The following is a 72,089-nucleotide window of genomic DNA, read 5'->3' as shown; positions in this document are numbered from 1 at the left end:
ATGTAATTCAGCAAGATTATTACGCCAGTCACTGGATAATTACATTATTATACGAGAGCGGACAGGTAATGCGGCCAAAATGACCAGGCAGCACTTTTATTAGAGGAGCGGGTGTGGTTGCGGCGGCGGCGGCAGTGGAGGGGGGGGGGTCTTTGAAAATCTCTGTAATTTCATCTAATGGCGTGCTCTTATTAGGAAATTACACTGCTACTTTGCTGTGGTCGTGGACTGCAATGGATGGAACCTTTTTGTAAAAAAAAAAAAAAAAAAAATCAATAGCTTTTATTTAGACCTCTTATATTCACCCGATTTTCATCAGTGGTAATTTTGTGGATATTCGGGTTGATTATTCAGATGTGGCCGTTTGCCGAGCCCTAATTTCAGCAAACTAGGAAGACGCGCGCGCACACACACACGCAACCTCACCGGAGTTCTTCACATTGTTGGATGCCCTCTGTTTTGATGGAAGCTAGTTGGTTCAGAAATAATTTGCTCTGGAAGGACGCACGTCCCCGGGTTATTATGAGACACACCGAGTTTCCCCGTGTCCCTCTCTTGTATCCACCAGCACACACACTCTCTCTCTCTCTCTCTCTCTCTCTCACACACAGTAGGTGCTTTCAGCGATAATAACTGAGCAGAGGTCCTGGCCCTCTTTATGAAAAGAATCTGGCCGCGGGATTGGATATGTCTGCTCCAATCAGATGGCGGCTTTTTTTTTGAGAATGATTACAAGAGCCACAATAGTCTTAATTGTGGCCCGGAGCAGCCGCCATCTTAATGACTTTGGAATGTACCAATAGCTCTGTGTGTGTTATTTGTGTACGTCTCTGTCACACTGTGGAATGAGAGGACAATGCTATTCAAATGGCTTGTGTGATATTTGTAAAGCGGCACAGCGTTTCTGTGTGTATGTGGGCTTAAGATTATGCCTCAGCATCCTTTCAGAGTGCATTCATGCCCCTGCATTGTATTCAGTCCGCCTCTGCATGATATATTAATTGTTTTGGTGCATTTGTGTTATTGTGGGGAAGATCGTGGGGGATGTCATCATGGTGGGGCTGGATTCTGTACACACACACACACACACACACACACACACACACACACACACACACGGGATGTACCTAATTCTTTTCGTTTTTCATTGTAACTTTGTTGTCCTACAGATTTGTAATATATATTTTATTTTTGCCTTAAAGCTGCAGCTACGAGAATTAGATTTTTATGCATTTATTTATCTGACATGGATTATCAAGTGAAAGCCTGTTCAGTGTGTCCAGAGAAAAAGAAAACACATCTCAGTGACACAACCCCTAAAATGTCAAAATGCATCACCACAATTAACTGAAAGAAGAGTAACTCTCATGTTAAAAAAAAGCTAGAAGGCATCCATTAGCTCAGCGGGTAGAGCAGGCGTCCCATGTACAGAGGCTGCAGTGGTCCCGGGTTAGAGGTCCTGGCCTGGGGCCCTTTGCTATGCGTCGTCAGCCCTCTCCCATTCTGTTTCTTGTCAACACGAATGCTGTCCTGTCAATGAATAAATAAAGAAAAAGAAAATAAATAAATAATGACAGCTGCAGTAGCAAAATAATTGCATATTTCATTTTAAGACTGTCATCCTGTTCCAAACAAAAGTCCTAACCTGATTCACAAACAGCTCTGACATTTAACAACTTCATGTGTAAAAGGAGGCTGTTTTCATGAACATGGCATCAGTGCAAAAGAAAAGCCATTTCTTATTTACACATCCAGCAAACAGAATTCACTGGCGTCGCTTTTTTTAGTCGTCATGATGAACTTTAGACAAATATTCATTCTTCAACTCTGTTGTTGTCTTTCAACTGCTAATAGCAGCTCACTTTGTCTAAATGCAGTTTGGTGCTGCACAGTCAAGTTATTTTTTTCTTATCATTATTGGCCTTTTTCATGGCTTGAATGGGTGAGACAGCTGGAAGAGTAGATGAGAGAGAAGGTGGGCCACAAAGGGCCACAGGTTGGATTTGAACCCTGGACACAGCCTCTGTACATGGGGTGCCGGCTCTGCCTACTGAGCTACTGGGGTCCCCCGTCAGAGCTCACGTTTGTCAGAACACCTGCTGACTGCTTCCATAATAAGAAGTCGATGAGAGCAGAGTCTGAGGGCCCGAAATCCAAAACAATAAATGAAAAGATGTTACAGTTGAGCTGAAGGAAACAACGGAGACAGATGATAGTCCTCTCTGCATTCACAAATATCCACTAAATTACCCATTTCACACCTCACGTCAGGTTTTCATTTCTTTCCTGTTAATGTGTATTTGATGACGGAAAGATACATAATATAGAGTGAATTTTACAGCAATTGTTCAAAGCAGTGTACCAAAACATTTGGTCATGCCTGACCCTGGAGGGACTTTTCAAATAACGGGAACAAAACTTGACACAACACAAAACTTGTCAAACAGTTTGACAACACAACGTCAAACTGTTTGATCCATTTTGTCAACCTCATAGTACCATCAGTGCAACATATGCACATTTTCTTATACACATACATATACACTCCGTAACTACATATGACTACATAATTGATTGACTTTAAAGACAAAACATCAGTTTGATTTGAAAAAAAAATAAAAATAAAATAAAAAATAAATGATAAATTCTGTAGTCAGCACGTTCGATAGGTTAGTTCCCTTAATTTAGAAGGCCATCTGTCCAAGGAGGTTTCTGGTATGCTACTTTAACGCCTGCCGGCAGTGGCATTTTAATCATCATCATCATGTTAATCATCAAAATGTTGATGTGGGCAGGTTTAAAGCTAAAGGCATTTCTTAATACCACCAATTTTGTACTTTTTTGTACTACTTCATAACTGTCCCAACTGTTAACATTTTGCACATGCATAATTGCACATCTCAGATTTGCACTGTTTTATTATTATTATTGTTTTTTTTTGGGGGGGGGGGTTTGTTATTATTTATTCATCACATGTACCTTGTAACATTGCTTTACTTTGCTTATTTTTTTTTGTATATACTTCTTTTTTTTTTTTTTTACTTTGTGTGCATTCTGTGTACAGCAAAGGAAGAATTTCATTGTACAGAGAAACACGTTTCCTTACTGTGCATATAACAGTAAACACTTTGAATCTTGAATCTTTACGCCTAAACCTAACCCAGCAGTTTGGGTGCTTAAACCTAATTATGCTGTTGCCCAGAACTAAGCTTAAAACTAAACTGCAACATTAATAACAGTCTAGATGTTTTTATATGTCAATATATGTCAGACAGCTTTATTTTAAATGGTTTAACCATTTGTTGCAAACATTACAGAGGGCTATGTAGTATGTAGGTAGTTTGAAGCTTAAGGGCACTGACCAAGCTGCAGTATGTGACAGCTGGGAGTGAAAACGTGTTTGTGTATGCACCATGTATATTGCACTATATGTATTAGATATGCATGTTCCTTCTGTGCCTTCAGTTTTTTTTTTTTTTGCTTTTCACAGTAGTACTAGTGTGAAACTGTCGGAGTCGGACAGACTGATTCCAGTAAAAAATGTAACCAGGGTTGCCAAGAACGGTAAAAGGCACAAGGAAATTCTCTTTCCACTTCCTGTCACTCTGAAGGACACTTCAGCAGGGGTACCTTGTTGTGAACTAGCAGACAAGAAACCATGCCCTGCCTCTTAACCATTACACCGGCAGGGGTTTTTGACTATCCGCCTGTGGGTCCATCCACTTTTTTGCCACTCATCTAGCTATGGGTCGCACCGGCGAAACAGACCAAATGTGATTTTCAAACAACTTCATCCGCCTGCTCAGTCGGAGTCACAGATCACGTCCAGGCCACCTGAGAGATGTAATCCTTTCGGTGTTCTTTGTGTCTCTCCTCTGGGTCCCTCTCCAGTCAGCCTTACTTGTTTTATGTCCATAGGGAGAAACCTGTGCAGCATCCTTGCCAGGTTCAACTGGCTACACTCAGTGCAGAGCAGCAGCTCAACTTACAGGCCCTCTTGGATTTCTGAGCACCTCGCCCTCTTACAGAGATTGTGCCAGCAGCCTGCAGAGAACCATCACTCTGACAGCTTGAATCTTTGTTCTTATTCTTTCAGTCACTAGTGATTGTAAGCGAGGGTTTGACAGAGAGACCTAACACCGAGTGGATATATATATATATATATATATATATATATATATATATATATATATATATATATATATATATATATATATATATATTGAGAGCTCTGCCTTGTGGATCAGCTCTTTATTTACCAGTGCTGGCCTTACTGCAGACTTTGCACTTTACCAGCAGTCAATCGGTCAATTTGCTCTCAAGTCACGGAGGAATTTGTTTGCTACCTGAATGGACAGGATAGTGGATCCCCTTGACGACAGTGAACAAGTGAAATAAAACTGAATGAATAGTCAGAAGAACAGTATCATCTGCAAACTGTAGACATGCCTAAGGTCACAGAGATTGTCCCTGTTTGACCTTTTCTTTGCAATTTACAAATGTCATGAATAAAAAACGTGCTTCTGATGCTGTCATTGAGTAAGACTTAGATTTAATACAGTTTAGCAAGATTCAATAACAACAATAGTGTTGAGACAATCAGCTAGATTGGCTTAAAAGTCATTACACTGTGATGGTTGCAAGAAAGAATGCTAAACTGTAATGATTTCCAGCTTATCTTGTGTTATTTTTAAACGAAAAGAGATTGAGAATCTTTGGTTTTGGACTGTAAAAGAAGATGCTGACTGTGGGATTTATTCAGAAAAAAGCTCGAGAATTTGGGACAGAATTAAATCATTCTTATTTCTTTTTTTACGGGGGTGGGATTACTAGGTTTATCTGCAAAATAATCACCGGGATAGTGTTGGGGTATGATTTGGATCAAATTGAAACGTAGATATCGCACCAACATAATTAAATTTTTGCATAAGTGATGAAGCTAGATGTATCTTAGCCTCTGAGTGACATCACTGGAGGCAATGGGTTAGATTACATGCAGCTCCGGTGCCAGAGAAGGCTTCATACTACTTTTTTTCACATACGCAGTAGTCCTTCCCAAGACTTGTAGGCACACTTTAATGTGTACAATTGGTGGAGTTACCCTTTAGTATTCTTGGTGCATGGCTCCCATCCAAGTTCGACTCGGTTCTGTTCCCTTCAGTTCAGCTGTTGAAAATAATCAGACTGTCGCGAACACAACGCTACTGACACTGGGAGGACGCAAAGTCACTGTCGCTTCATTTGCTTTGGTCACACGAGGGAGAGGAGACGCTGAGTGACAAATCATAAATCATGAAATAATAAAAAATAAAAAAAAACGTACGTAAGCTGGTGCTTTAGGGGTTTTCTACACAGAAGTTATTGTGAACATTGCAATACATTCTATACGAATAAGCAGCAATTAGTTTGTTAAGATGCTGATTTTGTTATTTTTTGAGAAGAACTTATCTCACTTTTGGGATTACTTGCAGTGTCTCAATCGTAGCCGTTGTAGTAGAACATTTTTTGACTTTCAAAAACTTTTTCTGTAACTTTCTTTTTCTTTTTTTTTTTTTAAGCAAACCACGCTGCACTTCTCAGCGTGCTTATGAAGAAACTTTCAAAGTTGAGAAGTTGAAGCATCGGGCGCGGTGAAAGGATGTCGGCGTCAGCCCTCCCTGTGCTGGCGGAGCGGCTTGATCCACCATTGGGTGACACACCAAATGTTCTTTTCCCTAAAACTCATGTGATGGGGGAAGGCCTGTGTTAACCACAACATGCCAACAATATCCAGAGCCTTTCGAGGATGGATCTCCACCACCCTTGGGTGCTCTTAAGCGCGGATAAGGAGGGAAATTGCAGGGTTAAGACAGGCCCTATTAATGATTGCCGACTGAGAAACAGGCAGAAGGGGCGAGTCGGACATTTGCAAGTCTAATAGCGACTTGGCTGTGATGAACAGTGTTTCTGGTCATCCTGGGAGCAGGGAGGAAAAAATAGCCTACAACAGGTCAGAAATAGGCAATGGACTGAGAGTGAGTTGGTCAGGTCTGTAAAGGGTGCCAATAATGAATACCAAATAGGGCGGGATCAATAAACAGCTGTGTATTTGTTTCACAGGGAGCGTGTGTTTGTGTCTATGTGCAGATGTGTTCCATGCCTCTGTGTGTTTCTGCATGTACGGACGGAACACAGATGATTCTGCTTGGCTCACTTTGTGTCACTCGCTTCATTTTTCCCAAACAAAATTAAAAATTGATTTTTGCATGCTGACAGAGTGTAAGCGCGTTTGTGTGTCTGCGTCCGCGCGCGCGTGTGTGTGTCCACCCACTAACGTATAGTTTCCAGGGGACAGCTGCGCTTTCAGAGAATGTGGAGGAATCTCCATTAAATGATTTATTCAGATAATATCCTCTAAAAGCTGAAATAAAAAGACAGCAGAGCAGCCGCATTTCTGAAGGGGTAACACCTGCATTTTAATCCACACACCAGTCCTCCATAGAGAGCCTGTGGTGTGTCTGTGTCTTTGTGTGTGTGTGTGTGTGTGTGTGTGTGTGTGTGTGTGTCAGTGTCCGTGCCTTCCGATAGGTCAATTCATATTCACATTTGTATTTGATTATCTGAGAGCAGTGTGTTGCATTCATAATCACTGATTTCCCCCCGCCGCCAGGAGATGGCAGTAAAGCCTTTCCTCACGGAGACAGCTGAGCGGCTGCTCTTCCATTTCAAGGCATCAGAATAGAGAGAGCTCCGTTATATTTAGCATGGCCACAGTAACAGGAGATGCGGTCTGAAAATATATGAATTTGAAGAAAAGAAATGAAATTTGAAGAAATAACACTTTTTGACCGTAATGTTTCCCTTTCTCTTTCTCTTTCCCCGTCTTTCCTCATTTCCTCTCCACCCTATATACTTCAACACGACTTCCCCCTATCGGCGTTTACCATCTGCTGAAAGTCTAAAACAATAGATTTCTAATTAATACTGACACTATTCGTGTCATGTGTGGCGAGGGGGCTCCTAGGCGGGCGAAGAGGCCACGGTAATTGTCACAGACTGTCATCACTGGAAATGATAGTAAATGTGCGAACAGCCATACATTAATTCTCTCTGTCACCCTCTATGTGTGTGTGTGTGTGTGTGTGTGTGTGTGTGTGTGTGTATTGCAGGTTCACAAAAGAGCCGGAAAACAAGGGGTTGTGCACAATGTAATTCTGGAGGTAGACAAACAGCACGTGTTAAATACTGTCACCATAGCAACAGCTCACAGTAGGGGAAGAGCAATCACACACAGACTAAAACACGCTCACGCACGCACAAACACGCTCACACACACACAAACACGCTCACACACACACAGACACTCCTGGAAACAAACATATATTTCAGATGTGGTCTTTGTTGCCAAACATAGAGCTGACAGAGAACTACATCATGGACTCTGTGAGATAAACGTGATAGTTGGTGATTTATTCCATTTAATAAAAAAAAAAGTTCATTTGATGTGTGTTCAGTAAAAAAAAATGTGACAGTCTAAACACATGCAAACACGTGTTCACATCGAAGCCAGGCCCGTTCCGGTTCAGCTCGACACGTGCAGCCCTTGTTAGCCTTTATGAGAAACTCGTATACCGGCACCAGGGCTGTTTACGAACTAACAAGATCAGCACAGGTGGAGCTGCGAGGGTTTATTGCAGGTTGTTCTGTTGCACTGTGTGTCACACTGTCTCGGCTGCTGTGCTAGCAAAGAAAAAAAAAAAGAGAGAGAGAGAGGGATGGAGTGGAAACGGGTTCAATCCCGACATTTGCCCGATGTTAGGCATCGCCTCGAGCACATTCGCATCCGTTTTGTCAATGACACAACAGCCTTAATTTGAATTTTACTGTAATTTTGAGATCTTCCTTTTTTGGGCGGTGGACGATTCGTGTGTGCGCGCGTGTGTGTCTGTGTGTGTGTCTGTGTGTGTGAGACCCCTGAGAGAACCCGAGCGCTCGTCACTTGAAGCGCTTTTTTCCTGTCTTTTAAAATGATTAGAGACGCTGATGTGAGCCATGATCACATAGCCCTCTCCGCTAAAGCTGCTTTATAAATAGAACCTGTGTAGAGCTGTAAAAGCCAAAGAAGTGCTATTGAACAGTTAATCCCATAAAACCAACAGATTACTGAATATTCTTTGCCAGTCAAGGCAGTAGGCCATTAGCCCAAAGTGCCTTCTTAGTCTCTACTTGTTTCCATAATTCTTTCCCCCTCTAATCCACTCTCACTCTTTGTCTGCCTGCCTCTTTTTCCTCTGCTTTTTTTCCTGTTATTGAACATACATAACCCAGATTTGTCTCATACTATCACACTTACCGCTCTATTTCCCAGTCTCACCCCGCTGTTCAAAGGTTTGCCCTCTACTCCATCAACGCTCTTTCTTCTTTTCCGTGAGCGATCTCAATAAGTGAGATCTCAACCAACTGGCCGCTCCTTTTTTTTTTTTTTTTTTTTTTTTTATACCCCACCTCCTATAAACTGCGTTTCCACCATTAAGCAGTACTTTGGAAAATAGTAAATTTCAGCCGTCGCTGTTGGAAGGAACTGAGAGGAGAGACATGGCTCCCGGTAGACGACATCCTCATTAGCCGGAGGAAGAAAAATGGACGGAGGCGAAGGGAGAAGAGAGAAACATCTTAAGAGGAGTTATGGACAGATGGACTGGCTCTTGGCCGTGGCGCTGAACGGGTCAATGAAAGCAGAGAAAATGACAATTTGTCACTTAAAGCCTCGCGGAGTGCCCTTAGTACTTGAGAAGGCTATAAGTTCAGTGTGTCGGCTGTGGGCGCATTCGGATTGGGCTCCAACTGTGCACACATTCACACACACTTTCCATAAATGAGACTGTGATGATATTTGGCCAGTTTAAGTAGCTCACACAAACAATGGCGTGTAAGCTAGTGTTGAGGGAAGACATGCGCACTTAAAGGAACAGTTCACACAAAAATGAAAATCCAGTCATTATCTACTCAGCCCCGTGCCGACAGAGTGTCAGCTGAAGTTTTGCTGTCCACGAGTCATTTCTGGAACTTCACAGCGAAACAGCGTTCTCCTGAACAACTGAAGTAGATGGAGACTTGTTTTAAAATGTGAAAAAAAAAAAGCTGAATAACACAACTAAACTACATTGAATGAACATATAAAGGCTCGATACAGCTCGCCCGAGATCCCAAATTGATTGAAGAAGAAGCAAATCACACCCTTCTGAGCTGAAATCTTTACTCTATAGCTGCCAAGCTTAAAAAAATGATAGTACTAACCTGATCTGAAATGGGTGCACAAGACCAGGTGTCAGAGGTGAATCAATGGGAGATTTCGGGCCTTCCACAGACGTGAATTACATTGGATAAGCTGTATGGAGCCATTTTGTCCTCATCTACTTCAGCTGTTTATGAAAATGCCGCAATGCTGTTTTGCTGAGAAGCTTCAGAAATGTCTTGCGGACTACAAATACACCTGACTTTCCTTCGGCATGAGGGTGAGTAGATGATGAATAAATATTCGTACCTGCCAACACACCAGATTGGTAATTTTTCCCGCAAATCTCCTGGTTTCACAGTGATGAAAATTAAACAGGAGTGTCTCAGTTTCTTGAGGGATTGGAGACCGTATTGTGATTGCTTCATTTTATTAGTTTTCCTCTATTAACTTGACTGTCAGCTTTAAAAGTAAAATAGAGATATATTACTCTCACATCCTTACACTTACTCTGTTCCCTCTGTGTAAGGTCATACGGTGCTGGGGCAGGTTGGGTGGATGTTTTCCCAGCCTGATGTTGGCTGGTATGAATTTTCATGTTTTGGGTGAACTCAGACTTTACCGGTCCAGCGTGTAGGATTTAGGAGGATTTATTGGCAGCAGTGGAACATTATGTTTATAATTTTGTTTTCATTAGTGTGTAATCATCTGAAACAAAGAACATTTTTTGTTTGTTTGTTTTTTATTATCTTAGAATGAGCCTTTTATACGTGCAGAAGGAGCATTTGCGTGTGTTTCTAATGGCTACTGCTGAGGAGTGTGAAGCAAGGGGGGCGTTCAGCTGGTTGCAATATGCAGCCGCACTGCTCCATGCCACCAAATCCTACACACCGGGCCTCTGAAGACCTGGGGCGAACAGAACGCCCATAGATATCTGGTGTTTTGGTGACCGGCTTTGCCTCTTGGAAACCAGATCATCACACGCATGCTGACAGCGCTGCTGGTGTCAACACGGACATGTTGTCATCAGCTGTCCATTCGCTTGTGTGTGTTGGCATTTTGTGAGTGTGGTTGGCTTGTGTGCCCGTGTGTGTGCTTGGTCTGTCTTTTTTTTTTTTTTTTTTTTTTTCATATGAGGGCCAGAGTCCAAGATAACCAGGGGAGGGAGCATTTCAATATCGAACGTCCATCTATTCTCAGCCTGCTCATTTTGATGCTAAGATCACAGTGTATGAACTCTGCTGCTATTCCCACGTCGCGCTTATTCCTTCAACCTTTAACTTGGACCACAGGGAAAAATCCAGGGATGACAAACAGAGAGGGAGAGGAGGAGAGAAGGGTGGATGGACGAGGAAGGGATATACCTGTATTAAATCCTGTCCTTCTCCAGTGATGGCACAGGCAGATATGTCTTTGGTTATCTGCCTTTTTTTTTTTTTTTTTTGCCTCTGGCAGAGGACTGAAGTACACACATTCCCAATAACACACTCTCTCTCTCTCTCACACACACACGCGCACACACAGGCTGGGCAGGACTAGGCGGTAGCCACTGGTGCCTGGCTGTATCGATTCGACGACTAACACAGTTATTTCTGCAGGTCTGTCTCCAACAGCTGTCCCCTCATGGCCGCAGGTGAAATGACGGGGGGGGTTGGGTGGTGTGGGAGGTGACGGGGTAGGCACAAGATAGGAAGGGAGCAAAAGAAAGAGCAGAGGGACATTCCAGGAGAATGGATGGGAAATTGGAGTGAAAGGGATGTCGGGTGTAAACACACGGTACAGACAGGGGCGGGGTGGGGAGGGTAACAGAGACAGAGAGGGACAAGCTGGAGGGCTGAGAGGAAAAGGGAGGACAGGTCGAGGAATGGTAAAGAAAGGGGGGCCAGAGAGGTGAGGTGGGGGAGGAGGAGAGAGGTAGGGGAGATTGAGAGAGAGCAAGAGTGCAGATTAAAGAACATGAGCCAACGAGGACAGATGAAGTGAAACAGAGATGCAAGAGGGAGAGAGGGCTGGATTGTGGGAGACAGAGGATGAAAACGGGGAGGCGGTGGAGGTGGGGGCGGAGGGAGGAAGGGGGAGAGAGTACCAAAGATGTTTTCCTTCAACACGTATCCACATCTGTGGATTGGATGTGACTTCATGTGAGACGCTTCTGATCGCTGCCGGTGAGGAGATTAAACACTGCTCGTGTGCTCCCTCAGTGTGTGTGTGTGTGTGTGTGTGTGTGTGTGTGTGTGTGTGTGTGTGTGTTCCCACGTTTTCCAGGTAATGGTTAACTGCCAGAGTAGAGTGCCACTGACAGAAATACATTGATGTGAGACAAAATTTACAGCTGCTCTCCCTCACCCACCCACCCCCCTTTTTTCCTCACCCTTCCTCATTCCAGCCACCCTGATGGGCCAAGGTCGGCCAATTACCCTCTGCTACTGACCAGTACACACACACACACACACACACACACACACACTCGTCAGCGTTGTGCGTCTGTCTGAGTGTAGTGTAGTGGACAGCGGCCTGGCATGCTAGATTCATGGGAAATATGTCAGCCATCAGCCTGGGCATTTCAAACAATGCCTCACAATGTGCTTGACAGCCCTGAAAAACAGCCTGGTGCTTGGAAACTGCCAGCCCATCATCTCAACTCCCTCATCTGGGCTCTCTCTGGCTCTCCATCTCTCCCTCCCCTCCCTCCCTCCCTCCCTCTCTTCCACTCTGTGTGCTCATCTCTCGGCATCACTCTCTATATCTCATTTTCTCTCCTAATTCACCCTCCAAGCTCACATTTTCTGTCACACGGGCTCTCTCTTTCTCTCCCTCTCAAATCCATCCCCCCCTCTATATTTTTTTTTCATTTCGCCCATTCCATATGCTCGGACACATGCTTGGTGCTACATTATTTTGCCCCCCCTTCCACAAAAAAGAAAAAAACAAGCCCTTGTCACGGAGCGCTGTACCTGTTTTTCACAGCTTTTTCCCCATTAGGTTCCTCCATCCTGTAAAACAGCGCCAGATGCCCCCTTATTAGGAGCTGAGCGGCAGGTCACCCGGTAGTTAAGTACATAACACACGCAGACAGGCGCGTGTGCACACACACATACACACACACACACACACACACAAACACATACACGGGGTAGTTATATACATGATGGTATTATCTGGCCGGGCGGTGATATATCTCGGTGAGACACCAGCCCATAAAGCTGCAGGGACATGCAGTCCCCTTCTCTCCTTTCTCCTGCCCGCTCCCCTCCAGTCACACGCAGTAACAGGCTGATTCACAGCATTCAATTTACGCCGGCTCGTAACAGGAGGTGATGGGGCTCTCGGAGGTTGGAGGACGGCTAACAGCAGGGGCGGGGCTGGAGATATGCTGGCGAGAGGGACGAAAGCATGGAAAAAAAAAAAAAAAAAAGCAAATTTTCACGTGAGAAAGGCTTAGCGGTAACACCCACTGCTGTGGACGAACACACCAGCGTGATTAGCGAGAGTGATGCCATTACAGATTAGGGTGATGAAAAACTTTGAGACATGTTGCATTTTTTGATTAGAAGTCCAAACAGGCAATTATGTAAGTCTGTTGATGCCGGTGTTGCAACTTCGATGACCTCTCGCCACTTTGGAGTGTGTGTGTGTGTGTGTGTGTGCTGTCCTCCTTCGCGTCATGCATATGTGCACGCTTAGCAGTCGACACACAAGTGTCAGCACGGGTGCTGAAAACAATCCAAAGAACAGGCCGACCCCAATCCCATCCCCCGTATGAATATGTATCATTCCAAAAACCCTGATCCATATCTGCTCCGCTGTAATTCTAAACAGTCCCAATCCCCCTCCCCTTTCCACTCCATGCACCGCGCTATGCATATATAAACTTATAAATCTGCAACGCTTCAGCAGCACATCTACATCGGAGAATTTATTTGGGAGCGTACTTTTTTTCTTTTATGCTTGCTTCTTCTTGCTGAAGAGCCTTTTCAGGTACCATGATTTTTTTTTTTTTTTCTCTTTTCTTTCTCTCCGCTTCAGAGAGAATTATTTATTGATGGTTCTTAAAAGAAAATAATAAAGGGGACGCAAAAAAAAGCAGTTTTACAGCCTCTTGAACTCATGAATAGACGCGGTAATGTGTGTTTGTCAGCAAATCCAAGGTCAGATGTGGCCAGCTGGTGCATTCCTTGGTAACAGGAAGGACAAATAACAAGAGTTTGTAAATTCTTAATTCATATATTTATCCATTCATTGCTGTGTTGACTTAACTGTGCTGAGCATTTGCATGCAGGCAAATTGTCACAGGTAGTAGTAACGTTATGCAGGGAGTCCCAGTGTAGTAGACCTAGCTCCATCACAGATATGATATTGCTCCCCTGCCTGTGGGCATTACAGTAATGTGCACAATGGGAGGCGGTAAACAAATAGCGCGGCATCTAAAACACAAGCCCCGCTGGAATGGCGATGCATCTACTCACACGAGTATATACCCGTAGAATTATGACTGATGCGAGAGCCGTGTTTGTTTTTCATAGCGCCCTGACATTTAAACAAAATTTATAGGCCCTGAATGTATCCAATCAAATGGGACTATATGGAAAAGGTGATGAAATTATGTGCCTCCTATCAGCATGACAGATAGACGCACAGTGCATCCTGTCCGGGGAGAGATATGCCAGTCACCTGCGGGAGTCGGGGCAGCATGCGTACATGTATTCCACTTTTTTTTTTTACGTTATTTGGATAATTGATTGCGTGCGTAAATGACAAGAGCTCTGCACACACATCACTCATGTGCACATGGCCTGCGTGGTGAGGCCTGATCTTTTGACATATCAGCGCATGAGAATGATGGATACACATGTGGGCCCGATAGTTGACATTCATGCTCAGCTGATAATTCATGAGCTTCATTGTGCATGGATCTCCCTATTCTCCCCGAGACTGACAGAGGAAGCGGAGCGCCGGGGTGCACTGGGCGGGTATTTAACATTCACACTTGGGCGCGAGCGTGTGTGTGTGTGTGTTTAAAATGGTCAGTGACACCCACCACAGATGATTCATATTCACATTGTACATTTGTGCCATGCAGGTAATGGTTTCTGATGTGTGCTGGATCATTGAGATTCATGGTGCTGTGGCCGCGGAGCTGTCAATAGGCGAACGGGGGAGGGAGTGAGGGACGTGGGACGGAAAGAGGCAGGGACAGAGCAGAGATTCGGCTGTCGTCTCTGTCATTTCTTACTTGGAGAGGCAGACCCTCGGGACGCCCCTTCAGTAGCAAACGGACAGCGGATGCGCACACTGACACACACACACACACACACACACACTTGCAGATGCACACAGCATTGTGGGGACAGCGTCTGTGGCAAACCAGTGAGACAATGTCCATATCAATGATATGTGCCCATCAGGAGGGCCCTCCTGGCTGACATATTGGCGAGCCTGCCCATCGGGCCTGAAAATTGTTTATGACAAATGTGTGTGAGTCACTTCATAATTTACACCTTCTTTACAGTCATATTAGTGGCAAGGAGAGAAGGATGATGAAACCTTGTTGGGCTGAACATGATAAAGTTGTGTAAATTACTGTATGTGGTTTACAATATAAGTAGACATGACGTGTTGAGCTGTTTGCTGAAAGACATCCAATGCAAACAGCTCTATCACTAGTGGCTGACCAGCCCCATGAAAAGGGCACCGGTTGTAGGCAGTGGGCAGAAAAGGCATTGGAAGGACACCTTAGTGGGCCCTTCACCACATTTTCTCAACTGGAAAGACACCCTAGAGGATACTTCACCACGTTTTTCCAACTGAAAAGGCACCCTAGAGGGTACTCTATTGTGTTTTCTCCACTGGAAGGACACACTAGAGGGAACACTATCACATTTTTTTTCCACTGGAAGGGCACTCTAGAGGATACTTTATCACGATTTCTCCACCGGAAAGGCATCCTTATGGGGCAATTCATCCAGTTTTCTCCACTGGAGCGGCACCCTAGCACGCACTTTATCATGTTTTCTCTACTGGAAGGGCACCCCAGAGGATACTTTATCACATTTTCTCAGCTGAAAAGGCACCCAAGAAGGTACTCTATCATGTTTTCTCAACTGACAAGACACCCTAGAAGGAACTCTACTCTACTGGAAGGGCAGCCCAGAGGGTACTTTATCATGTTTTCTCCACTGGAAAGGCATCCTATGGGGCATTGTATCCAGTTTTCTCCACTGGAGCGGCACCCTAGAGCGCACCTTATCATGTTTTCTCCAGTGGAAAGGCATCCTATGGGGCATTGTATCCAGTTTTCTCCACTGGAGGGGCACTCTGGAGCGCACTTTCTCATGTTTTATCTACCATCAGATAAACCCCCCTTGTTTTTGCCTTTACCCGAGTGGCCGCACACACCTCAATAATACTTGATTTGACACCTACAGCGCTCCTCTACACACATCCACAAACACACACACACACACACACACACACACACACACACACACACAGACGCCACACGGACATAGATGGCTGATATACAGAGCATCAACTTGTTATGAGGTTATTGTTTTAGAGCTGCTCATCCCAGAAAGCCATCCTGGCAGCATCACTGTTTATGTTCTGTTAGAAGGGATTTTACAGTGCATCATATTTCTGAACATCTCAGTGGCCTCCTTATATTAGAGACTGCTTCAGGTTACAGATGAGTGAACACAAATGGAATGGAACTCAACAAGACGAGGTCAACAGGTGTGAATCCTGCCTCTTTTATTGCTGCATTTTTACATAAAAAAAAAAAAGAGAGAGAGAGAGAGAGAGAGAAACGCAGAGAATTCTGAATAGTTTTTGAAATATGAAGAGAAAGGCTGGCAATTTATCAAAACATGTCGGAATGTATTGAGCTGAATACTGTACAAAATTACATTTGTCGCTCATCACATATTTTGGTTCAAGTCTTTTTGACAAGCGCTTTTGAAAACCTTAAATTTGCATTGATCAACATTTCTCTACATTGTCAGCGTGCCGCATGACTGTGAGTAATGTGAAAGCACCGCTTGTGGTCACAAACTCGTACAGAATCAAAATCCAACAGCAGCTCCCCCTCAGATTTGCAGAAATGTTAATTTTATTCTTCCGACTGGGTAGAGAATTTGAGCATCTTCTTGGTTTCACGGTCACTTTACTGTTTTCAGTGACCCTCCCCGCTTTCTTCAGCCTCATTTTCAGCAGCAGCAGGTGGCTGTTTTAATTTGAACAAACAAACCTGCCACTAAACCGCAAACCCGTACACTACCTGCCACCAGAAATTAGGGCTAGCTCGAGAACATAGTTGAGCTTTAGCAGCTTAAAACTTAGCAAATACAAAATAATGAGTCTTTCCCTTTGGAGCTTGTAAAGTACAAAAAGAACAGGCTTAACGTTGGACTTAAGTCTCAAATAGACACAATCACAACTCTAAATGAATGCCAGTGTTGCTCAGTGTCTTCTCAATATGTAAATAAGCAACTGTTACTGTATAACATGTTTGCCACATTTTAAGAAGATGCTATTGCTAATATCAGTGTGTAAAATAAAAAAAATAAATAAAATAAAATAATTGTATTGTTTCCAGGAAAGAAGTAGTGGCAGCATTCACATATTTTGCTACTGGTATAAAGTGGAGAGTGGTGGACTGTAAGTACCGTACTGACCCGAATATAGGACAAGGATTTTTTTTTTTTTTTCGATGAAAATAATGTGAAAAAGTTTGGTCGTCTTATAGCCAGGGTCTAACCGTTGACACGTGCTGATAGTTGTCTTGGGTCGCTACACAACCGCAACAGCAGAGGGTGCCAGCTTATATGATTGTACAGAGCAAAGTGGATCAAAAATGGGGCAAGTTAACGGACATCTGAGGAGGTACTATGATGCTAATTTTACGATAATGATGGTCAATGCAGCAGAGGCGTCAAACAACTGTCAGGCAGCCAAGAAGCATGGAGTTACAGAAGATGGCGGGTCCAAAAAGACTGTCTGAAAAACGCTAACAGTAAGAGAAAAGCTTATTGTGGTCCTCAAAGTCAATTTTGGTTATTAGAGTCTTTTTTCTGAAGATTAGTCTTGAAAAGATTGGTCGCCTAATAATCAGGGTCGTCCTATATTTAGGTCAATATGGTAATATTTACTGAAATGTACTGTACTTTATCAGAAATTTGAGGTACACTGACTTTGCGTCTTCACACATCTACTTCACTGCATCTCATATGCAATTTATTTTCCAGATTACAATTTCTCATACCCTTGAAAATCCAGTATCTTCAAAATTGAGTGATTCTGAATGTTAATTTTCCTGTTTCAAATGACCAATGACTAAATAATGAAGCTCTGGGCTTCCCAGCTTGTCAAAATCCAAGGCTCGTCCTAGAATCCCAAAGCTTCAGGTTTTGACTGGGTTGGGAATAAGACTCAAAAATCGAGTTAGCTTACAAAAACCACCCTTACCTGAAGGATGAGGTTCTGAGCAAGAAGTACAAAAAAGTTGGCTTTTTAGAGATATAGTGTTATCGCAGGGGCAGTCTCGCCCAGAGACAGCTGGGATTGGCTCCAGCAAAAAAAAAAACCCACAACCCCATAAAAGGGAAAAGCGGTTACAGACGATGACATGACATATTGTTATCACAGCACAAATACAAGGATCTGAGTGCTTTTACACTGCTTTTTAAAGTTGCACAGAATATTTTATAGCACATTCTAATGATACATAAAGGTTTTAGGGCAACTGATGTCACATCATACCTTCATCTTTCAAAATTTAAATAATCCTTTTTCAAATTGACCTTTAAACATATAACCACTGAAAGCTGGTTCTCATCTTACTGATCGTCTTCAAGCACAATCAGCATCCTACAGCACTCGCAAGAAGTAAAAAGAGGCCTTGCCATAAACCAGTCCTCGACACTGTCATGAATTACTCAAAACGGGAAGAATCTGTTTTCTTTCAAATCCAGTCTGAAATAAAAATGAAAAGGTTACCTCAGATTCACTGCTGAACATTACTCAGTAGTGAACTGTATTTTCATACCAGTATTCATTTTTTGCCAGCCTACGTGCCCCTACGTGGTTTTTTTTTGGTTGTTTTTTTTGTTTGTTTTTTTTTGCCGGAATACAATAGAACCCTTCAAGTACTTCGGTAAAGCCAGTGATAGGGCTGCTGCAGTGCGCTGATGTGTCCAAATATAATGTGGGAAAGTGAAAGCAACGTGATGTTAAGCACATGTTGGATCCAGAAAGTCCCTCATTCATTCACTTAGTTGGCCTCCGAGCCACCTCATCAAAAGACCTGCCAGGGCCTCTTGCTCACTTCCTCTCTGCAGCGCTGCCAAGCTATGACACTGCTTGTCCTTGTGTTAAGCTTTTACTTGATTTGTCTTAAAATAGATAAAATTACTGTGTTGGCCATTCAAACCCATGGTGGTTGCCAAGGCACGCTGCTTTAGAATGAGGTTGAAATGGTGAAAATAATTTCATAACCCCTTTTAATGCTTCACAGATTTAAATGAGACATCCATGCAGGCAGGATTAGCCACCAGAGCAGGTTTTCCCTTCACAGACCTGCTGTGAGATAAAAAGATTTTATTGGCTCTTGCCAGTTGATATTTCTGCGACCAAAGTGAATTATTTTTAATTTTTTAAATACTTGCTGTCCTCCTCCCACACAGGCATGTGAAATAATTCATTAACTTAAATGCGCCTAAACAAATGCAGAAACCCCTCGATAGCCCTGAGCCAATACGAATCCTGCCTCCATTCCGATGAACATGGTAGTCAGTAGAATTTGAATGGCAAAAATTAAGTTATGACTGAATAAACGTAAGTTTACTGTGTGCTGTTTTTTTTTTTTTTTTCCTAGGGAGCTTCACATTAGCACCTTTGTAGTCTTGCTACCACAAGGGAGCAGGGGTGCACACGCACGGAAATGTCATTTTAGAAAGAAATTGGAGTTCAACTATGAGGCGCCTTTTTCCCTTTGAAAAAATAAAGAATAATAAACTTGGGATGACTGCAACTCAGGAGGTAGGGTGGGTCATCTAGCAACGAGAAGGTCACTGGTTCCAATCCCAGCTCCTCCTAGCTGCACGTTGAAGTGTCCTTGAGCGAGATACTGAACCCCAAATTGCTCCTGATGAGCAGTTGGCACCTTGCATGGCAGCATCTGCCAACAGTATGCAAACAGGCGAATATGACAAGTCGTATAAAGCGGCTTTGAGCAGTAGACTGGAAAAGCGCTATAGAAATATGAGTCCATGTAAAAGACATAGATTTGCATGGCAGACTGCCCACAGGCTGCCCTGCCACCAGGCCCAGTGTCACTCTAGCAGCTAAGCGCAGGCCTGGAGGATCAGTGACCCTGAGAGGAACAGCAGCAGAGCCTGCAGGAGGCCGAGGAGGTCGAACTGCAGCTCGACTCGAACTGTGTTGACTTACAGTTATACGAATGCAATAAATCCATTGAAGGTGTCAAAGTGTCGGGCAAATCTTGCCAGAAAAACAAGTGTGCTCTAAAAAGAGTCAAAGTCACGCCCCTTGTGCTAGACCATCACAGGACCTTATTTCAGAAAACATGTATTCTATGGTCGGGAGTGGCAAGACACAAATATGATTTTTCAGCTCCAGAAAGTCGCAGTTTGGCATCGAACTGCTGAAACTGTGAACATACGCGATCTGAAAGACAGTGATGCAAGTGACGTTATCGCTTTTAACGGTCCCATGTATTAGCTAGCTTACATAACTGACAAACTCTTATTTCACATAACTGCACCTGTCAATATGGTCAATATGGTCAGATTTATTGTGATTTTGCACTATTATGTCCGGCCATGTTGTTGTTGGTGACAGATACTGAGCTAGACATAGCAGTTCCCTGTGTGGTTTTTAATTTCAATTCATTTGGGATGAAACATTTATGTGTCTCTCCCGCTTCTGTACAGGGTGTTTTGCCTTCTAGGGGAGCTTAGAAGGAAAATAATTTGATGCTGGCGCTCATATGGATGCTAGCTAGCCGTGCCAGTGAAAACTGCCCGTAAGGTTGAAATCAACTCGCCTGTGCCATCTGCTGGCACAACTACTGCACACTGGAGCGAGCCGGGTCAAGATGGATAAACTAAAAAGCAAGATGTGCCAGCTGGTCTTTGCCATGGAATGTAATATTGCAGTGGACATTTCTGCAGAGAGGAAGGCCGAACAGCACCCAATTCAAGGTTAGTCATCTTGCCCTTGTTACAGCGTGTCAGTGCTTATTGCTGGGTTTAATGAGCAGTGCAACAATTTGTCAGGCCGTCTACGGCTTGGCTAATTGGCAAGACTATGCCGCTGGCGGTCTGTGTACAGTTTCGGTGTGTGACTGGCAGGTGCCTGTTGAGAGTGAGTCAGCGATGGCGGGGTGAGGATGATTGATTTGGGTGGAAAATATTGCAACAATAGGAGAGAAGGCCACCAACAGATGTTTGGTGAGTAATTCACTGGTGTCTGCAGAAGAAGTTGCGGAGTCCTTGGGTGCAGCTGATTTAATTCTCCTGATTGAAAATCCTCTCCTGAGGCTTTCAGCTCATCAGTGACGACGACAACATGCATGTCCAGCGCATATTGTCAGATATTTATGTTTCTTATTTGTTTCTTTTTTTTTTTTTTGTTTCTTTCCATTTTTTTACATTCATTTCATTCAGTATGAACCTTAGTTTGTCTCCATCCATTACTGCAAAATTGAAAGGCTCTTACTGTAGGCTATTCTCTGCTATTAGATGGCACCTTCTAAATATTTAATTTTCACAGGTAGAATTGGCATTTAAGGTATCAGCCATTATGTTTGCAGTCTGCCTTTTCCATGACATGCGCCATGGCACTTTAAACCCTAGCCACCCCTGTGTTTCTGTTCTCCCTGACACACACAGGTATAGTACATGTTAGATTGTGTTTTTTTACATTACATAGTGAAAGTTGCCAACCTCTACTGTCAGGAACTCCAAAATTCTCAGACCATTACTAGCTCTTGATGATAACTTCTGTTACAGTTACTGAGTTAATTACTATCTGAGTTACAAAGTTTAGTACCTTTTTTTGAGACTGATCCGGTGACTGATTGCTATCTTTTCCCTCCTTCAAGTGTGTCCCAAGGTGATCTTTTTACTTACCATAATGAATAGTCATCCGTGATAATCATTAATCATTATTGATAGCCAAATTAAACCAAACTTTCCTTTTAATGTTGCACAAAACACCACATAGATGACTTGCATGGGTGTCTTTGTGTTCTCCAAAAGTTTGGAAAATGTAATTCGAGCAGTGAGTGCTGTCAAAGCCTTCGTCCAAATTTTGAGGACCGTATTAAAAAAAAAAAAAAAAAAAATCACTTTTTGTTAGTTTTGAGGTACATTTATTCATCATTCTGCATTAAGGGAACAGGGAAGGGAATCCAAGAGCAAAATGCAAGTTGTAGTCGCTTTATGATCTAGAGGCTTGGGAGAGTTTCTCTCTTTATTTTATTAGTAGGCTACGGTCAATCTGATGCAGTGACAGGGAGGTGGGGCGGTGCGGCTCGAATAAACAGCTGGAAGGCACAAGCAGTGGTGTGTGCGCTGTTTACTGTATTTTCACAGCATAACCACGCAGGCAGCAGTTCTCAGTATTATTACAGTAGAATTATAAATTATTCTCAGCCTGCTGCCTCCATACTAGTCGTTTTTCTCGTTGCTAATTACTCAGTGTCTTCTGTTGGTCCGCTCATTAAAAGAGGTAAGCTGAATGCCCGTGTTTCACAACATTTAAGTGCCGCAGTCGAGCCTTAATGATAATTGGCGTTTGTGGTTATGTTGGAGAGGGTTTGAGTTTAAGAGTCTTGTTTCTCTACGCCGCTCCGCTGTGTGATTACCACAGAATCAGGCCCCGACTCCAGTGGAATCAATATTTTCATCTGCGAGGTGATATTTTAGCGCGGTGCTGCTCTTCAGACATGTGGGAGACAAGTTTGCAGGTGTGTGTGTGTGTGTGACTGCGAGGATGCAATGCCACAGGTGTGGAACTGGGAGCAGCAGGGATCACGCTGGTGACATATAGCCTTTCCATGCGGTCCAAGGGAAAAAATATGTTTTTATGCTGGAGTGTTGAAGATTGTGTGAGAAAAATAAGATTCTCCCAGGTCATTCTTTCTCCATACAGTAGGATGTCATATGTATCTTGTACAGATGTTAAAGTCTGGATAATGATAGAGCAATCGTCACTATCATGGTCTCTGCAACCTAGATATTCAAAGCTACTGTATATTATGTCTACAGAACAGATGCAGCCGATATTGGAAGTCTTGTCTGCGATCATAACAATGGCGTTCTCTTGATGTCTGGGAGTGCAGTTATGGTTGTGTAGTGTGAACCGGAGGGAGCAGAGCACACAACCCTGGGGGGCCCCTAGTGTTGATCACTAGTTTGGAGGAGGTGCGACTGCCAATCCAAACTGTCTGGAGTCTGTTTGTGAGGGAGTCCAATATACAGTTATAGACAGGCAACTTACTCAAGCCCGGAGTGTGAAGTTTTCCAATCAGCAGCATTCTGATGTGACTGTTCTCATTGTTCAAGGTGTGTGAGGACTGAGACAGATTTTGTATATTAGACATAATTATTTCCTCCAAGTGACTAAAAGAATTGCTGTGATGCCTGCTGGCTTTCTTTACTCGAGCTTCTCTCTCCCTCCAGATATCCAGGCCACCCCACAGCCACTGTATCCCCTCGTGAATAGAGATAACTAAAGACACTACCATAGACGTTCACCAGAGGAGACAGATATCAGTAATTCAAGTGCAAGAGTGAGTGTGTGATCTCTGGCTGAAGGCCAACTGTCTGTCATCTCTCTAAGCACCCGTGGGTCTCTGATTTCCACCACACAGCTGCCATACATTCACTGCCGGCCATTTCCTCCCATCCCGGCTCCCTCTGCACATTTCCAAGCTTTTCATCCCGTCTCTTTTCTTTCACTTCTCCCTTTTCCCATTTCCTCCTTTATGGTAATCAGGCCCCGCCACGCTCTGCCTATCTGTTAATCTCTCCCCTCTCTCTCACACACCCTGACCATTTCACCTGATCCCATAAGCACCGCTTTCACTTGATCTTTCCCCTCCGGCTACACATTACTGATCATCCTCTCTGCGCCCTCGTCTCTCAGTCCTCCTTCTTTCTCATGCTCTCTTCAACCCGTCACCTAATTTTTTTTTTTTTTTTTTTTTTTTTTTTACCGAACGAAAAATAGTTTCATTTTAATACAAACCCTGTCTGGGTTACAGACTCCACTTCTCGTCCGCCCCTCTCTCTCTCACTCTCTCCGTGCTCGCGGCCCCTGCGGTGACATAATTTAATATTCCTGGTGTCATAGTAAAGAGAGAGGAGGCTGTGGTTGTCAGCGCGGTGCGAGGGCCCACAGTGATTTAGCGCTAGCATCACAGAGGGAGCATCTCTCTTTATTTTATTAGTAGGCTACGGTCAATCTGATGCAGTGACAGGGAGGTGGGGCGGTGCGGCTCGAATAAACAGCTGGAAGGCACAAGCAGTGGTGTGTGCGCTGTTTACTGTATTTTCACAGCATAACCACGCAGGCAGCAGTTCTCAGTATTATTACAGTAGAATTATAAATTATTCTCAGCCTGCTGCCTCCATACTAGTCGTTTTTCTCGTTGCTAATTACTCAGTGTCTTCTGTTGGTCCGCTCATTAAAAGAGGTAAGCTGAATGCCCGTGTTTCACAACGTTTAAGTGCCGCAGTCGAGCCTTAATGATAATTGGCATTTGTGGTTATGTTGAAGAGGGTTTGGGTCTAAGAGTCTTGTTTCTCTACATGTTACGCTGCTCCGCTGTGTGATTACCACAGAATCAGGCACTGACTCCAACCCGGGCCGCCGACTCCTCCGGAATCAATATTTTCATCTGCGAGGTGATATTTTAGTGCGGCACTGCTCCTCAGACATGTGGGAGACAAGTTTGCAGGTGCGCAGTATGTTTTATATGTGTGCGTGTGTGTGTGTGTGTGTGTGTGTGTGTGTGTGTGTGTGACTGTGAAGATGCAACACCGCAGGTGTGGAACTGGGAGCAATAGGGATCACACTGGTGACATATAGCCTGTCCACACGGTCTCCACAGTTGTCAGTTGACCCCCCCTGAACACACACACACACACACACACACACACACACACACACACACCCTCACCCCGGTGGCTAACATACAAACATATAGAATCTGCCATGAGTTCATTCAGATGGAAAAATGAGTAAATAAAACATCAAATGCACAGATAACATGTCAGAGAGCTGTCAACGACATGCATAGATTCTGAAAGACAAACATTTTTTTCTTTCTTTTTTTTGTTCCTGCTGAAACAGGGTTGGAACGCTGAGGCAAGGCTCGAATTTTGTCATTTTAGGGGCAAGGCCATTTGGCCTTCACTTTTTACTTCACTACTTTCTTTCTAGGGGCACCAAGGCCACGTGACAGGGCACAAAGGCCACTGAGTAAAATTTGATGGGATGGTTTGACCTTTCAGATTGATACCATAACATCCTAATTTATAATAAGACATGAATTACATATTAAAACATTTTTATTAATACCAATATTGAGTTAATGTTACATCAGAAAACAGTTTTTTTTTTACAGTAGGGTTAGGGTTAGGTGAATTTGGTGACACCACACTGAATAGTAGTGAAGGTATTGAATATTTTTTGTGGTGTCTCTTTTCGGTGTTGAACTTTATAGATGGTCCCTGCGCCCTCGTCTCACAGACAGCTGACCATAGAGACCAGTGTTAAAGTCCAGCCCTGTGGACAGCTCGTTGTGATGAAAATACAGTTGTAGCTTGTTGTCTACCTTACAATGGTAGGAAAGAGTCATTGTTTGTGTTTTAACAATGTTACGCTTATGAGTTATTGATCTGGGAAGTTCCAATCTGTGAATATATTTCAAACTTTACCAAACGAAATCCTACCACATAAGTCAGTTACGTATCACATCAAAACCGGCTGAACTTGCTTGCGTACCTGTGCTGTAAGTGTCGTTCTTCTGTTTTGAGATGCTGCTGCTGTTTGAGATCATCTATTGGATGATGAGACTCCACTGAAGTTACTGTGAGAGACTACTCTGCACTTGTGTGGCTGTAATTCAAGGCAAGCCCACTGTGCTGCACTGGCGCTTTTTACATGGACCTTGGACAGGTCCAGGGGCACAAAGGCCACTGTGGCTGTACGATGACTTTTTTTTTTTTCTTTCACACGGCATCAAGGCCGAAGTGTGGCCACCGTGAAATTCCCACCCTCACTGAAGTATTTATCATCACCATTTTGTGGCATTTTAAGGCAAAAAATCACACTATGGATTCTTTTTGGACTACTTATGGGCTCCATTTCCCTGCTTTTCACCTCTCTGTACGGCCGTAGTCCTGTCAATTTGCCACAAATTCTTATTTCAGGGCCTTCAGTGGGAACCGTTTTTACCCCAAACACTCCATCCTAGTGGTCTAAATGAGGAACTAGACACAATGTACTGACCTCCTTCTGTCTGCTGATTGCTGTCAGCCACTGAGAAGTGATTGGCTCTGTTCCCTTGATTTGCTATTGAGTACACCAGTTACTAGCTCGTAAATAGAATGGCCTGTGGTGCGATGCCTTTGCTTCGCACTCTAAAAAGTCCACGAGGACTGAAGCATATTTTTACACAAACGCTCTGCACACTCTAAGTCAGCTCCGAGTGAACGAGTCCTGCGTAATTTTGCTCATTCAGCCTTCAGCGCCGACATGAAACAAAGAAACAAATTCCCAGGTAACTGGCAATGCACATGCATTCAAAGACTGTCCAGTGAGTGTTTTTGCATTGAAGACATGATTGTTCGGTGTTTCTGTCAAATGCCAACGATGTTGAGCATGTCTGCTTGAAGATGAATGGAAAACAAGTGCAGGCGCTCCCCTTTATTCACATGTTGGCAGACTGTTCAGGAGCACATTTCTTCAAGCTCTTCTAAAATCACACATACAGCTGATCTCTAGTAGCCTTGTGATGTTCGAACATATTTTATTGTGTTTCTGGATAAGCGGAACGTTGGTTCTTCTGCAATCATGAAGTTAAAAGGACCACAGACTCATGTGATAATGCGCGGGGAGAGCTTTCCTCTTCTGCCTGCAGCCAGTGTGTGTGTGTGTGTGTGTGTGTGTGTGTGTGTGTGTGTCTGCTCTTCTCTCTAGCTCTCTGTTTAGACTCAACTGAAATATATGAGGAATACAAAAAAAATAAACATCAGCAACACTTTTTAAATTGATGATCTGTGTTTTATTACCAGATTTCGCTCGCGGCAGAAAAATTGGAAGAGACGCGGAAACAATCGTTGCAGTTCCGAGAGCCGGCCGCGGATTGGTTAGACATGGACAGGGCAGACAGGACTACTGGCAACTTGAAGAGTAAAACGCAACAGTACAGCCGAGCACCGGCCCTCGTCAACCCGCTGAGAAGAGCTCACGTTATCTAGAGTGTAACGCTTTGAGTCAAGAACCGTCTAATTTGCTGGATATGATTACAATGTATGCAGCTGTGGCTAAATAGCATATATTTGGATGTCTCTGCATGTCAGTGTCTGTATTCGTCACAGTGACCACTGTGTTGATTCCCTCTCTGGACAGTTAACACAGGGTAGCTGCCGGCCTAGTATCTGCCAACGACATGTGAACAAGACATTTCTACTTCAGCAAGACTGTTTTTGTTGGGTAATAAAAAGAGATGTTTGTAGGCATCATTTACGTAGAAGAACAAGCTCAGCCCGTCACGGGCAAAAACAAGCACTGTTAGAGGACGTTACTTTCACAGTCACAGATGCCCCAAAGGATTACATCGAGGCCACTGCAGCTGTGTCGCGACTGCCAGCAGAGGCCATCTACTGGACCGATTCCAAAACTTCTGTTAAGGATGAATCATTTACCGAAACACACACACACACACACACACACACACACACATATATGTATATATATATATATATATATAGAACATCATATGTTGACATCATTTGTTGGTTTATTATGCATCAGCACAAACATGACTCCTATCCATCTGGTCCATCTGCGTTGGGTTTATCCACATCCTTAACTTGGGTTTTCAGATCATCTTCTTGAGGAAGGCTTTCCACATTTGAGTGCCAGAGATTATAAAAAAAAAACAAAACAAAAAAATAAATAAATAAAACAAGGAAAATCGTTTGGGTTAAAATCCTTTATTCTTCTCCACTGTCAGCCAAAATGGTGCATTATCTGTACCGGGTCCTGGTACTGGTAAAGCTTTCTCACTGTGGCCTTGTCTCTCTTTGTGATGGCTTATTTTCTGTTCCTCTGTGAGGGAGAGAGAAAAAAAAAAAAAAAATGTCAGTGACAACATGTATAGGCCTGAAGTGTAAAAGTCTCAGTGTGCGTCCAAAAAAAGAGCCCGTACAGCCTTGTAAAGACAAAGCAGGACTTCACGGCTTTGCTTAGACTGCGTCAATATATTGATGTCCATTGTGTGAGCGATTCTCAGGAGGATGTGGGTCGGGATTCAAGGGTACAGCAGGTGATGGAATATGTCATGTTGCATTCGATTCCATGTGTATTTGTGTCAAATGGCAGTGGAGGAATCGATCCGCCACGCAAAATGATGTACACTTGTATCATGCGATGAGGTACGGGGGCCAAGGTTTTTAGGCTGAGAGCTCTTGTAATTCATTACAGCTTTGCGAGCGCTCATGCTAGTGTGTGCGTGTGTGTGAGACTGTTTGCGTGATTCATAAGATGGAACCCGCCAGGCTATGAGGGAACTCATTAGACTCCTGTCGTCTCGCCTCCCGGTAGGAAAAATACCTGGCATCTGGGAGTTTATATTCCCTCTTTTTTTTTTTTTACAACTCTCTCCCCTCTCTTGGTCTTTATTGCTTCCACACTCTGTGCCACAAAATCCAAGAGCAATCACCAATCAATCTTGTACACTCACCTAGCTGTGTGTCTGCTGCTCACCACCACCGCCGCCGCCGCCTTTGCCTGTTTCCCTTCACGCCGCACACTCGGCCTCCTCTTCAGTCACATTTGAACGCATCCTCTTCTCCTGCTTTTGTATTATATCCCATTTAGGCTCATCAGGCTCATTGCCTCATCCTCCCGTAATCATGTCATCCATGCATCCCCTCCCATCCTCCGTACTTCAGCTCAGTCATCCATCACTCTTCAGGCTTGTCTCCTCCATGCCGCCGGTGTGCTTTTATAAAATTCCCATATGATTGCTGGTGGCCGCTGATTGTATGACTCTTAACACCTCTCTCCCCTCTTTTCTCCTCTCACATACCGCGTACCTATAATCTCACTTTGTCACCATGGAGATCATGTCTGCCTGTGCGAGCCGTGTCACAGGTTTTAAGCAGGTTAAAGAGGCGCGCAACCGGGTGCGTTTTCCTGACAATTCTCATCGAGTGAGCAAAAGAAAGGAACAATCAAGGACATGTAGGAAGGCATCAGAGACGGTCACTCTTCCTGAATCCATAAAATGCACTTGTAGAGCACATCTACAACTCCGGAGAGGACTTATTTTAGGAAGTGAGTCGCTCTATGTTTAGCCATTTGAATGCACATGATCTTGAGAAACAGGGGCTGAATGTGGGACACAAGTTGTTCTACGTTTTTGGCAATTAAGAACCTCAGAAAAAATATCTCTCAGGCGATCAGGAATACAGATGGTCTTTCCACAGACTTTATTGCCAGGAAAAATATCAGCATCAATCATTTCAGTTAAAAGCTTGCTGACATTATATGTTAGGGTGGCAAAGCCCTGGAATTAGGACTCTTGTCCTTTGCAGAGTTACATTTTTTAGATATAGGTATAAAGAGGGGAAGTTCAGCTGGACGCATCGGTCAGCCAAGTATTGTCTTAAACACCTGTTACTGTTTCTTACCGACAGTCAACATTGGTTAATTTACTGTGATATCTGACAGCCATGATGAGTTATGATTTTGGAAGGCACCTGTAAGTGTTCTTGCCAGCAGGGCAGTGTCCAAAATGAACACCCGCCAATCGCCAAATCCGGGTAGATCTTATTTTTTTCAGCTTGGCGAGTGTATTCGAAGACTATCTGCCTCATGGCAGCCTGTTTGTACCAACAAAGTTGTGTAAAAAAGAAAAACTATGGTGAGAGTCTGTACTTCTTTTTGGTTATTTTATGGGCACGCTGTTTCTCTTCTCATACTGGAATGGGTCAGCATGCATATAAACTCTGGATTAATTGCAAACTTTACCCATATTTGTCATATAATTACTAAATGCATTGGCCTTTGAATGGCTTTATTGACAGGACAGCTTCAGAGATGAGAGGAAACAGGTTGAGAGCGATGGGGTGAAATGCAGCAAAGGGCCCCAGGCTGGGACTCGAACCCAGGACAAAGCTTATGTACATGGGACACTTGCTGTTCCAACTGAGCTAATGGGTTAGTGTTACTTTACCCATCATAGTGGAAAATACATTTGCTGTCGCTGTTACCTGAAGCAGCGATTCCCTAACCTCAAGGCAGTGTCGCAGTGATAAACAAGAAACATGCTCGCTGTGTTGAACTCTATATGCAATGCTAAGGACAACACAACCTCATACCAGAATGACTTTGAACAAGGCAATGAATAAATGTATATTGCCAGTGTCTCCCAAAACAACATACGTCGCCGTTCCCAAAACAGCAATGTACCAGAAACAGGCGCCAAACGTTGGTCAGGTTAAGGCAAGAAAAGGAAAGGAAAACATTGTGTTTTGACGTGACATAACTTTATTATGTTAGCAAGTTAAAAGAGCTCACCTTTGACTTTTGGCTTCTCACTGGACTTGAACAGTGGTGTCCTGAATTGAAGTCCTGTCCTTTAACTAACTGTCATTGACCTCCTCCCTGTATGGACTTTTCGCTCAGTCCTTTGTAGCCTTACTAATTAATAAAGCCACCAGAGGTCACCACCTCACAAGGAATGTAAATATGGGTCATAATAAGCTGCAAGCTCTGGACTAGTTGGGTCCAGACCCAGAAAAAAAAAAAACAAAAAAAAAACATGCACTGTCACACTGGATTCTGCTCTGATTCAGAGTTCACAGACAGAAGAAGAGCTCTGAGATTACCTTAGTATTAAATTAAAAAGTGGGTTTATCTTCACTCCTGTTTATCAACCTGCCTGCATCAGTGATCCACGAAGCGATTTTCATTGTCCGCTGAAAAGGAACTGTTATGCTGACTGGTGACTGAAGCTGGAAGGGAAATGTACTTTACTAAATGAACATAACATTACAGGGGGAGAGCAGAATACAAAAGAAAGAGAACTTAAGTCTCTGCTGAGTCCTGAGTTTAGTCGTTGCCCTGAATCCGAACACACAAAAGCACACCCCCCCTGCGCGTCGTTGCCTGACGCATTACAGCTAATGTTCAGCAAAGTAATTTGGCTGTTTGGATTGAGTTAATGATCCCACGAGAAACACCAAAGGACACAAATAATTCTGCAGTCAGACTGGCTTCTCTGGTGGTGATTACGACATTAAACAACCGCCACTGCTGATGAAAATCTCTCCAATGCTACTCAGGCACAAATGTTCACGGATGAGGTCATGTTTTAGTTTTATTCACGCTACATCAATTTTCAGACTTCCTCCCTCACTCTGTCTCAGACGTTATAGTGAAAGGCTGCCAAATGAAACCTCCAAAAGTGTGGATTTCTCTGAGTTTTCAGCATTGTTGGAAATGTCTGGAATCATTTAAGCACATAACTTCAAACAATCTGGTCATTTTTAGACACTGTAATGCAGAATGTTCACATATTATATGGTCAAAGACAACACCTATTGTTCCAGCAACCTTTCTCAATAAAAGATTACCCTCACAAGCTCCCAAACCACATGGTCTTAAATGACTTGTTTCATAGCGAGGGTGCAACTCTTCACATTTCTTACACTTGTACCAAGAAGTATTTGCTTGATAAACGATGGACTTGTTATCACCTACTTTTCTGTTGATGGACTAATTCTTTCAGTAGTAATTAACTGCAAATTAGCTGAGACGCTACAGAGGTTTCCACCAGGCGTAGATGGGCTGTGTGCCTTATCTGTCTGGCACTTCTCTTTCCACTGTGTTTAAGTTCACCACATCTTCCCTCCCTTCACCATCTTCTCTCCCACCTCCTCTCCTCTAACCCCTCTACCCCCCTCTGCTCCTCCATGCCCTCTCTTTAGCTGCTGCGATCCGCAGGGTAATGGTGCTTGTCGTCTGGAGTCTGTTCCATCAATATGTGGCCCCTCTGTCTGAACCCGGTGGGTCAGCCTGGGTTTACACTTATCATCCACTCAGACTCACTCTCTTAACAAAAGTCCCTCCTCCGTCTTTGCCGATTTTCCAGCTAAATATTTTTTTGAACCAGTTTTAATCATCACCCCTTCTTCCTCTGAGCCTCACACCGTACGTACCGCAGTGAAAATCGGCTGTAAATGTGGCTCAAAAACCTGGAACAACTTTTGTGATGGCCCTTTCTTTATAATGGAAATATCACAATCCCTGTAGATACCACATCAAACAAAGAATCCTGCGGTATGTCTGCAAACAGCAGAACCCCCAATGAGGTCTTTACTGCCTTGAAGTAATCACCTACAAGCCACACAGGGAGAGGAATAAAGCATGCTAGGCACAAAAGGAGAACTCATAACCATTAAAGTCAGTACAGTAATTGAATGAAAGGTGGGCTGCTGTTTTAGTGGCTGGGGGCAGGTATGTGTCCTAACAAGATGGCAGGATGCGGAGCCTTTTTTGGCTGTTACAGTAGGTGTTGCATCATTAGATTTAAGGGGCTGATTCAGTGTTTGGATTGGGCCTAGTCAGATGTGAAATGGCAAAAGAGGGAACGCTCTCGTCACAACGGGTAATTTCACACAATGATGGATTGACAGAGAGCACACTTTTGCGTTCCTGGTCGCCTCCTCTTAAAGGTGTGTGTGTGTGTGTGTGTGTGTGTGTGTGTGTGCGCGCGCCACCTCAGTCATGTGAATACCTGGCTGTTTGCCTCTTCCTGTATTTGACTTTGGGTATGTGTGTGTGCTGATGTGGCTCGGTGTTTAGGTGAAGACACTCCGCCAGGCATTTCTATCAGCTGGTAAATTCTTATCACCGCAGCCCACATGAACACAATTAAGCATCAGTATGCAAGGAAGGACCCTTTGCGGTGGGAAAGTGGAACGGATATTTAATAGGAAAAAGATTCCCGAACGTGAACAAGCATATGCGTTTGTGCGCGTTTCTCAGCACGGGCCTGGAGAGCAGGTTGTCAGCCACCGCAACATATGGTGTGCACCCAGGTGACGAGCTGGTCTCCAGCACAGGCCTTTTTTGTGTGCGCATATGTGTGGGTGCATGGGTGTAGGTGTGTGTGTGTGTGTGTGTGTGTGTACCTCTTTCACTCTGATGACCATCTGTGCCCTGCTCTTCAAAGAAGCCCTTTCTGCCCAGCCCCATAGACAAATGAATTATTAAACTGCTTTTGCAGGTGACACCCCAACCATTTGCTAGCTCCTCTCTGGCGGGGCAGGCACAAACTTGAGGAAACAATCGCTTGGAGTCCTCGCCAGCACCCCTCCCACCTGATCCCCAATCCGGTCCACTTTCCTGTTACCATGTACTCATCTTTGACGTCCTCTCGTAACCGTCGCACTCCTTTAGCACCATTGTTCGCTTATTTGATGTCTCTTCGTCCTTATTACCCCATTGCTTTGCCTCTCAAATGACTCCATGCTTAATTTGGTCTCTCTCTCTCTCTCTGTCTGTCTCTTTCTCTCTCTCAAGCTCTGTACTTCTCTTTCTTACTCTCCCTCTCATTCTCTTGCTGTCCAAAAAAGTCAATCTTTCTCCCAGCTCCAGCCTCAGGGACTGCGAACCGCTTGAGGAATCCAATAAGGTTGATTAAGTGATGACAGTATAATTACAGCGATGGCACAGGCACAATCAATCTCTTGCTTCCTGAATAGGATAAATGAGCCGACCTGGGTCATCAGCGTATGGAAGATAACTTCACACCACGCATACTCAGATGGAACCTAGGAGACTAAGTGACAGCATCAAATGTGAAGAAGAAAAGACAAATGCTCTGTTTTTTTTGTTTTTTTTTCTCAGTAAATGTTCTTGACCATTCATGTGTACAACTACAAAAACATCCAATTACTTGAAAGAATTGCACTTACCATTGTCTGTTCTACTGATAGACTTGACTGACAGAAGTGAACCAGAAGCACCATCATTAATGGCGAGAAACTGTGTGTGAATCAATTCAGAATATCTACTGCTCAGCCTTTCGAACAAAGTTCTGTAAAGATGTATACTTGCTCACATCTCTTAAGAACACAATCTCTCTAATGACTCACACACTGGAAATGTAACGCAGTGCCATTTATTGTTCATGGAACATTGTAAACATTCTATTGCTTCCCACTGTTACACAAATACTTAAAAGTGCTTATAAGAACTTGACAAAGGTCTAACTTCATAGAAATGTCCTCTGATGTAGAAGCAACAATGGTGGTGAATTGTTCTGATAGCCCTGTGAAGCTGAATTGTCTTCAATATCAACTGCGAAAAAGGTGCTTGAAATGGAAGAAAAGCTGGCGGTTGTGGTCAACAGCCTCCAAATTCTCACTGATATAACTTGAGGTGGCAAACCTTGAATCAGAAAATGATTCATGGACACTTTGTTGTATGACGGTGTAGTGGCAACATCAGAAAAAAAAAAAAAAACACCTGGGGATGGAAATTACGTTCTCAACAGAACCATGTGCAAGCTTCAGCCTGACTATAAACCGACTGCCTCCATGTATCTATGTGAACACATGTTAAAATAATGTAGGCGGAAAAAAATCCTTGGCAATGACCCGTGTGTCTGTGTTCACTGTATATCCATCCCATTTACACCTTGTATTAATCAGAATCAGAGATACTTAATTGATTCTCAAAAGGGAAATTGGGCACACATTGTATCGGATACCAACCAGGTGTAAACACAGCCACTTACAGTTCGGCAGTATTCCTAAATTGAAACAGATTGATTACAGACTATCCGTTTGTCCTGTGTCTGTTGTTGATGAAGGAGAAATAAGTAGAGTTTAAACATCAGTGTTGCTTCAGGAGGTTGATGAGGGACTGCTACAATGTTCAATCTGAGAGTAGCATGACAACAACAACTGACTTCTTCCTTTGCTGCCATAATAATTGCAACAGCCACTAGAGGTCGCTGCCTAACAAGAAATGTAGATGTCGGGCATAATAAGCTGCTTTTTGGAACAACTTATATAGTTGTTTTTCTGATGGGGATGGCCAGATAATGTGTAGCAATCCCTTGAGCATTTTTTGCATTGCTCACTATGACTTGGGATGTGCCATGCTTGTAGTTTGCAAATCCCACCAGATCTGGGACTACTTATCAATATCATGTGTAAATGTAAAGGGCCATGATTCAGATGCGTTTAACCTCTCAGAGAGCTTGTTAACACCTGCTGTGAATGGGATCATGTAAGCATACAGGGATGATGGCAAAAAGGGAAATCAGCATTAGCAGGTGCGGAAACCTTTTTATCATCGTTGTCACTGACATCTGAGTCATTTGCTAATCCTGCTTGATGGAGGCTCCAAGCTACCTTACACAGATTGACAAAGGCTTAATTAACAGGTGCAGCGCATCAGCTCCGGAAATGAAATGCAAGTTGGTGAGAGAGAGAAAAAAAAAGAAAAGAAAAAAAAAAAGAAAAGACTTCCAAAAAGGGTCTGATCCTTGATGAATCTGTTGCTGCCTTTTGTTGAGCTTAACTCAACGAGACCAGACCGGGGAATCTTTTCCCTCCTGTTTGTTGCTGTTGCAGAGTGTGCTGTCTTGTTTTTTTTTTCTCGCTGTAGTCTAGTAGCAGGTGGCTTGGCATCTGGTCAACATGCTCATAACCCCCAACAAAGCTCATCTCATCACTTCATCTTTCCGGTCCTGTGGTCATCATTAGCAAGTGTTTGCAGATATGGTAATTTTGCCTCTGAATTTCATTGATGGTCCATAATGAAATTTCTTTGTGACTTCAACAGATGGGCAACCAGGAGCTCTGAACGAACCCGGTAATATATACCTGAGAGCACGGGCTAAATTATTTTGGCCTTCAAAATTCATGACATCAGTCAGGTTTCAAAACATTTCTGTGACCATCAAATGAATATATTTACGGCTTTTTACATCTGAATGTCGTCTAAAGCCGGATCATTTACGAGAACAATTCGCTGTAATATTAAAAACCCTTTTCTGCACTTTAAAAGGGTCAGGTGTGCTGAGCATTTTGACACGGGAGCATAGGGTGCCTTTCATCTTAAAAGACTTCGGAAAAGAGCCATATTCATGGTCATAACTCATTGAGACTCTCCCACTCCTTTGAAGGGAAATTAGCCAGAGTTAAAAGGCCTTTGTTAAGCCAGACAATCAAAGAATTAATGGCAGCTTGGTGAATATTTTAATATCTACAAAGAAACTGGATCTGCCATCTGTTTCACTTTACAAGATTGTGAATAATGGCCGTGGAAATCCATATTTCAACAAGAAGATGATTCCGGTTCCAACGGGGGATTTTCGCAGCTGATAATATGGCTGCATGTATCAAAAGATTTACAAAAGTAACTTGAAAAAGATGGAAAATAAGAAATAATAAGACACATATTGTGATGATATCAAAGTGGTGCCAGACATGAAACACACTGCACAATTTGCTTCTCTTCCCGCCATGGTTCAACACACACACGCTTGCGCGCACACACACACTCAAATGTACACTTGCTCATCAGATTTCATGTTCCCTCCGTTCCTCATTGACTCACTATCTCCCGCTCCGTCTCCCCTCTCGCTCACTGCTCCACCACGCCTTTGAAACGTCTGTCAATATTGACTTTATTTATTTAATTGACATTGCTCGTGCTGACACTGGGACCTTGCATAAACAATGACGCAACGGTTTGGAAACTCCTCGTGATGAACGGAAAAGGGGAGGGGAATAAAAGAGAGGAGCACTCATTCCTCGCTCCTACCCTCATCCCTTGTCAGTCCATTGGGAGGAGAAGCTTAAGTACTTTGGAGCTGGAGTGTCTGTCTTTCACACATCAAACGATTTGTTTTATCCGGTTCATATTCTCCCCTTCAGACCCTGCGCAGCCTGATAAGGCTTTGATGATGAAACGTAGAGGACATCCGTGCATTATATCTGAATTGGCATGCGCGAAGGTGTTTGTGTGTGTGTGTGTCTGTGTGTGCGTGTGTGTGTGCACGCGTGCGTGTTTGTTTGTCACTCCACAACAATGCAATTTTCGGACGAGCGGATGCTCATACGGCGATGCCAACAGCCCACCTCATTCTCACCACCTGTGCTACCCTGGGATATGGTGTCAACCTTCACTTCTCTTTTTACTCAGCATCCCTTTATTTTCCCACACTCCGCCCTTCTCTCAAACACGCAATGGGATGAATGAGGTAATTAAGAGCAGAAAGAATTTCCTAAACACCTACAACAAGTGTTTAGAAGGCACAGAACATATTAAAGACATCAATGGAAGAGGTACTTGTATCCTTCACATATTAAAGGTACCAAAACCGTAATGTGGGAACTATCCAGTATAAGTGACAGTCCTGGATTTAAAATTGTACCGTAGAACAGCATAATGAGCTACACTTACTTCAAGTACAATAAGCTGAGATTCAGAAATAATCTGCGCCCTGTGACCTTTATTAGATATGTCATTCTCAATCTAAACTTAACAAATACTTTACGGTAATAGTTGGTTTGAGCCAGGCCTGTTTACAGTAACAGCATTATGTAGAGTTACTATAGTCCAGCGGTACCCAACCTAGGTCAGGTCCTTCTGAATGGTAAGAAGATAAATGTTGAGGGTTTGTGCGATGATTCACATTTTGTTGATAATTTTCGTACATTTTTGAATTTTTCGAAATATAATTTAAATCTGTGTCTGAAAATGAACAAGTAACTCACAGTTTATGCATTCATTTAATTGTGGCGTCCTGCCACAATATCAAGCGCCGGCCACCACATACTTTGGAGACAGGTTCTCTCACATAGACACATGACATTGTATTTATCACACATAAGCTTCACTGGGGCATGCCGCCCAGGTTTATTATTTGACTGCCAAAGTATGATTGCAGGCCCATTTTATAATTTCATGTGCCTTTATTTCTTTCATATCCGTGTGAGAGAACGATGCCATCCATGACTGATTTGCCAGTGGACAGTCTCCCCTCGCTCTATACCTCCATACCTGTACCTGGTCTGTGGAGAAAAAAACAGAAAATGATGATGTTGGTATCAGCCCAGTTACTACAAACTAACCAGGACAGGACAGAATAGAATTGTAACCATTTCCTGTCTTTGTCTTTTTGCCACCTGTTTTCTGTGTGCACCTGTTGGTCAGTCAGTCTCTTTGTAGCAAGAATGTGTTTCTCCCTTACTCTTTGTCAGTTTGTCTGTTTTTGTCCTCTGGTCGCTTTGTCTACTTGTCGTGTCTACTTTCCTAGTTTTTGTATGGACGTTGCTTTTTCTAAGTATTGTGTTTAGCTATTGCTGGCCCTTTTGTCCCCCGTCTTTTCTGCATGCATTTAGATTTTTGGATTTATTTATGATGATTGGCTGCTATTTTTTAACCTGCCTCTCTGTGTGTCTGCATTCGTAGTTGCCGTGCATTGCCTCAAAATGATAAACTTAACATTTCACACTTTTAACAGCACAAATAACAGCCGTCTATGTGCGCCGCCATCTCGCCGCTTGCTGCCACACATTGTGGTGCGACTTCTCTTGTTTAATGTAAGCCTACTAATGCCAGTGTTTTCCGAAGTGCACCTGCTTCATTACCACGTTGGTTTGGGATGTTTCCGTAGGCTTGCGTCATTAATGACAGGCTCCCTCCTCATGCGGCTCACCTGCTGTTGTGAAAACAGTATGGTGGGTGAAAAAAAAGATCTGAAAATGCAAGTTGCGTTTTTTGGAGCAACTTTGTCAAACACTGCAACGCTGCCACTTACAAGGAGATGAAAATAGAAAGACGCAGGCGGGGCAAGCCAGTGTGCCTGCAATAAAGAGACTAGAGGTGGAAAGAGAACTGAAGCAGGGGAAAATATATTCTTTTAACACTTTCAGCGTACAAATCCAAACCCCTCCACCTCCCTCCTCGTGCCACAGGTACACTGAGTCTGTAGCAACTATAGCTATCAAATAAATGAAGAGGAGGAAAAAGAACTTTTTCCTCAGAAATTCAGTGTAGTCAAAGTATAAAGTAGCATCAACTTGAAAGCAAATATAACACAACTGTATTCAAGTACAGTACTTGAGTACATACAGCAGTTATAAAGTTAACAGGGAGCTGAAGAGGCCTTTCCTGTAAAGTTTGCTCAGTCAGATTCCTCCGTTGCTCCAACTGCTTTATGCATGTCGTGCAGTATTTGACTTCAGTCACTTCAATGCAATCCATTCAGAAATCATTTTCTGAAATAGTGAAAAACATGAGAACAAGACAAAAAGGTTGAATTCTTGAAATCATGACCAGGTCAGTTATTTATTGATTTTTTGTTCACAGTTATGAAAGCTTGGTTGTTTTTTAAATAAGCTGATGAAGATTTTGACACCCCATTACGCCATGGCCTGGTTATAGAAAATAACTTCCTCAGATCCTTTGAATAAAGAATGTGTCATGCAAGTGTAGCTGATAGCTACACTTGCATGACACATCTCAGCTTTTTGTATATCATGTGTGCTTACATCGGATCTTAAACCTCACTCCAGTGCTGAGGCTGTAATTAGTTGAGAGCCTATATTGTGCTCCCTGCTGTCCATCTTTGACAGGTCACTGCTGTCGTCAGCTGTGGTCTGAATGACAAGAAACCTGCCTGACGAAATGAACTGCGCCTTGTTAGCTTGTTTATGACACCAATTATGCCTTAATGTTTTTTGTTTTTTTTTTGTTTGTTAGTCAGTTTTTGTTTGTCGCCCATTCCGTTGTCTATGTTTATCTGACAGGTCGCAAGCTGGGATTCGTGATGTGCCAGGCCACTGTCCAAACATCACGTCAGTACAAGTAGCCGATCACAGCGTAATACAGTTTGGAACTGAATTACGGGAAAATTGGAAAAAAAAAAAATTAAAAAAAATGAGTGCTTGTTTTCATCCACTACTGTGGTGGTTGGTTCACCAAGACAAGCAGGTGGTGGTGGAAACTCTCCCACTGGAAAGCAGCAGAAGATGGCGCGACAAAATGGCACAATTAAAAGATGTTTAAGCATTAGTCTAATATCGCTTACTGACATGTGACGCAAGTAGCTACAATTAACACATCTGTGTGTCGCTCCCATCAAACATTTCTTAACCCACCCCTGTGATATGGTCTTTGTAATCATGTTACAGAATTGATGATCGTCTACGGGGAAGACAGGGTCAGCAGCTCCTTTGCTGTAAGCAGAACAAAGAACAGGTCTGACCTTTAGTCATTTCTTTGTGGACAAACACCTGGACCCCTGCAGGGAACCTAGTTCGCTAGCTGCATTTGATGAACTGTTTCAGTTCCCCTTCATGTTCATGTTCTTCAACAATTCCAATGAAGAGCCTCTGGCCCAGATGCACACCTTTTGTGCAGACAACCATTCATAACATCGACACTGGAGCAACAACTGAGCCCCCCAGGGTTTGTGAACTTCCTGACTAGAAGTAAAGTGAAGTTCATGATGCTCCGGTGTGATAGCTGTCAGACCTCAGTAGGGGTGGTGCTGTTAACTGCCACAACAATTAACGTTTTTAGTGAGAATACATGTGCCCATTTGCTCATTTAGTTTTAACACACACACACACACGCACGCACACACGCACACACACACACACACACACACACTGTCTGGTGTTAAATGACAGGCTACTATTACTGTTGAATATTTAACACTCTGGAAGTACATCAATACATTCAGCATTGCCTTAAAAACATATTGTCTGGTGTTCTGAAATAACCTTAGGTGTTTAATATTTAATACTTACAGCGAAAATACAGTACACGTGTCCAACACCTTAGAGTGTTAACAGACACTCTTAGGTATTGGAAAAAATTACCCTACGAACATTGAAAAGGTTTTACTGGACAAATGTGAGCATTTTAGTTGTAGTTGTTCAAGTTTATTTTGAACTTTAAAAAGCTCCCTGAACTGCACATGCTCAGAGGCTAGATGAAGGACAGCTGTGGTCTAGTAAACAATTTGATGATAAACACATGGGTTGTACATGATTGGTGATGGCATGGCAAAAAAAGACACACCCACCCAAATGGTAAATGAGACTGAATTTAACACACTTCAAATATATTTACATTGTCAGAGCTGTTAGATAAGGTGCTTCGGTCAGTGAGCTAGAGAAGGTTACATACAATAGGTTACATATTGTTTTTCTCAAGAAGCTGCTAGATATGTCAGTCGACACGAGTGAGACCTAACAGCTAAACTGACTTACTTATCTCATGTTTGGATGGAGTCGACGATAATAATGTTAATGTTAATAATAATAACAATAACAATAACAATAACAATAACAATAATAATAATAATAATAATAATTTTCAATAGTTTCAGGAGCAATTTGGGGTTCAGTTTCCACCAAGGTTTGTCAGCCAATATGTTATAGCATGACGCTGATACCATGTGGTATCCCTGGTGGTCTTTCTATATTATTTTTAAAGTGTGTGCCAAGAAAGCATATCAACGCTAATGTTGCTAACGCTACCTACCTTACTGCCTTAAAGTTACCACGATAGCTCTAGCGAAGTTAACATTAGCTAGCATTAGCAACGCTGGCTTTGACATACTGACATCGGCTTGATGAGGCAGATGATTTTAATAGCAGCAGTATTGCTGCGTGTATGCTAAGGTGTTGGTGGGGGTGGTGGAATGCTACATTCAGCAGCTACACCTTTAGAAATTTTGGTGCCGTAAAATAAGGTTTACAACCCCTTTTTTCACACTTGTTGTATTTTTGTTGCACATAGAGTTTTGACAAGGCCAATTCGTTCTACGGCTCAATACAGAGTGCTGCGACGTGATGTTGTCAGCTCACCCCCCCGTCAGAGCACTTGAACAAATGTGAGTTTAAGGTCTAATCTGCGAATATCCTCGGTATATTACTTGGTAATCCTGTGCATTAGCGTGGTATCCTCTTCTTTCATGCGCCTTTGAAGTTCGTTGGAAGCCACAGACAAATCGGTCGAATCTGTCACGAATCCCGGTCATGTTGGTGCAGTGACGTGTCTGGCTGTAAAGCGCACGACTGGCTTTTGGGGGTGAAAGGGCCTGTTATGTGTCATACAGCCACCATGTTGGCTACATTATTATCTGTTCAAAGTGGTCTGCCTCCCTCTAAAACATCTTCAGTGTGAGTAAATGGATAACAGCTAATGCCTTGACGTGTTATCTCAGAAGTTTCTTTCTTTGATGCTATTATGAGAGGTGCAAAAATGTGTTCAGTTCATTATGAAACTGTGCAGGGACAAATTAGACCGGTTGCCAATATGGTTAATTAATGGGAAACACTGGAGTAGCGCTTTTAGTTATCATTTGTGCTTTTAGTGACAAATGACCTCTATGTGTAAAAATCAGTGAAGTGCCCTCAAATTACATGATTTCAAGAGTATAACAATTTGAACTATTCTTATTTTTAACGGAATGCCCTCAAAGTTAACGATTGAATCGAATTTGAACTAAACAACCGCTCTTTATTTGCCTTTAAATGGATCTGTTTTGCTGTTCGGTTATGATCTGACCCAGGCCGGAACTTCCCCAACAAATCTAATGAGAGCAATTCCCTTTTTATGTTCCCCCCGTTGGATTCTTTGTCACAGAGTATGCTGGGAATTGGCATGACAGCATTGGTTTAGACCTGCTCCTAAACCAAAGAACACAATCAATCCAGAGTTCTCCTTCGGGAATGGTTTTTAATCCAGCGGGGGGAAATGGCGGCCCGTGTCTGGAACTGGAAATACCAGCTCATATGTCTCAAAGCTATCACTGCATGAGACACTACATCATGACCATGAGTCAGGCTCTAACTAAACCTGCATGGCCTGAAGCCACTACATGTGTCACAGCAGCGGGCTGGAAATATCACAGCGCTATACCCTTGTACTTTGCCATGACAAAGAGGCAGTGTTCTGGACGTGCACAAAATCACAAAACGTCTGTAGCTAGTCACATCATGGCATTACACTTCCTCACCTCCGCACCGCCTCCCCCTCCCGACCACTTTTTCCCATCCCTGTTTCTGTCAAAAGCCCGTGATCAAATGCACTTGCTTAGATTTATATAGTTCCATTGTGCCTCGGCGACATTTCCATTTCACCCCTCCTCCTTCTCCCACCACTCCTCCTATGCTCTCCATCGCTCCCTCCATTTCTCTGTCAGCACGCATCGCTCTCTCGCCATAGGTCGTCAGGTGAGCATATGCGTTTTCCTCGACAAGACGCAGTGATATTCAGAGTTCTCAGCTGTTTGAAAATGGCATTTGGCAGGAGTAAGTAAGGGCCACGCAGCGAGCACACCGGTTTCTCCCCCGGTCATCTTTTTTGATTGATTTACCCTCTGCGTCAGAGATTGCGTGATAGATGGTCCGGCTGAGCAGCCTCAACATCTCCCCTTGTCACTATAACGGCATAAAAAAAATAATTTCATTTGTCAAGCTGGGCTCTAAAAGAAATATGCAATTTGTCAATGGCCTGCACGTGGGCAAAATGTTACGTTTAATTAAGATTCCCTACAATGAAGGAAAAATAAAACCGACCTCTCATACAACAAGGAGTGAGATGCTTCCCTTTTTTCCCTGTACTTGCAAAGAAAGTTTGCACGGAATATGAAAATCAGATGAAGGGATTTCTTGTTCGGCGGAGGGTATTCTCCATCTGCACCGCAGTCTGCGAGCGCAACCCTGTTGTGAAACACAGAGGCGCTCTGATCAGCGGTATTAAAAGAAATAATACTTAAAGTTTTATTTGCAGTGGGCAAGAGGCGTATTCGTTTCTCGCTTCTCCGTTTGATTCCTCTAATTTTCCTCTTACTTTGAAATTCTAAGTGAAGTGCACTACAAACAACCTGTGCTTCTCAAAATGCCCCATTTGCTTTCAAGTTGGCTGCCGAAGAACATCAAAAAACGCCCCTAGAACATTTGATCCTTATTAGAAAGTGCAGTTAAGACATTGCACGTTGCTTAAATCTTCATCTTTCGGGGCGCGCTGACCTTGTGTGTATATGTATTTATTTTCGATGCGTAGATGCGCGCGGATCCACTCACAAAAGGACCGCAGCTCACGTCTCCCATTAAGCACACGCGAGACACATCTGGACGCATCTGTAATGTGTCTAAACCAGGGTAGTTGGGTCTTCATCGTCACAGGTACAGTTTGGGAAGAGTCAAGGTCATGCTTCGAAGAAACTCATATTAAGTGTGGGTAGGAAATGAGAAACAAATAATTGTCTCGTGTTTTTGGCATTTGGTTTCCCCATCCAGCCACCCTGATCCCAAACAACAAGTGACCTCCTCCTTTTTTTTTTCTTTTTTTTTTTGTTTTGTTTTTTTTTTTTCTCCTGACAGATGTGTAAGTTGTTTTGGTGATTTTAAGTTTTCTTGGGAGGACAGTCTCTTCGGTTATGAACACAATCCAAGCAATTGTAAAGGAGATAATTATGAAGATTTTAAGAAAGCAGCAAAAAAAAACAAAAAAAAAACATTGACCAGCCGTGTCAAGTCAATATTTCTCTCTCCCCAGACCCTCGCTCAGCGCAAGGAAAAAAAACTAACCAGGGGAAGACATTGGCACTCAGGAAGGGCCACAGTGCAGAGATTGTTCTCCCGTGATGGACAGACTTGCAGTAGATGTCGTATGCACAGAACAGGCCGACAAAATCACAGAGAACGCATGTTACAGTGACAACGTAGATATGAGGTGTCACCTGTGTGGCACCCGAGCCACAAAAGCTCCTCATCACCATGGCTACCTGATAGACGGAAGGCCACATAAAAAACATATGTTGGCGGTCTGTTGGAGGACTACAACTACCCATAACAAGACAATCAGTCAGAGCCTTTGACACTGAATCCACAACAACTAACACATCTGTTAATGGAGACGTTGATAATGATTCTATAACGCTCTGAAACGAAGGTAGTTTGTGAAAACTAAGTTGTAACCAGAGCATGTGAGCGGAGCTGAGTGGCGAGTCCGCTCCCCGCTTACGTGGGTATTCGCTCCTTTGCACCATTGCTCAAAGTTTTACCAGACAGCTCCGCTCAAAGACTTCTCTCGCTCACCTAAAATTTCATTCAGCTCCGGCGAAATCGCTCCACGCTTGCTCAAATTTAAAAGAGGACGCTGCACCTATATGACCTGTCCGCTTGCTTTTCAAAATATTTTACAAACTCCATCTCTCAATGAATGACCTCTGATGTAGGCTAACCCTTGAAGGCACACGTGAGTCTGTGTGGACTCGTGCATGCCCTAGACTCATGGACAGCAGTATCGGAGTGGAACTGGAGCGAAATGGAACCATCGCTCTGGCCTTTGGATTAAAACCTGATCTGCGCTCCGACTATATTTTGCATCCTCCGCGCCCCGCTCTGCTCCTGGTTGTAACAGAAGAAAAACTCAGCTAGGCTACACTTGATCCTGAACGCAAACTATGACTTTCAGAGAGTTCTTTATCCAGACAACAGACAAAATTTGAACTTTAGCCATTTCAGAATCAACTAATCACAGCTTATACAACCTGCCCTTAGAGATGTTACTTTTTACCAGTGTTGGGAATGAGGGTTAGTAATGGCATTACAATAAATGTCGTAATCTAACTAATTACTATTTCCATCGTTAGTACACCGTTACCGTTGTTACCGACTGTTAAATGTGGCGCGTTACAACCTGAAGCTGCTCATTGAAGCTGCTGTCATCCGACTCGGCTCTCAGCCACTGGAGCTGCAAAGGGAGGAGGGAGGGGCGGGACAACCGCATAAGTGATGGTGATAGCCTCGCACACACACGCTAGCAGAGGTGAGCTGTAGCAATGGCGAGTCTGGAGGGAAAGTTGATGTTTTCAAAGTGGAAGTACAGACACGTCTTTAATCTCTTTTGTGTACGTCCATTGTAAGCAACTCTAATCTAATGAAGCATCTCTGTGATAGGCAGGTATGTTGTTGAGAACATACTCCTGTTATCAACAGCTGACTCAGACTCCTTCAGAGCCCTCATTGGTAAAATTCCGGGGAGAGCAGGTGCTGGTCCGCCATGCAAGGAAGACGTTTTACATAGATGTCGAGTACACTAAAATGAATGCCGAGCTCAAAAGGGGGGATAATTCAAAGTAACACAATAGTTATTTTCCCTGGTAACTAGTTACTGTTATTGTGAAGTAATTCCGTTACTAACTCAGTTACTTTTTGGAAGAAGTTACTAGTAACTATATCCAATTACTTTTTCAAAAGTAATGTGCCCAACACTGCTTTTTACTTTAAAAAAAATACTTACAGCACCAGTTAAATCAAGAAACCTGATACCTAAATGTTTCCTTTGCCAATAAAAACAGCAAGAGGGGGAAACAAGTTCATTAAGGTAATCAGCCAATCCAAACTGTCTGCTAAAGCCAAACCACAGCCGCTTTTGAGGGATCCATGCCCGTCGGGCTCGTTTTTTCTCATAGCAGCGACCTTTTAAAACTAGTTCAAGTTGTTTGGCAATAAGCAAATCAAGTGTGGGAAGTCAGAGGCGAGCTCGAGTTCACACATCAGTACAGATGTGATGAAGTTAAGTGTAAACGGGGCTAAATACTGTCAGTCAGTCAGTCAGTCAGCCAGTCATGCACGCTCACGCACACACACGCGCGTGCACACACACACACGCACCAGTATCAAAAGCCACCTGAACAGCTGCTTATAAACTGTGGCTGGATGAATTAATCAACCCCTGATTCTCAGGGGCTCGCCACAGCAGCCTTAGTGAAAGCAGATGCAAATTGGCTCCATTATAGAATGACGGCGAGAGCTGGCTTTGTGCTCCCAGACACAGATTTCAGCCCAGTAATTATCGGCGCAATTTACACATGAACATGGAACAAAATAACGATTTGCTCCCAAATCCCGAGTAAAAAGGAGGGAGAGAGTCTGAAATGTGCAAAGACTTTCAAGGAGTTAGCAGGAATTCCTCTTTTGTCTCCCGAACAAGAGGGCCGGCATCAAAGTAACGCTGTGATTGAGGGCAGAAGCACAACACAATCTGTGACTTGAAGTGCAGTAGCATTTAAGTGATTCTACTTTAGTGGAGAGATCTCGTCCTTTGGCTGATGCAATTTCTTTCATTTGCTGAGGGGCTTTTGAACAGGATGCCCAGAAGCAGCCAAACGCTGTCACTGAAAAACAAAATTGAAATAACATTTTAGGGACTCTGTGCCAAATGAAAGATCTCCAAAGTTGGCCGCACAGAATTTAAACACTTGTGATTTTTTTCCTCCTTTCTGCAGTTTCAAAAAGCCACACGACACCAATCATTGATTCGAGCCTAATGTGCGAAGAAGGAGGGAGCTGTTTGAATGTTGATCAAACACAGCCGTACAGTATGACTTGCAAGGCGGAAAAAGAAATATATTTTCCACCAGCCTCAATCGTAGCCAAGAAAAGGGGCTCCTCTCATTACTGCTCCCTGTGATGGGTGTGAGTTTCCCCCTCCATGGCAGTGAGCTGCCATCTTAAGCTGTCATAGCCCAAAAGATATGGGACAAAACTTACCCTTTAATCAGGAACCATCACATCCCCTTTAATCAACTCAACTGTCCACGCTATGTCACTCTCGATGCTGTCGGTGCACCATGTACACATGAGGATTACCTCGTGCGCTCTGGTATCAGAACTCTCCCCTCATTAAAAATAACATCCCGGATTCCGAGCAGAGTTTAAAAAAAACAAAAAAAAAACAAAAAAAAAAAAACAGGAGGGATTCAAAAGGAGGCTTTGGACTGTGATAAGTTCATTTCAACGTGGCCGAGGTGCACGATGGCGACGCCAGACTTGGGAAGAAATGGGAAAACGTCACGTGCGACCGCAGCAAATGTTGTGATGAAGTTTTTAGGTAATACTCAAGTGTTCCCTTCACCATTTTTGATGGTGAACTAATCACATCTGAAAAGCTGGGGGAATAGAGGGACGGATACTCACTATGAATAGCCTCAGTGGTACATTTTGTGCCTTCAAAATGTCATTGAAAATCCTTTTCACCATGGAAACACCCGACAGTGCATTAGGGTGTATTTGTCTGTGTATGTGTGTGTGTGTGTGTGTGTGTGTGTGTGTGTGTGTGTTTTTGTACAAGACAAAGATCTGTAGGTTTATCGAAGGCCCATGTTTACTGCGTGTGTAATAACAAAGAATATGGATAATATTCCTCTGTCTGCGTGTCCTTGGGTCCATGCTTGCATTGTGGATATGTTTTTGCTTTTTTTCTTTTTTCTTTCTTCTGTATTTGTGGGGTTGCGCCGAAGCCGCATGCTCACAGCAAACAACCTCTAAGAAGATGCGACCCGGCCATGCAGTAGCAATCTCGCCAGTTTGCTGACCTCTCGCCAGAGATCGGGGCCGGATCTCCATAACGGCGGCAAGACCCTAATCTTTCACTCCCCACCTTCAAAAAGACCCTCTCCATCCCTACAAGCATTTAAATGATAATTAATACTTAAGCCGCCAATTGTAACGGTAACCCACAAAGAGGAGAACCTGCTCTGCGCTGGACTGTTTCGCTCGCAAGACAAAATACCCGTCCACCCTAAGGCTGACAGACAGGCTACTTTGAGGCGCCATGAATAACAACTAGCCTTGGAAAAACGCTGTGGCCCCACTCAAGTAGGTGTCAGGAAGTCAAGTGGGTTTTGTGTTATCTCTTCGTACTTTCAGCTGCCTATTAGCATAGCTATTCAGACGGCACGGCCCATGGCCCACAATGGGAATAGAAAGGGGGAGCCAATCTCTCTCTCTCTCTCTCTCACTTCCCTCTTTATGTCTTTCACTCTTGAGTCTTTCTCGCTTCTCGCTCCCTCACTCCTAGCTAATCCGCTAAGTCCCACGGGGGACTAGAAGTCGTTGAGTTCTGAAGTGGCTTTTTGTCTTTCAGTTTTGTGTTGGGGAGTGGGAAGTCCACCTGCTCCGAGGAATTTCTAAAAAGGTGGCGCGGGTGGACTGAGAGCGCTGTGCTGCAGCAGCATGTGCTGGGCTTGCTGGGAAAGTTGAGCCGCAGAAAATGTTCTGTGAAGTGGGAAGACTTCATTTATTTCAAGGGTAACTCGTCATCTCTGTGAGAACGAGAGGAGAGAAGTCAGTTTTGTGTTCCTTAAATTCAATACCCTCTCATGTTTGCACTGGCCGTGAACTTGTGTGATTTCTTTATCTCGCGCAATAATGGTCGCTCATCCATCCGTTTTACGACGGCTCAAACAAAGACAGAGGGGAAATGAATCACTTTTTAAACGACAGAAGAGTGAAGTTCCTTCAAAGCTGACAGATTGACTTATGGGGGAAGGGACGTGTCCTGTGAATGAAATAACACATCTGCAAATGTATTTATTTTTTTACAGGCAATCACGCATGCCCTTGTATTGCAGGTAAGCCCATTCTTAGAAGTTCTTTGCTAATACAGTCTTAAAAGCACTGCAATCCAGGCACCCAGAGATATGCAAACAAGCACTTTCAGTCTTCATGTTGTTTGTTTTGATCGTGACTAAATGAGACGTGCTTTATTTTATTTTTTTTACAGCAACACACTCACATAAGAAAGCAGAGGAGGCCGCTAAGGAAGGAAGTGTTGAGAGGGTGTCATTAAACTTTACATATAGAAGAATAAATCAACAGAATAATTCTATCTTGATTTTTGGGCACGTTAACAATCAACAGTCGATTGTTTAAAAAAAACAAACAAGAAAAAAAACAGTGTTGTGTGGCCCATCGCCACAGCAATTTCATGTAAAGTACGTATTTGAGCACTGAATCAAATAAACCGGATTTAAAAATGCACACACCTTCGGCTAACACCAGAACGCCTGTGGCCAAACTGTAATCTCTCACAATAAATGATAGCAGTGCATTTATTGTGTTACCTGGTGTCAAACAAAATCTCAGCGTGTTATGGGTGCTGAGAGGGTTACAAAAAGTGTTACAACCGGTCGCCCTACCAATGAAAGATGCCGACGATAGAGAATGATTGTAGCCAGGTAACCGAGATGCATCTCCCACCCCGCCAAAAGATAGATTTAACTGTGGCAAAATTTGTCCCAAATGTGGCCAAAATAAGTAAAACTGATCACATTTCATTTGCCTATGGTGTAAGTTCGATTGATAAATAAATTAAAAGAACATTTTTTTTTCAGTTAAAATACAGACTCTTCAAGGAATACCAGCAGCAGTGCAATTTTTAATTCAAGTCATAGCACTTAAATGCTGTTCCAGTGTTAAATTTGTGACGCTCAAACTCCCTTTTACACAAATAAAGAGCCATTACTGAAGAGCATTTTCATTATCAGCTCCCTGTGGAGGAGACACTGTTGGCCCCGACAGCCCGTGGAAACACACCTTTGGAATCCCAGCTGACTGTACGTGATAGTCACAATCCAACAGTACAATGTGCTTCCATGCAAGGAGAGAAAAGGAACAGCAACACAACAACAAACTGACAATGGATGCGAGGAGACGCAGGGCAGTGTGAGGCGGGAAGGCAAGAAGTTGTGTTTTCAAACAGCGGCCTGAGAGTTTCTTTACATAAAGAAATGAATAAATGTGTTCAATTTAATACCGGGAAAATAGTCAGAGGCATAAAGAATTGATCATTTGTTGCTGAAAGCGTCTCACAAAGTATGTGGAGTTTGCCCCAAATTCAACCAAATAAATAACCGCAGGATTTTTTTTAGGGGAGTCTGGGGACTTTCTCCTCGGGCAACATCGCTGTTTCTGTTTACTGTATTTGTAACATTTGACATGTTGCAGTCAAAACATCTGCTGTTCATTATTGCAGGTAAGACTGTTCCCCTGCTTCCTTATTTCGCACGGTGCAGCCAATCACACAAAAGGCTGTGTTTCTGCAACAGAATAGAATTGGATGTGCCTGCAGTATAATCTGGAGTGCGTTTGTCGGACATTTGTCGGACAAACAGACCTCTTCATGTCTGAAAAGACATATTTAAAAAAAAAAAAAAAAGAAAAAAAAAAAACTGTTAAACCTCAGTCCTTATCTATCCAACATAAAAATGGGCTGATAGTGTATCGACACAGAGACAAAGATTTGAGTTGGAGAGTGAGCCTCTGCCAGTCGGTTTGTCTGAGCAGGTGGAAATGCAAGCGAACATGATCACCTCAAGCTATTGGTGTAATTAACTGTAACATTTATTTATTTCCTGAGGCCATTGTGCACCTGAGGCTTGGCCCAGCAGCAGTCCCCCTACACAATCAGTCAGGTCAGTTCAGGTCTTGATTTGATTTACATATTAATTTATATTTTTCTACCAAGATTTCTATCAAGATTTGATTGTGAAACAAAAGTTTGGAGGATCACAATCCCCACAGAATTAGCCATATGAGACATTATGTCTGATTACAGTCTAGAAGAGCCACCCAACTTAAGCATTCCATCACTATTCCAGTTAGCCAAGAGCAAAGTCTGAAGTTAACTGGCTCGGACATCTCTAGTGTGCACACGCCTGACAGTAGACAAGATCTGAATTGTTTGGCTTCATGCCATATGGAGCAACAAACAAATGAATGGCGTTCCTTCTCCGACGCCGTATCCGTATTGTCATTGTTAGATTCATGCCACTAGCAAGTAGTTCAGTAAACTGTGAAGCCAAGCGGCCCTGTTAGCTGGATGGACTGGCGGGACACCAGATTAGGACTGAGTACAGCCTCTGAGGCCAACAGATGCTGGTTAGCATCTGCCCGCAGCTAGCTGGTTAGAATGCTCATTTCAGTAGACATGTCTGCAATGCAATGCATAGATGTCTTTGACATTACACCAACAGTGTATTTTCTTCGCATTCTTTGGATCATGTCAGTCAGTAACCTTTTTTTTTTTTTAAACTGCCTGGTCATATTGTACAAACAGCTCCCCTAAACAGCCTGAAGCACCTCCTACTTGCTTTTTCTGACAGAATTTTTTGCCCAGTTCTGGTCTTCTGTGTTGTATGATAATATAGTTCAAATGTATTCTGTTATTAGTGGAGATCAACCGATCATGGATTTATCATCGTCATCCATCCATGAGAAACTAAACTTGGTATACCTGCACATCGCTGCCAGTGATACATTAAAGGTGTATGCGGGCAAGCAATCTAATTACACGTGTTAAGCCTTTTTATTTTGGGGAATATTGATTGAGGCTGTTGCCACAGTAGATGTCTATCTCATCATTAGCTTCATTTCTGTTCCTGCCCATCTCCAACCCATTCCACTGACCTAGCCAGCAGCGCTCTGCCATCTCTCCCGTACAATGTGTGTTTCACTGTTGCTGTACAGTATCGATCCTCTCCCCTCACTTCCCTCTCGGCCTCTGATGGCTTCTCAATAAGTGCATAGATCTATGATTGATTTTACCATTGGATGTCTCCGTACAGTCATTATGAGAGAATTTGCAGGCGCCATAATAGGATCTGATGGCTGTGAGTGTTCACAAATCACTTTCCCATTGAACCGAAAGCTGGATTCAGGAGACTCCAGTTGAGATCTTGTACTCGAGTATACCACTCTGACAATATACTGATATCTCCTGCACCAGTACACAGATTTTACATTATCTATATTATAATTCTTTAATATATAGGGCTGAGTTTTATTTTTTATCTGTAAATTGAGAAACTAATGTATACACCCTAGAGAATGAAAGCTCACTCCAGCTGTTACCCCTCCTTGTCCCCTCTGTCCATTCTCCTGGCCTTCTATTCTTACCAATCCTCCATTCCAATCCATTCCTTCTCTCTCCCTCTGTCCCTCACTAGCCCATGCCATGACCTTTTTAGTGGCTGCTTAAACAGATTAGCTGTTATTAAGAGCTATGCGCCGCTGATGACTCTTTCATGAGGTAGGGCCCCGGTCCCACGGGAAGCAGAAGGAGATTGAAGGGAAAAGAAGGAAGGGGGGGGGGGGGGGGGGGGGGGTAATGGTCAGACAGGCATGCATATAGGTTAGGAAAGAGTGAGTCGATTCTGGGTAAGGAGCAGGAGAAGTAACGGTGAAAGGGCAATAGGGCATGTAATGGAGTTATTGGGAGAGAAGTTCAAGACGGGGACTCAAAAAAACAGAGATAAGTGACAGGGGATTGGGAAGATGCTGAGAAATAGAGGTCAAACTAAATAGATAAGTGGATGAGAAGGGTCATGTGTAAGTGTAACGGAGAGCGGCGATAGTATGCCAGTAAAATACCAAGGGAGGATGGTAAAGGAAGTCCAAAAAAGAATAGTGATGGTGACTGAGCAGCAGAAAATATACCATAAATGGAAAATCCTAAAGAGAATAGAGTAGCAGAGAATTTGCATCGAGGTAGCCATCACACCATCACACCATCATGCCCATTGTGGGCAATGTTGCAAATCACTGAGCAGAACTGATTAGTGGCAGTGTTTGATTTACAGTATTTTTGCATTAATCTCAGTGACGCAGCTTTGAATCATCAGGTATTAAATCCACTGGATATCTGTAAGACTTGCTTTGGAAACCTGCCTTTCATAGACCAACACATTTCCACATAGTTTCTACATAGCAAAGCTTGAATGTGAATAAAGTCAAACCTGTCACCTGGAAATTATGTTTGTGCGCTACAAATTTGTTTTTCTGGTTAAGCTGGAGGGAAGGACATAATTGCTGCTTGGATGATGTTCCCCGGTTACTCTTTCTATAAAGAGCTACATTTCTGACCCCACAGACCTGTGGTCTGCATTCTGAGCGTTGTTAGGTTCGGGCACCAAAAGCCCTTTGGTGAAGGCTGGGGTAAATGGTGGTTTCAGGTAAACCATAAAAGAGTGCTGCAGGGATGATGTATTTTTGAAGGCTAACCTGGAGGTTTGCATCGCCCTGGTTCCCTCGACAAAGAGCCTATTTTTCAATTGGATGCTGGATTGTTGCAGAAAAAAAGGCTCTGTGGCAAACACAAGTTTTGTTCAGCAGGAAAATCTTAGTTATCACCCCGAAGTGTGAATCAAAAGAAGTGAACAGCTAATGTTAAAAAAAAGCTAAAAATTAACTACATCGTGGACACATGACTTACCAATACTATACCATACACACTAGACTATAATATCATCAATCTAGTTGTCAAGTCAGAGCGAGAATAGTTTGTAACTAACTAGATGTGTCTCTGCGTTTGGTGTAATGAACAAAATCGGTGTAGAACAACTGTGAGCTTATGTCAGGCATCTTAATGGAAAACCCATTCGAAAAACCTATTGACTTCAAGACGAGTGAACCAGAGAGTACCAGCTAACTGATTTCCAGGTTAAAGACGCCTTTCTTTGTGATGGAGCAAATTCACAGCATATAAACATGATTTGTATGAGACAGGGTTGTCCAGGTTACAGCATTCGTGTAGGACCCTTTTGAATACCGTGTACAAACCAATCACAAGAGATGAGGAAGGAAGCGACACTGCTGCATCTAGTGAATGTTATTCTGTTGCAGATTTAGGAAACTGCTTGTTCTGGGACAAGAGCAGCTTAGTGGCATGTTTTAGTGAACAGCTTCCCACCATGGTGCAATACATGAAACTGCCTTGTGCCCACACTCTCCCATACCAGATGTCAAACTGCAGCTCAGTCCATAGTCAGTCCATCACGTTTCAATGTAGTCAGTATGGAACTATTCCATCATAGAGATTTGCAGGTAAGAGCCAGAGACCAAACTTGCATGTATAAATATGCCGCCCATAATGCATTTACTGAGCACATATTTGACTTGTTTGGGTTACTGAAGTAAGAGCAAAAAATTCTGCTCATGTAATGAAAAAGGAACTTCTGAAGGTAAAATGTTCCCGAGAGGATCAGCACGTAATTAACTCCAATTTTTGTTTTTTCATCTTTTTTTTTCCTCCAAAACTCTCATTTCACCCTCTGAAACTTCCAACGATAGGTCAATTGCTGTGCGTGTTGGCCAAATGATCAAACACGCTCTCATTTCTCAACTCAGTTGAACTCCTCCCACCACTCTCTCTCTCTCACACACACACACACACACACACACACACACACCAACAGAGATTTTCCTCCCTATAAATTGTGCTTAAAGAACAGTTCCATTCAATTTGCGGGTTTTATTGATCCTGAGAAGTAATTAGCGAGAGTTATTATAAACAGAGAATGATGTGTGTTGGTTGTTGGATGCTTCTCAGTGTTATCCAGTGACTCATGCATACAGTGCCACATTTAAAGCTCATCTTTTATTCCCCGCTGCCGACAACTGATTGTAATAACCATAAAGACGGTTCCTCGTGGTTCCTCCTTTTTCTTTTTACCCCCTCTCCTGTTTTTTTTTTTTCTCCTGACCCAGCACCATTCATTATTTCCGATGCAACAAAAAAATGGAAAAAGAAGAACTCAAGGTCACATTTCATCAATTGCTGTTGTGTGCCAAAGCATATTTCTTCCTTAAAACACCTTGACATTTCTGTTATAGAGCATTTTTCTCCTCTCCTGGTGAAATATGCTAGTCAATCCTGTCTGTGTGTGTGTGCTCGAGGCGGATATAAAGCGGGTGTGTGTATTTGCGCCTGTGCAGCTGCCTGATACCTTTTCTGTGTGTGTGTGTACACGTGTGTGTGTGTGATGTACAATCCAATAAATTGAAGCAGCACGGGGACTGGGGTATCGATGGATCAATGAATTGATATACAGTGTTGGTTATGAGCTCTGTCAGGAGGTGTATGTCATTGTTTTATGGACTGCATTTATAGTATTGTCGCCTCCATCCAATATATCTCTTCCCACTGGATGCAATTAACATTTACTGACATTCTAATGAACACTTTTCTATAATCCTCTGTGATTTCATAATCAGTGAGGCTTACAGCAAACAATAATAAGATTTCCCGACTGTTAAAGAGTCCCTCAACTCACTAAGCCCTCCCAATATGTCAGGTATATGATTTGACAATTTGCCGGTAAACACTGTAATTATCTCCAAAGAGCTACAGACAAAAAAAAATGAATACTGTCACTTTTCTCTTCATTTTCTCCCATCCCAAACATCATCATGTCACACTCCGAGGTGGATTCGTGTCAAAACCGCAATACCTGTCAAAATAAACTATACAGTGAAATCATGAAAATAACTGCACCCCTAGAAAAAAAATAATAAATAGATTAATTAAAAAAAAAAAAAATAAAACTCATAAAGAACTTGTAAAAGTGATGCTTTTAATTATCTCAGCGCGGAGGGCTCGGGCACAGATTAGAATCAGTCTGTAACCATGGGCGACAGCAAATCAGAAAGAAGCACTGGTCATTGATGTGACGGGTCTCCTGCCAGAGGGGGCAGTGTGGCCAGATTTACCCCCTCACTCTGACAACTGTAAAAGGTATCACGCATATTGTTATAATGAGGAGCAGACTGGCAGTCCTCTGTGCCCTTCACTCTGCACTGGGGAGAGAAGAGAGGGACGGATGCACATAAGGGAGAATGGACGGGTACTGTAGGTAAGAATAGAGGGGGCCAATGGAGGCTGAGTGGGAGCTGTGATCACAGATAGAAGGATCTGAAAGACACAAGAGACAATAAAGGCAGGGGAAGTGAGGGTTCACTCTGCAAAAAAAAGTTCTGGCAACGGGAAGAAACGACTAGTCTGGCTCATTATTTGTGTGGATGTAACACATGAGATATAACATGTGAAGGAGGAGCTGGCAGGTGGATTTGGTACGGCCTCATAGAGCCCAGATCAAGCATCGGCGTGAGTAGCCAGAGGGTTGTGTTGCGGTGTGGGGATGTAATACAGTGGTGTGTTTGTGTGTTGTAAAAGAAGGTGGTAATACTGTATCTCAAAGCAGTTTACCGATTTTTACGCGTCCTACTCTACCTCTGTGGGTAATGCCTTTGTCATGTTAGGATTTCTGATTTATAATACTCTGCCAAGAACATATGTGAAACAATATGCAACTCACAGACTTTACTAGAAACCAGGTAGGATGGTGCAGCGGAGCCTCACTTCCAATTGTGCCCAGTGGCCACTCGCGGTATTGCAGCACAAACAATTCCCCAAGGCCCAAAATTATTTTTTCTAAATAAATTATGTAAAGTAAATTATGATTCTTTCTTTTATGAATTTTTGATCCATGGAGGTTTGATTTTTGTGAGAATTTTCCATGAGATAAAAACAAAAACAATCTGTGACATCATCTCATTGTAAAGTCTGTGGGCTGAGTGGGAACTCGTCGGCAGGGCCAGCGGGAGAGACCACATAGTCTGTGAGCCACATAACAAGGAAGAGAACCTGGAAGCTAGAAAATGTTTTTTTTTTGGCGTATGCACGACGAGAGCAGCTCACATTGGACTGAACGGGTGCCATCTTTGCATTCACCATCTAGTTCTATTAACATCACAACACTTACACACCACCACAACATGATGCCTGGTTGCATTTCTGTAAAGTCGATTATGCAGTCGGTTGGGTTTTCTATTGTCCATACTGCCACCTTATCTTAACATGAATGAGGGGAGGCATTTTGTGCCTCAACACTTAATCTGGATTGAATAAATCCTAACTCTTAGATAGAGCCCCTGCTGCCATTCACTAAGCTAACGGACTGCTGGCTGGCTGTAGCGCTATTTTTAACAAACAGATAATGAGAGTCGTACCAGTTCTTGTCATGTAACTCTCCACCTGTATTCCTACAGATATATTTTTTACATTTTTGGGAGTATAGATCAGAAGACTGATATTGCTGTCAGGCCTGTGCAGTAAAAATGTAGCTGGAGCTAGCAGCCAGTTAGCTTAGCTTGGAATAAAATCCCCAAATGAGAATAATTCTAACCTACCTTTTTAATGCTTCAGTAAAGCATCAATAATGTATTAATTGCAGAGCTTTAAATTAGTTTGCATTAGTGTTGATTGTGTGTGTTGGGTGTTGGTTGATGTTGTATCCTTTAAACAGAGGCAGGCTAACTGTTTTCCTGTTTCCAACGTTTATGCTAAGCTAGGGTAACTGTGTGATGGCTGTAGGATAATTTGACTTTAGTTATAAAAAGTCTCCCTGTCTGTCATATCTGAAATAATAATAATAATAATAAATAGTATAATGAAGTTACAAAATATTCCTTTAAATAAGTACAAATGGAGCCTTTCTGTCAATCCAAAGTGTGAACGTCATTTCAAGATTTGGTTCAGTCGCACACATAAACACAAACAGCCGAGTGTTAACAAGTACTACTGTTAAGCTCTAATGTAAAACACTGTTTTGAATATCAATAAGCAACTTAGTATGCATTTGTGTCTCCGCAGCCTAAATTGGCACAAGAACAGAATCAGCATGAACACAAAACTAAAACAAAACATCAACAAATGAGCCCCACAGCTAAAACCCTGTAAAACTAATGAATGCATTTGAAAAATGCATGTCCAGCGCCGGATGCTCAGCTAGCAGTCACTGCAAACATTTTAGTCAAGGTAGAATTCACCAGTGACACACTTTAGCTCCCAAATTGCAAAACATGTACAGCCAAACAGCTTACAGCCAGTTTTAGATATCATTAATGTCAATAGCTGGCAATCTCAGGGGCGTGATAATGAGCCATGAACAAGAAAAGCCGGTCCCACAGAAGTACTGTCGGAGGAGAGCGTCTCAGGCAGTGCACAAATACTGTAAATACACTGTCATTTTAGATTAGGAAAAACCAAAGAAAACATTACTCCCTGGCTGATGTCCAATTTGTCTGAGCACCTGTTGTTAAAAAGAGATTGTGTTCTTTTCCCTTCTCTTGTCTGATTCCTGCTAATCGCTTTTCATTTTCTGTCGCAGATTCTGCTGAGATCACTTTCAGACGCTTTCACATTTTCAGCTGAAATAAAATGTACTGGTATAATAGTGCTTTGTATTGACTCCAAACCAATTTATTCTGAGAGGGTTCAAAGCCCCCGTGATTTGCCACCAAGCACAAGGGGACTGTGTGTGTGTGTGTGACTGTGTAGTCTTATTATATTCATGGAGCGGTGATAATTATAATTCAGTCTTATCCCCAGTTTAGGTTCCCTCAGAGTATTCTGTATGCAGAGGCATGCTATATAAGGCAACATCAAGCAGGTGTGTGTACTGGCATCATCTGAGGGAATTTGAAACCAAATTGGACATCTGACATCAACAGCGGCATTCAGTTTCTGTTCTCGCATTAACAACAGACTCGTTCTAAATCGGAGGTACTCCCTGTGCTGTTCATTCAACATATTGAAACTGCTCCAGGCGGAGGCTTTTTCACAGCTCGAGTCCCTCTTAAATACATTGTCAGGCTAGCACCTGCATTTACCTGGGTTTGGATGGTAGGACAAGATGCAGAGAGGGAAGGAAGTGTCGTCAGTCTTCATGTCAGATAACAAACTCAGATTCAATCTAACACAAATCTTTTAAGCCGAGTATGCTTGTCGTTTTTTTTTTTCTTTTTGTCTAAATATCTCATTAAACTAAGACACAGCCTACTAAAAGATAGCAGTACAGTGAGATATTAGACACTTTTCTATTAAGACAATTTTTACTTGGTTTATGATGCACAGTTTTGTTTTCAGCTTATCAAATGCTAACACACTCACAATTAGGGTGTTCATGGTAATGGTATTATTTAGCATGTTCATTGTCCATTGAAGCACATTTGCATGCAAACAACCATGTTAACGTTTAACACTAGTTGGCACCAACCGAGCTGACGCCGATGGCTCTTATTGGCTTTCTTCAGTGGTATTCAGTTGACGAGCCAATCTGCGACCTCAAAGTTTGACCTGATTACAAGTCATGTATGACGAGTAGCAGTTGTAGGGTTGTTGGGCACGTTAGCATCCACCTCTGTAATTTTCCAGCTGGTTTCTGAGGTGGACGGTAGGAGCGTCTCACTTGATATGTTACAATACAATCCACCGTGGCTCACAAGAATGTCCGTACACTTCAGGCAACAAAGCAGCTACATGGTCAGCTGATTAGTTCGCAGCTGTGGGTACTGAAGAGGGTTAACCCCCCCCCCCCAAACCCCTGCAGTACTTCTGCTAGGGGCTGCAGACTCCCTGGTGATGTTAGTGGATCAACCTAGTAATTATAATCCACTCTTTAGGAACCGTGACTATCTATACCAGTGTTTACTTTGACACCTGATTTTGATTTCATTTTAGTCCAAATTAATGCGTATTGGTAACATATTAACTATTTCATTTTGTTATTTTAAGACAAGAAAAACTAAGACATTAAGTTTTATTTTTCAATCAATTTTTAATTGAATTTATTCTTGTAACTGTTCTCACATAATAGCTTCTGTGTCGACCAAAATGACTGTTAATCTCACAAATGCACAATGCTCCTTTTCTCCCAAAGAACAAATGTTGAACATGAACACAGTGTCAGAATAAAGTGAAAAATACCAGCCAGTTCAGTTCAAACGCTGCCAAACTACGGCAATAATTGCATAAGAAAGAAAACAAGTGTGCAAATGATATTTTCTATGTTAACCACCACTGAGGTGCTTTACATTTCTAGTTCTTTACACCTACATCTATTTCTTTGTGCGTTACACTTATTTATCGCCATGTGTACCTCTGAGGGAGAACAGGGGTCAGCCGAAGCACTCGACTCTGAAAGCAATTTCATATGTTTCGCGCCACGCAATAAACCATCTTGAGAAGTGAGCTCACAAACTCTCAGTCTCGTGGCAGATAATCAAAACTGCAAGGTCAGCCTGGCTGGTTTCATACTTGACACCATGAGTGTTTGTCGATGACCCTTCATTTGTACACAGATGAAAACACGACAAGAGGCTTCGCTGTTAGCTGCTGCTTTCCAGGTCATGGGGTTCAACTTGATAGGTTAAGCAAACACTCCCTCCTCCTCTGTTGCCTCATCATTGCCTCATCCTTCCTTACCATTCTGTGTCTGTTTTATGTTTAAAACATCACCCCTCTCCATCGTCTGCTCATTGCGTTCTCATCTCCCTCTCTCTCCCTCTCTCTCCCTCTCCCTTGCTTTCCGCAGAGGGCTCGTTTTGCTCTCGCAGCGGCGGGTAGACTTTGATGTGGGCTGACAATGTGACTTGTGCCTCTGCTAAATTTAATCATATTAGCTAGTTAACCGTGCCACCACCGTGTGACCCACTGACAAAAACCCGGGCTCCTTCTGCTCGCGCTCTCTCTTTCCCTCTTTGCTCGCCCTCTCCCTCGTTTTTGTCTATGATAATCTAGCCTTGGGACTGAGGGGGAGCAGAGAGCAGAGTGCTCTTGGGAGATACAGTCCGTGTCCGTGTGTGTGTGTGTGTGTGTGTGTGTGTGTGTTTGTAAGAGACCAGGGAGAAAGAATAATTAGGAGTGATATTGCCATTGCAGCATTTCTTTTTAAATATGTGTACCTTGTAATATTCGCTCAAAGCAGGGCTCCTTCAGTGTGTTTCTGGCCGAGGACCCCTTAGCGTAGCAATTTTACACAGTCGCATACTAAACTGGGCCCACAACAGGGCGGCCTACAGTAGCTAGCTATAGCTAACATAAGGTGCGCTAGCTTCACATGTTGAAATGTCTCAGGTGGTTTCTGAGGTGCAAGGGTATTGCAGTGTTTCAAGATTGAATAAAAAATAATCACTGTGGCTCACAAGAATGAATGTACACTTATCATCATACAGGTAGCACCCCGATGTTTCAATTATATGTAGTTAGCTGTTATGGACAGGGAAAAGTCAGGTGAGCGTTAGCACGAGGAATCATGACTGGACTATCATTACTTTTTTTTTTTTTTTTTTTAATAATGAATGTATTCATGTGTATTCTCACCAACATTTACTTTTTTAGATAAATGAATAAAAACTCAAAAAAATACAGTGTGTAGACCTGAATAGGCTACCTAAAAAAATAGTCAACTGAACTGACCTTATTTCAGGCCAATGGACTGCTTTGATGAAGGGAATTAAACTGGCAAAAACAGAATATATCATTCCTAAATATGTTTTTGATCATATGAAGCTAGGACCGGTTGTGTTTCTGTAACCTTCGAATGAGCCTTTTCTCTTCACAGAGTGAGCGGGCCCTTTCCCACACAGACCTTGTTTCTACATTAAACCACATGGGACATTTGCTTGCAAGGCAGCTAGATTTGTGATCATGTGATCTCACAAGTCAGTCTTGCTAAGCTTAAAGCTATCTGCTTGTGGGTGAACACAGAGTGGTTGATCCAATCAGAAAACTGTTAGGAACTATACGTGCTGCTCAGGTGTCATGACCAATGGGACAAATGACTAGCAGCTCCTCAAGAGGTTAGTGTAGCTGCTACAGCATCATTTATCAATCTCAATCTCAATCAATCAATCACTCTTTATTTGTATATTGCAGATTTACAACAAGCAAGCACTTGGTGACAATGGCGCGAAAAAACTGCCTTTTAACTGGCAGAAACCTGGAGAAGAACCAGACTCAGTGGTGGGCGGCCATCTGCCTAGACTGGTTGGGTTTTCAGAACTGGACAGTAGAGATGTCAGTAGTGAAAAGCAAAGAATATTTCTGAAGGTTCTTCTTGATAGAAAAGGTTTAAAATCCTCTTCTCTCGACTTACTTTAGTCAACATTTGATTTACCAACTTCCATGACTGGTTGCAGTGTTCTCTTATTGTTGATATGAAAAAAAAAAAAAAATCCTCCAAAATGAACCTTTAATAGTGCAATTACAAAGATGATTAACTTTGTTTAAATATCTCATTTACCCTGAAATGTCTCTTGTATTTCCTACATTATTTATTCTATAACTTAAAGATTGACGCGTGACTCAAATATCTAATTCCTCTAATAGAAGTGATAATATATGGCCATTGGTGGGCGGCACGATATGTGACAAGGGGGCCTGCATTGCTACAGATGCCACTGAGTTCTCTGGCACAGACCGCCTCCGCCTCGAAAGTCCACGAGGGAGAGAAAAAGACCGGCATGAAAAGTTGACACTGGTGTATGTGTTTGTGTGTGTGTGTGTGTGTCTCTGAGCCTGCGTGTATATGTCAAAGTGAATGTAGGAGAAAGGACAAGATAGCTCTTGATTACAGCTGATAGGTTTATTTGAGGAAGGTCAGGAAGATTTGGGAGAAGAGCAAGACACGAGTAGCTGATGGGGATGATAGGAGAGTGATGGCGCAGTTCAGAGAGCACGTGCACACATGCACGGACACGCACACACACACACACACACACACACACTGCATGCCCTAACACACAGAAATGGAAACCAGGACTTAGACGGATAGCATGAAAAGTCAGTGTTAACACGCAGCGCGGAGCGACTCACAACCAAAGAAAAAAACGAAGAGTGAGCATTTCGGCACCTTCTTCCTCTGCGCGGGTGTCGTCCTTCCATGGGTCTCGGAGATTGGACATGCCCACTAGTGCTGAGTTGTCAGAAAGAGTCTGTCTGACAGCGGCGAACGCCCCCCATGGCCCACCAGAAGTGTCAATCTGGAGACGCCGCACGTCAGACGGATTGAGCGGTAGATCTGAAGGTCAAAAAATAGGCAAATGAATGACAGTTTGGCGAACAGATGGAATGTATAACAAGATCATCACTGAGCATCAGGCAACTTTCGCATCAAGTGAGAGAGTTTTTTTTTTTCTTTTTTCAGGAATGTAATTGTCAGATCTCATTAATTGACTTTTTTTTTTTTTTTTTACTGAAAGAGATATGTCGCCAGAAATCTTTTCTCCCATTGTACAATCCTTAGGTAACCGGGAGCAACCCTCGAGGCACGGCCGACTCGTGTCCGCTCTGCACCGCAACAGCTCCCAAATGGAGGAATCTCTTCATCCTCAACATATTATCACACACGTTGGCCTGACAGTGAACAAGCTCGGATGGCAGCCGTCTTTTGATTATTGCCGTTGTCGCACCCCAGGCGTTCCTGCGTGTGATCACTCCTGCCCCGGAGGTTGATCTTTGTCTGATTACTCTCGCTGTTTGGTTCTTTTCTGTAATCGCACTCGGGCATGAAGACCTGTTTTTGTATTTTGTGTTTTTGGCGGGGGTTTGTTGCGGGGGCCTTATCTATGTGTAAACATCTCTGTTTGGAGGTTCGTCGGGGAGGGTGTGTGTGTGATTATTGATAGCTCGGAGGGCTTGTCCGGGTGTGATTGCTTTTGCCTGGCAGGCTGGCGTTTAGAATAATTGGTGCCCTCCAGAACCGGTGTTTATTTTTGTCAACATTCCAATTACATCAGACCAATCAGTGTGGTCACAGCCCAGTCGTCTCATCTCCACATATCAGCTGTGTCAACATCCGCTATCATCTCTGGCTGTCACACTGATTGTAACTCTATCACTCAATCTTTTAATTACATTTGGATCATACTGTGAGAAAATAGTAATAAGCCTGTCTCTTGTACGCACTTCATTTTTTATTTTTCCATTAAAGTATCCTCATAGCGTATTGTTTAAATCCTATAATCCGTGTCACAAATTGGGGAGGAAGTCCATCATCCATATATTTCCAGTGAGCCGTTGAATCGAGACAAATTCAGAACAGCCCTTCCATGCACAATCTTTTTTTTTTTTTTCTTTTCTTCTTTTTCTTTTAGTATGAGTTCTCCCATAACAGTAATGACCCAATTTTCTCTGACCATTTCTTTGGTGTGCCGGGTTGATAGGTAATCGTTTTTGATTGACTCAATTAGTTTCAGCATGCCTGGCGAATTCAGCTGATTATATTGCCTCTGTCGGACAAAACCCTTAAACATATTCTTTCTTGTCATTCAGAGAGTGAATGTATTTTCCAGTTGACAATCGTGTGGTTCACTGGTCCGTTTCAGTTTGAGTCACAAGGCTTCCTCGACTCAAAATACCTGTTCGACAAAAAAAAAAAAAGAAAAAAGAAAAAAAAAAAACAATGCTCACTTTTTCATCTAAATGCATTTCTTCAGAAATAACAGCTGCACTCAGACGCATTGCATTGAGGTGGAATTTTCAGGATTAGGCAGGATTGAAATAATCCTACCAGAGGAGGGGAAAGGAACCAAAACACAGGTTAACCATTAAAAAGAGGGAGTGGGATAAAGAGCGCCGTGAAAAGCTTCGAACAGAGGGAAGGCAAAGAAAAAGCATTATCTCTTAATGTAACAAGTGAGGTTGGGATAGAACGGGTTGGTGTGGAAGGACAGAGAAAAACAGGAGGTATTGTTTTAATCCTGTCAGTGGGAACCTTCTAATCCCTTGTTGTGAACATCACAGAAACACGTTGGTGTTTTTGTCTTTTGTTCCCGGGGCTAATCCCCGGCTTGCTGGCCCTCAGGTCTGGGGTGGTACGTCGATGCCAGTGTTACACAGCCTATATATTACACAAACCGCAGGACACACACACAAATGCCTAACCTGACATGCCAAACAGGTCACCCACGGGAGAGCCCGATGATAACAGTTTTACCCTTTCCATTAGAAATTCACACATTTCTGTGCATGTTTCAATTTAGTATTTATTGATTATTTTTTTCAGAGCTGATGAAGACTTTTAAATGTGGACACTTGGAGATGTTACTTTGGTTGATGAGAAGCAGAAATCAAATGCTAAATCTCTGGCCAAAATTAACCTTCTTTTTCAAGTGTTATGACAGGAGCACACAGGAGTTGGGAGCTCAGAGAGACTTTTCATTTCTAATATTTGGCTCAAAGCTGATTTTAGGTTTAATATAAGAGGATAAACCATTTGCAATAGGAACAATCCTCTCACTTTTTTAAATGTATAATGTTAACAGGGGAGGTAGAAAAGTGAGTCCAGACACCTAAATGCTTAAGTTCAGTTTAGGTGTCTGATTAAATGGACTTGACCACTTGGCATACTTCTCTCTGATTGGGTAACAAGCAAACAATCTTCACACGACACGGCTGTACAAAACCGGAACCAACAGTGAACCATAAATAAACCTTCCTTTAACTCATTGAAGCAAGTACAAAAGGAGCACAAGGTCAAGGGTCCATTAAGCAAACGGATCACTACAAATACATATGGCAATGTGATTTCGGCCCTGAGCTTGACCACTTCCAGACAGGAAGGCTCTGCAGTGGGTAATTAAAATTGCCCAGTATGTCATTGAAGGCCATCCACCCATCGCGGCCACAGTCTGTTCACTGTTCTCTGTTCGTTGTTCATCTGGCAAAAGTATCCACTACCGTACCACCAGACTACAGAGCAGCTTCTTTCCTAATGCTGTGAGACTCCGGAACCCGTCCTCCACACTTCAACATATATAGTAAACAATAATAAATAAAACTCATGATACGATCCTGTATGATACAACAAGTGGTGAATCGTGAATCTTTGACGATGGAATTTGCTTTGAACTCTGTGAAAATAGATGGTCCGCCAGTTACAAATATATACTGTAGATTGGTACCTTATTTATTGATAATTTTGCTTATTGTGATGTTGTTCTTTTGGAGTATCTTCAAGTGCTCCATATGCTCACACCCACAAAATGCACTACAAATAAAAATGACAAAGCACTGGATATGCAGTTTGTTTTTTCAGGTTAAATGCAACCAAAATATAAGCTGTTGATGTGGTCACAGCTTTAAGTACACAAGCTGTTATGGTTTCTTATCTCTCACGGCGTGGGCGGCATCACACATTTTTTTTTTTTAGTATTCCATTGTCACAAACAAACTTTACTTTCGCCCAATCAGATGTGTTAGGAGACACGGGTTTAACACAGAGAAAACAGCGGCGGCGGCGGCACAACGCTGCTCCCACTGCTCATATCAGCACGACGGGGAGGCTTACAGTGATCAACAATGCTTAAAGATTCCTCCCGCTTTCATCCGCTGATAAACACCTAACGGGAGCGAACGTTAAATCTCAATCTCATTTTGGTCGCCTGTCAGGCAGAGAGAAAAATAAAACTACAATCACAATATGTCATTATAACAGCTCGGTGTCATGTGATGATGTGCTTTGCGCTGCTGACACAAACGTGCACACAAATTCAAAGGGACCTGCATCCATTCCGCCTCTTCTGGAGGATAGTCTGACATCGCCTTGCCTGGCGGCTTAAAGTTATGATGTCAGTGGGTCACAGTGGTTTATGGGATTAAGCCCCTGGAGGAAGTCAGAGGCTCTTTAAAGCCAGGACAAAACGGCCTCTAAATTTAATTGAGGTTGCAAGTGGGCGCAATAACAATGATCGCCTTTATCGTAAAAGGCAAGGAGGCATCGTGGGCTTCAGTGTTGTTAATATGAACAAAAACAGCCAGGATGGATATGAGTGGATCTAAACTGAACCGCGAAGACAAAGGGATAAACAAGGAACGATGTGGCAGAACGATTGTGTGTGAAAAGATATGTGAATTGATATTTGAATCACCTGTTGTCGTTGGGAAAAATCTATAGCGCTCCGCTGACAGCTGTGTGTGGCTTTCTCTTCAGTGGTTCAGCATGAGAGAAGAGCAGATGTAGCACAAAGTACAAGTCTTCCAACATGGCATCAGTCCATATTGTGACACGGACGCCTACACACTTTGCAGATCCGTCTGAAATCTCTCCTAGCAGCCCGAATCAATTGAAGCTCAGAGAGGAGTGGTACTGTGAATATTTCTGCCTTGACAGAAAGTGTCTTCAAAAAGCCTCCCTAACAGAACTTTGTGACTTCACAGAAGATCATCCCGTCTCCAAAACCCATCATCAGGAGTTGGTTCTGTCTCCTGCTCAACTCCGAGTTCACCCCTTTGTGTGTATTGGCCCCTTTGAGATGCCATTATTCCAATTTCAGCGAAAAAACTTCCACTACATTTTTGTCTGTCTGCTATTTCATCTCCCCTAAAAAAAAAAAAAAAAGAAAAAAAAAAGAAATAAAGAAATGCATTTTTTTTGGATCAAGCCTCTCTCCTCTCTCAGAGAGAGAGAGATTAGCATAATTTTACAGCAGGATTTCCACTGGCTAAGACCACAAATCTGTCCTGAAATCCCAAGTGAAGCAGAGCCTTTCCTTTTCTTATCTGTTTGTTTTTTCTGTATTGTCGAAGGTTTTGTGCAATAAATGAATGTGGGTGAGATTGTGAGATCAGCAGACAGCAGGGATCATGGGTATATTAGAGGACAGAGATGGATGGCATGCTGATTTTGAGGTTACGACTGTGTGTCTGTGTTGGCGTGCTGCATATTTGCCCTGCAGAATGCATAGGTGAATTATAGTACCCACTGTTTTTGTGACACGCAGTCCCATGAGCCCCGCGTCGGAGAGAAATGGGGTCTGAAGTCAAAGAGGCATCAGGCAGTACACGGCGCACTGAAAATCCGTGTCCCAGGTAAAGGGGCAAGCTGCACAGGAGAGTACAAGGAAGTGCAGCAGCTAAGGCAACGCATGAATTAAATATTTTGTCCAGAAAGTCACTGTGCTGATACAGCACTTCGGTGGCAACAGGTGTGATTTTAGGTCAACTCGGTTTTCCTCGCTCCAGGCATGCATCCACACACCAGCGTGGCTGTTTTTCAACTACTCAAAGAAAAATGTTTTTTTTTTTTTTTTTTTACATTAGCATACCCCAACTTTGAAATTTGTGACCCCTCTAGCTGATATTATTAAATTGGAAACAAACACATGCTCCAACTCAGGCAGCCCTTGTGAAATATGTTATGCACCACCTGCACTTGGAAATTAATGAAATTCTCACTGATAGGGTGTGAAGAGGTTCTGTGCGGCATCAGCAGTACTGCGGGTGCTGCTCCATACACTGTTGTCGAGTCCGCTTATTATAAGCGACTTTGGGCTTGTTTTTCTGTGAAGTCACTATAAATATTGGTAGTAGCAGGTTGCGGGTTTTTTGGGCTTATTTGGGCTTTGTCAAGCAGATATGTTACATGACTGTCGTTGTCATAACGATCTGATGACATCATTGGCCTTGTGGCCGCCTCCACAGCAGTTAAATACCTGGATCTCCACACTAGCAAGTTGGACTAGTCCAGCTTAGTCGGGCAAGCATGAACTGATGGAGCCTCTTGGATGAGAGGTGAAATGTCTTCAAAGACATACAACCAAGTCCAGTCGCATTCGATTCAGTTTCCTTGAGGTATGGTTTCATTATGTTCTTGTTTGAATGTGGACCCTTGAATACATGTTGTTAAAAATGTATATATATTTTTTAAATAGATATTTCAGAAGTTCGTTTTCAACACATTATGTTGTTGAACATGTTTTTGTATTTGGTGCCTGAATCACCTTGAAACATGAGGACGGTGTTCTTCCTCAATCCTCTTCCTATTGTATTGTATGTCATATTGTTTTGAAGTCCTGGAACTAACCTATGGCCACCAGCTGTGGGAAGTGACCCTAAGAGCATGATCACAGATACAAGTGGCCAAAATGAGTCTTGTCCATAGTGTGGCTTGGCCCAGCATTAGAGGTAGGGTGATGAGGTTATAGTGTCAGTATAGATGTATTATGTTGGATCTGGCAACCTTTTATAGACCATTCTAATAACAATGCTCTTCCCCCAAACTAGCCTAGTTAAAATGCAACTTATCATCTGACATCTTGCCGCCTTTTTATTTACTTTTTTCCCCTTTATTTTACTTTTTTTTTCTTTTTAACATAATGCATTGTGTATGAATATACTTTTCTGATATATATCATCTATATTTTATCTGAGTTTATCTAATGTACTACAATCTATCTTGCAATACCTGTTTTCTATCATACATATGCAATACTTGGTTTTACCAGGTTTTCTAGCTAATGTCAATGTTGCTAATGCTAGGTAGCTAACATTAATGTTGTTAAGAGTGTTTATGTGTTACTATTATTATTTATTGTTATACTGAACTGTCCTTAGGCTGCTGTGAGACACAAACATCCCCGGCTTATGGGACTAATGAAGAACATTCTGATTCTGATTAACTTTCATAACAGTAGCTAGCTAATGTTGGCTAGCTAATGGCAGTACGGTATTCTGGGCTAATATCGTAGAACTCAGTCATTTTTATGTTTTTTTGTTTTTTTTTTCCACAAACTGGCAACTTACCAACCTGATTGTAAATTTTAATTATTTAATTTTAAAATTTACCTGAAAAAACATTGTAAAAATATGAATTTAGAATCAAAACAAAAAAAAACAAACAAACATTTCAAAATGACTTTTAAGCCTGAGTGTCCTCATTAAAAGAGTTCTAGATGCATAATACAGTTTTGATGTTAAGGACTGGGTGGCATCTTGACTTTTTAAGATAAATCTATGTACTGTCAAAGAAGATACGGTTTGAGCCGATACCATTTATATAGATATTTGGTGAAGCTGCACTCCAGAACCCCATGCGACTGTATGCCTTTCCTCTCTCACACTCTCGTCACACCCGCCTCACTCACTCACGGGTTCTCTGGCAAACATCGAAAGAGACACAGAGCTGCGACTCTATTTTAATCAGTCTGTTAATTAGTCCTTAGTGCAACATCAGCCATGTGTTACGCCAAATTTGCCTGTGCCATGAGTGAAATTACCCCAGTAGCACCCCAGCAGTACAGCGCTGTGTGTGTGAGAGACGGAGGCTGCTTGTCTGTGTCAGGTGAGACTGTGCGTGCTGCTTCGTGGGTGAGGTGAATCTGAGTACACCGCTATCACACTCGCTACTTTTTAGTCTATTGTGTGACAGCGGGACAGCGCCTGGATGTGGGACAGATGTTGTTAAAAAATGTGCAACGTAGTGACAATATAGGCATTTCATACTGTCTCTCTCTGTTCATGCCTGTATGTGTGCATGAATGACAATAAAATCCAGGTAAAGACATTTAGAACAATTTACTACAACGGACACACAATACTTTCCTACCTGAACCACTGTTTTGTGCGCTGTGCTGCGAAACCTTCAACACCAGCATCAGTGCTGTGCAAAAAAAGGTACCTTACATATATTTTTTTATTTATTCACCGTAACATGTTTTGCAGCTGCATTTTGTTTTGTTTTTTCAAACAGAGGAGAAAACCCAGTCTATTTTGCCAGCAACATCTCAACATTTAGCCCACTTAATGGAAAATACTGAGAAAACATGTATCGCCTTTCAGCATTAAAATACCGAGACATTAATTTTTGGCGAACATCGCCCAGCCCTTGTGGGATTTAACATTTGTTACTGTAGGAAACAAACTGTTAGAGTGTCTTTCTCTCATTTCTCTCATATGGCAAGGGCACAATAGATCACACCCAACGCTCGTTTGTCATATCTGGCATCTCCAGAGATATCTCACTCCGGTCTAATTTTGATGAAACTCGGAGGAGTGATGCATCTTCGTACTCTGATCTGACGTTTGAAAAATTATATCGATTGGCCTAATGGGGGACACGGTATTTAAAGGTCACATTTTCTCAATCTTGGAAATTCCATACAGTTACCTGCTACGGCAGAGCTTCTGTTTGAAGAAACAGTGGATGAACGGCAGGCATGTTGGTGTTCTGTTGTTATACACTGCTGACCTTTTTAAAGGTGATCTATAGTTAAATCAAACTCAACTATGAGATCATCACAGACACCACAAGTGCAATTTTGGCTCAATCTAAAATCGATGCAATTTATAACTCCTCTGGCATATTGCTGAGCCTGAGGTTTTAAAGCCATGGTTTGTAGAACTTCATGAATCATATTAATAATTTTAATGAGACGATCCTGATGTGTTGTTTTCAGCCCATTCACAACATTGTTATACCAGGGGCCCGACCATCCTTATTGTTTGACATAGCTGATTTACTTAAAACCTCTGTGATTGTCACATTGTTGGCCGGCCGGTCGATCGGTTGGTCCACCAGTTTGATCTGGAACAAAATATAAAAAAAACAAAAAACAAAAACAAAACAAAACAAAAAACAAACATAGTATGGATTTTCATGATAAAAAGCCTTGATAGCACTTTGGTACAGACATTCATGGTCTCAAAAGTATGTGTCATAATAACTTTGGCAAACCCCCAACTGTTTATTATGTTTCAGATATTTTTGTATTTTTTGTATTCACTTATTGAGTGAAATACTTCAACACCACTGGCTGGATGGAGAGTTGGTTGGTGTGTCGGGTGGATGGATGGGCGGATGATAAAAATTACAAAAAACATCCAGGCCTTTGTGTATCCCAGATGATGTGCCTTTAGTGATCACCTGATATTTCCTGTAGCTTCACCATGAGGTTGGCATTTGTTGTTGCCTAAAAATACCTGCACCACTCATAGCATCAGCCTCGACTGTATTTTGATGCATATCATGAAATGTTAGCATGCTAGCAGGATAAACAAAGACAGTGAAGGTAAATAATATACTAGCTATACATCGCCATGTTAGCATTGTCATTGAGAGCACCCTGGTATTACCATTCAGCTCATTTAGCCTGATTACTCAAATGTACAAATCAGGCTTTTATACTCAAATATTTAGTTTGAATACAAATAACACTTTGCTCTCGCAACAAAATCTTTTCAGAGCCTTGGAAGGCCTCGGTAAACAATCTATTTCTGATAACACTGGCAGTAATGAGGCATGTTGTTACTGCTTGGCTCACACTATCACAACTTCGTCTGCATAATCAAACTCTGTGCAACATTTACACATGGTCATTGT

The sequence above is a fragment of the Acanthopagrus latus genome, chromosome 1 (assembly GCF_904848185.1).
Source record: "Acanthopagrus latus isolate v.2019 chromosome 1, fAcaLat1.1, whole genome shotgun sequence".
Taxonomy (NCBI): Eukaryota; Metazoa; Chordata; class Actinopteri; order Spariformes; family Sparidae; genus Acanthopagrus; species Acanthopagrus latus.
Note: the sequence above shows the minus strand (reverse complement) of the source record.